Source organism: Phymastichus coffea, unplaced genomic scaffold, assembly GCF_024137745.1.
Source record: "Phymastichus coffea isolate CEN01 unplaced genomic scaffold, Cenicafe_Pcof_1.1 PCOF00018, whole genome shotgun sequence".
Lineage (NCBI taxonomy): Eukaryota > Metazoa > Arthropoda > Insecta > Hymenoptera > Eulophidae > Phymastichus > Phymastichus coffea.
Genome location: NW_026706829.1, coordinates 5,436,228 through 5,504,010, shown reverse-complemented (window position 1 = coordinate 5,504,010; position 67,783 = coordinate 5,436,228). Strand labels below are relative to the sequence as shown.

At 33.4% G+C, this 67,783-nt stretch overlaps 12 protein-coding genes and 1 pseudogene across 19 annotated transcripts in view; 7 read left to right on the top strand and 6 right to left on the bottom strand.

Moving 5' to 3' along the window:
* LOC131675303 (small ribosomal subunit protein uS9m-like) overlaps positions 1-94 on the bottom strand; it is a 22,299-nt gene extending 22,205 nt beyond the window's left edge. Inside the window, exon 1 of the mRNA XM_058954230.1 lies at positions 1-94. This exon is cut by the window's left edge and continues 15 nt beyond it. Coding sequence (XP_058810213.1) covers positions 1-90 — 90 coding nt within the window. The 5' untranslated portion in view covers positions 91-94.
* A 564-nt stretch (positions 95-658) lies between these two features.
* LOC131675300 (uncharacterized) lies at positions 659-2,759 on the top strand (annotated as a pseudogene).
* LOC131675305 (nuclear transcription factor Y subunit alpha) lies at positions 2,345-6,282 on the bottom strand. Of its 5 annotated transcripts, none has more exons than XM_058954232.1 (7): positions 6,144-6,282; positions 4,977-5,284; positions 4,778-4,908; positions 4,383-4,556; positions 4,203-4,294; positions 3,983-4,133; positions 2,345-3,911 (listed from the first exon to the last, which is right to left on the bottom strand). In XM_058954232.1, the coding sequence occupies exons 2-7, from the start codon at positions 5,269-5,271 to the stop codon at positions 3,849-3,851; spliced, it is 906 nt and encodes a 301-aa protein (XP_058810215.1). In that variant the 5' UTR covers positions 5,272-5,284; positions 6,144-6,282; the 3' UTR covers positions 2,345-3,848. The 5 variants fall into 5 exon arrangements, with proteins under 5 accessions (XP_058810215.1, XP_058810218.1, XP_058810220.1 ...); XM_058954235.1 differs by having other exon boundaries at positions 3,983-4,124; XM_058954237.1 differs by having other exon boundaries at positions 4,796-4,908.
* A 4,304-nt stretch (positions 6,283-10,586) lies between these two features.
* On the bottom strand, positions 10,587-12,804 carry LOC131675262 (ragulator complex protein LAMTOR1). Its single transcript, XM_058954179.1, has 5 exons — positions 12,595-12,804; positions 12,293-12,369; positions 12,115-12,204; positions 11,809-12,007; positions 10,587-11,655 (listed from the first exon to the last, which is right to left on the bottom strand). Exons 1-5 carry the CDS (start codon positions 12,637-12,639, stop codon positions 11,566-11,568), a joined length of 501 nt encoding a protein of 166 aa, XP_058810162.1. The 5' UTR covers positions 12,640-12,804; the 3' UTR covers positions 10,587-11,565.
* Positions 12,805-13,247: 443 nt separating this feature from the next.
* On the top strand, positions 13,248-15,012 carry LOC131675313 (uncharacterized). Its single transcript, XM_058954247.1, has 3 exons — positions 13,248-13,518; positions 13,596-13,667; positions 13,803-15,012. The coding sequence occupies exon 3, from the start codon at positions 13,838-13,840 to the stop codon at positions 14,942-14,944; it is 1,107 nt and encodes a 368-aa protein (XP_058810230.1). The 5' UTR covers positions 13,248-13,518; positions 13,596-13,667; positions 13,803-13,837; the 3' UTR covers positions 14,945-15,012.
* A 194-nt stretch (positions 15,013-15,206) lies between these two features.
* On the bottom strand, positions 15,207-37,684 carry LOC131675312 (oxysterol-binding protein-related protein 9). 3 transcript variants are annotated; one of them, XM_058954245.1, is made up of 14 exons: positions 37,328-37,684; positions 36,794-37,093; positions 30,083-30,298; positions 28,214-28,444; positions 27,805-27,880; positions 27,629-27,727; positions 27,364-27,475; positions 27,031-27,152; positions 24,458-24,487; positions 24,219-24,381; positions 23,461-23,717; positions 22,103-22,497; positions 21,548-21,775; positions 15,207-21,119 (listed from the first exon to the last, which is right to left on the bottom strand). In XM_058954245.1, the coding sequence occupies exons 2-14, from the start codon at positions 37,034-37,036 to the stop codon at positions 21,030-21,032; spliced, it is 2,262 nt and encodes a 753-aa protein (XP_058810228.1). In that variant the 5' UTR covers positions 37,037-37,093; positions 37,328-37,684; the 3' UTR covers positions 15,207-21,029. The 3 variants fall into 3 exon arrangements, with proteins under 3 accessions (XP_058810228.1, XP_058810227.1, XP_058810229.1); XM_058954244.1 differs by having other exon boundaries at positions 36,794-37,068; XM_058954246.1 differs by having other exon boundaries at positions 27,629-27,724; positions 36,794-37,684.
* Positions 32,577-36,319, top strand: LOC131675315 (elongation of very long chain fatty acids protein 4-like). Of its 2 annotated transcripts, none has more exons than XM_058954248.1 (4): positions 32,577-33,047; positions 33,689-33,960; positions 34,547-34,849; positions 35,277-36,319. In XM_058954248.1, the coding sequence occupies exons 1-4, from the start codon at positions 32,999-33,001 to the stop codon at positions 35,448-35,450; spliced, it is 798 nt and encodes a 265-aa protein (XP_058810231.1). In that variant the 5' UTR covers positions 32,577-32,998; the 3' UTR covers positions 35,451-36,319. The 2 variants fall into 2 exon arrangements, with proteins under 2 accessions (XP_058810231.1, XP_058810232.1); XM_058954249.1 differs by lacking the exon at positions 32,577-33,047 and adding an exon at positions 33,081-33,595.
* Positions 37,685-38,194: 510 nt separating the features above from the next.
* Positions 38,195-43,181, top strand: LOC131675271 (protein sarah). The gene is made up of 6 exons (XM_058954199.1): positions 38,195-38,252; positions 38,316-38,568; positions 39,137-39,438; positions 39,510-39,699; positions 40,037-40,189; positions 40,260-43,181. Exons 3-6 carry the CDS (start codon positions 39,178-39,180, stop codon positions 40,388-40,390), a joined length of 735 nt encoding a protein of 244 aa, XP_058810182.1. The 5' UTR covers positions 38,195-38,252; positions 38,316-38,568; positions 39,137-39,177; the 3' UTR covers positions 40,391-43,181.
* Positions 43,182-48,403: 5,222 nt separating this feature from the next.
* On the top strand, positions 48,404-52,527 carry LOC131675257 (serine/threonine-protein phosphatase 6 regulatory ankyrin repeat subunit B-like). Its single transcript, XM_058954169.1, has 4 exons — positions 48,404-50,788; positions 51,122-51,448; positions 51,597-51,697; positions 51,802-52,527. Exons 1-4 carry the CDS (start codon positions 48,984-48,986, stop codon positions 52,452-52,454), a joined length of 2,886 nt encoding a protein of 961 aa, XP_058810152.1. The 5' UTR covers positions 48,404-48,983; the 3' UTR covers positions 52,455-52,527.
* A 2,526-nt stretch (positions 52,528-55,053) lies between these two features.
* On the bottom strand, positions 55,054-57,306 carry LOC131675261 (MTRF1L release factor glutamine methyltransferase). The gene is made up of 5 exons (XM_058954178.1): positions 56,858-57,306; positions 56,694-56,782; positions 56,414-56,627; positions 56,089-56,342; positions 55,054-56,012 (listed from the first exon to the last, which is right to left on the bottom strand). Exons 1-5 carry the CDS (start codon positions 57,197-57,199, stop codon positions 55,766-55,768), a joined length of 1,146 nt encoding a protein of 381 aa, XP_058810161.1. The 5' UTR covers positions 57,200-57,306; the 3' UTR covers positions 55,054-55,765.
* Positions 57,307-57,488: 182 nt separating this feature from the next.
* LOC131675248 (inhibitor of nuclear factor kappa-B kinase subunit epsilon) lies at positions 57,489-61,594 on the top strand. The gene is made up of 4 exons (XM_058954156.1): positions 57,489-58,286; positions 58,365-60,060; positions 60,138-60,339; positions 60,411-61,594. Exons 2-4 carry the CDS (start codon positions 58,373-58,375, stop codon positions 60,906-60,908), a joined length of 2,388 nt encoding a protein of 795 aa, XP_058810139.1. The 5' UTR covers positions 57,489-58,286; positions 58,365-58,372; the 3' UTR covers positions 60,909-61,594.
* A 57-nt stretch (positions 61,595-61,651) lies between these two features.
* LOC131675250 (protein VAC14 homolog) lies at positions 61,652-64,290 on the bottom strand. The gene is made up of 6 exons (XM_058954157.1): positions 64,098-64,290; positions 63,647-64,031; positions 62,489-63,565; positions 62,296-62,414; positions 62,131-62,210; positions 61,652-62,063 (listed from the first exon to the last, which is right to left on the bottom strand). Exons 1-6 carry the CDS (start codon positions 64,196-64,198, stop codon positions 61,726-61,728), a joined length of 2,100 nt encoding a protein of 699 aa, XP_058810140.1. The 5' UTR covers positions 64,199-64,290; the 3' UTR covers positions 61,652-61,725.
* Positions 64,291-64,627: 337 nt separating this feature from the next.
* Positions 64,628-65,559, top strand: LOC131675299 (exosome complex component MTR3-like). The gene is made up of 4 exons (XM_058954227.1): positions 64,628-64,631; positions 64,689-64,805; positions 65,052-65,224; positions 65,302-65,559. Exons 1-4 carry the CDS (start codon positions 64,628-64,630, stop codon positions 65,557-65,559), a joined length of 552 nt encoding a protein of 183 aa, XP_058810210.1.
* Positions 65,560-67,783: the final 2,224 nt, after the last annotated feature.

Below are 67,783 nucleotides of genomic sequence, written 5' to 3'. Positions count from 1 at the left end.
TCTTCTAAATAAGTTAGATCTGATGTTAGAAGACTTAACAATATTTCTAAACATTGCTAATTGCAAAAATAAAGAATTAGAAACAGCCATCGTCACATACTATTATAACTATATATATATAAATTTATATACATATTTGTTTGGGTTTTAAGGTTAGGTCATCGGCACTGCAAGTGCAGCGCTAGTTTTCAAAAGCCCGCAGTCGCATTGGCTATTTAGCCGAAAGCACTGTTCAAATTATAAGTTTCCTTTGCGATCGGAAGAAAAATGCGAAATCTTTGCACACCTTTTCCCACGGAATATCAACATGAATTTACGGCGAAGAAAATTAATAAGTTGGAACCGTAAGTTTCGGATATATTGGACATCGTCCTATTTTAACATAAAATTTTAATGATCTTTAACAACATAATAAAGCTTGAAATTATTTGAGACTACATACTCAATAGGTATAAGAAATAAGCTTGTTGTTAACATTTTTTTCGTAGACAAATGTGCGGTATTAGTTAGACTATACATTACCTATTAGACTTATTATGTCGATATGAAATTAGAACGACCGCAATGTATTAAATTACAATACGATGTTACTTAGGTACACGAACGGCTTTATATAAGAACGTTCATCCAAGAATTGATCAAACTGATTATAATTGAATATTAGTTTGTTACAAATTGTATCTTTTACAATTGATTTTGTAAATTTAGAATACGTCCAGTAGAAGATTACGAAATCACACTCGCCGATAAATCAAAACTGTTGACTGACAAATCTGAAGATCTTGCTAGAAAATTGATTTTGGATCGATATAAAACTGCCTATCAAATTGAATTTGATAAAGAAATACTCGAGAGATACGCACGAGAGAAAGAGGAAAAAGATCTTGGAAGCGAGCTGGTAAATTACATAAAAAATTTGTACAATAATCCTCATATGGAAGAAGTGTCGAGAGTTCCATATTCAACGACAAGAAGTAAAGATTCAATAGATTTTATGAATAAAAGGATATGTCAAGCATTTCTTTGGAAATTTTCTTTTAGTTTTTGGCTACGTAAGTCCGCAAACTCTACACTGCCAATTATCTACCTACCAAGACGTTCACGGACGTTCGGGTGGCAAAATTATTCTTCGAAATCTTCAAAAGGTCATCATTGCCAAACGCAAGAGAATGATTCTAACAAAACTTGAAGCAAATCGTTGTGTATCTCCATTGCATCTAAATAGCAATTTACATAAATTGTAAATTTTGTTCAGGTATATTTCTAGTTATTCTCTATATGACAATAATTCAAATAAATGTATTATAGATCAAACATTATTAGATCAACAAATTTTCTAAGTGTCAGTGTTTTAAAAAAAAATAATATTGAAATATCTAGACTGTCAACTTTAACGTTAACCTTCACAATATTAATCCAACGTAAATAGTTAAACTCCAATTTAAGATGTTATTTGAAATAGAAGATGAGACCCGCGATTTTGCAACAGAACAGAAAAAAGAATTTGGTCCAAAAAAAATTTGCAATCTTTTCAAGGCCAAACCTTTCTACCCAGAGTATATAAATCCAAATCCAATCATCGAAGCATACAAAGAGTATCTAAACACTGAACAGAAAAATAACAGTCTACCTGTCCATCTCCGTACAGAGACAGCCACGAAAAATTTACAAAAGGTAATGTTATAACAAACCAAATTATATAAACAAAATAATTTTATTGTTCTTCATTTGCGTTTACATACATCGTACACAGTTGCAAAGCGAGCGGCCGCACTTGAAGTTTCTATCTCGTATGGAACCGCTAAACGAAACACTTATCGAGCTGGATAAAGAGAAATTGCTAAAGAGCACTTACCAACTCGAGTATTTCGCGAAAAACTTAGGCAAGAAAACTACACTATTACTCGGTGCTGCTCAACTAAAGACAAAAAATAATTAAAAAGCCCCTTCCAAGCACAACGTGCTACTAACTACAACGTTTTGATTGCTTTTCTTTGCTAAAGAGTCGGAAAAAGTACACTTGGTTATCGGCACGTACAAAAGTATTGTGTGAGGTAACTTGGTGGTTATGTATATGTACTTGGAAGGGTCACTTGTTTACAATATATATTTATATAAAGCTTTACTACACGCACCTCCATGCGGCTTTCAGTCTGTCGATTATACATACGACCTTATTTATTTCTTTTTTCCTTATATAAGTAAACATAAGTGTTATCTTTATAACAACGCTACACAAAGTCTTGGTTAGCGTGTTGTGTAACAATACATGTGCAGGTGATCATGGTTCGCTCGGCCAGAAAAAGCCCCGTTCTCAACAGATTATTTTGTCAAATGACAGTTTGATACCGGAGACAATACAGAAAAAATCTTATCGAGATCCACGTCAATTTTGTACTGGTAACTTGGTATCACGCAAGTACAATGGTCCATCGAATAATCTAGGTGTCAATGAGAAAGAACGTGAAATTCTCCGTGTAAGGTATACATTAAAATTGAATTTAAATCGCTAAGAACGTATCACTTTTTGAAATTGTTATGAAATTTGTACTGTGTTTGAATTTAAGAACCGGAGACAGCGAGTACCAAGAGATTATTGGTCGCGCAGGTCACCGAATCATGAAAAAAAACAATTTCACGGACCAGCGATCCCCATAGAACCACCCGAGGAACATAAAAAATCCTGATAGTTCAAAATAACTGCTCGTTCATCTTAATGATTGCGTCGAAAAGACACATAATATTGTAAATTCTTTAATAGGGATTAAAAATCGATTACAATATAATGACTTTTTAGATTTGTGTTGTAAATGTACAGTAATTACTTGACTAACTAATAATTCATATCATGTAAATTGTTTTATAAAATTTTTTTAACCAAGATTTGTTAGCTTCAACACTTCGATTCTCTAAGATTTTATATAATTATATTTGCTCATTCTCGTTCTCAAAATCAATCATTCGTAAAATCATACACGCTCGTTTATTTACATAAGTGGCAAAGAGTCACAATTTATTGAATAACGTAAATTATAAAAGAAATCAATAAGCTATTTTCATTAGACAAACTACAGTAAAAATCTTATTGTTATGACACATCTTCTATTTAATCTGACTCTTTGAGCACTAGAACGGATGTATTATTAGATAAATACAAAAACAGATTCGAAACCTATTCTTTTCTACATGGCAATGTTAATAGAAGTTTTAATTTGCCTAACATTGGCTTGTAATAATTGTACTTACATTCTTCATTATTTGATTTTGACCTAAGAACTGAAATTTTTACATATAAAGTAGCTATGCGCCAAACATTAAAAAAACTATACATTAGTCACTCATTCATTCATCTGTGATACGGTCGATTTTTTGTTCTATAAAAAAATACACAAATTAACTACAAAATCCAAACTAAAACTTATTTACGATGCAAAAACAATTAATAAGTTACTTTTCGATATAATATATTGCTTAGTGAATTTGGAAATGTATAAAAAACATATATAATTTGCTATAATCTGGCATCAAATTTATAGAACAAAACTATTCTTTAATGACTTCTATTGAACTATTCTGGCCTGTAATAAAGTTCGCAAAAGTTATTTTATAGCTAGTTTTTTTTAACGTTTCTAACTAGAATTGATACCATCAATGTCAGCAAGAGAAAAGCGCCTTGCGCTTTTGAATGAATATTTACATTCTCGATATAACTAACATTTTGTTTTTTGTGGTAATAAAACTAATCTCTCTCAAACTTTCAAATTGATCACAGACTCCTTGGTAAATATTCAGAAGCCTTGCATACAAACTTATTGTGAAAAATCTTAGTACTTTAATTTCACTTAGTATTACTTAATATCAACTAAAGTCCCATCACTGATGATATCTGGTAATTCACCTGCACTCCCATTCTGTACATAAAAAAAAGTTTTATAATTATGCTCCAAAGTAAGACATTACTCAAAGTAGTTCAATAACTCACTTCAATGATTATTGTAGATGTCATATTATCAGCATTGTGTTGCAATCCCGTACTCGATGCAGGTATCGTGATAGTTCGGATAGTATTGTTACCAGTTGCAGCAGCTATATGCTGAGCCATAACTCCATTATTTGCTTTACTCCTGCGAACACTACGTATTATGCATACGTCGTCGAATTACAATATTACCTAATTAAGAGAGCAAAAAGAAGTAACTTACGATCTCTTTTTTACTTGACCAGAATGAAAACGTCCTCCTTCCCCTCGAATTCTATTCATGGCATGTCGATGACGTGATTCGTGGAGATATTTCTGAAAAATTTCCCACGGAAAATCAGCTTCGTCAGTCTCAGAATAATAATATTCTAATATTTCTCTCTAGGTTATAATAAGAACTTACAGGTCTTTCTTTCGGAATTTTTCCTTCAGCCTCCAGTTTCGCTCTTGCTTGTCGTCTTTTTAAAATACGTCTGTATTGCTTGGCGTTTACATAGAGTGGCTCTTCTTCAAGAAACTCTGCATTAGGTAGAGCAACTCGCTGGAATGCTGGTTGTCCACTATTACCAGGAACCATCTACCACACAAATTATTCAAATTATGTCCATTTTCCAAAGTTACTATATAGCAACAAATATCACAACTAAAGTATATAGATCATTGTGCATTGTAGAGTATTGTTAATTGTACACTGACTCATTACAATAAATTGCAAGCATTGTTGCTCTATTATCACTACAAGTCTGCATAATGGCTATACGCAAACTGTGCAAGTGAAAGAGACTTTGTTGTAATTACCATGACAATGTTTCCTGCCTGTGTTGCTGCGGCTGCTGGTGCAGTTATCTGTTGAACTGGACTCGACGCTGTAGTCGCAGTTTGTGTCGTTGGACTTGCAATTTGCATAAGATTACCATTTAGATTTATGACTGAAAAATAAAAAAATATGTAACATCATTGTTATAATTATCCTATACAAATATCAATATATAATTACCTGTAGGTTGAGTTTGTTGTTGAACTTGTCCTTCAAGTTGCACTGGCTGATAAATATATGTCTGTCCATCGGGTGTTTGAATGATTTGAGGTGTTTGTGGTTGTTGAATGACTATTTGCTGACCAGCTCCAGCCAAACTTGAGACAGGAACGACTTGAATTCCTCCGTTGGGGGCTGCTACTTGAATGGTCTGTGGAAGCATCATTGCTTGACCACCTTGACCCATTTGAACAACCTGAAGTGTCCCACCAGCTCCTCCAACCATAACTGCTTGGCCATCTCCAAGCTGGTCCATTTTGGCTTATGCTCTGAAATGTTGAAATCAAAAACATTGTTATGTTTTGTTGTTGACATTCACTCGAAATTGAGTTGGAATCAGTAGCCAATTAGGTATCTTGGAGACAAATAATGGCATTTCATGATAGAACAAGGAAACTTGAACTTACAATAGCACTCAAGTTTGATAAGTTTCCATTCGATGACTGATAAAAAGGTAAATTATAGCCTCTTGCCCATAGGCAATATGGGATAACATACAGGCTGAAACGTACTTTGTAAGCTATTGGAGACATTGTTTTCACGCAGAAACACTGTCAAATAAGTTGAAAAAGTAGACTGGACGTGTATGATGGATAGTTATGTAATAAAACGGTTGATGCAAAGGTGTCCCTACCGCACAGTCACGCACTAAAGTAGCATCAACGAATATAGATATCCGTGCTACCAATGAATGTGGATATTCGTTCGTAGCACGAAGCGGGTGCCTGAGAGAGAACGGGAGGCCCCGACAGAGAAGCGAACAAGTACAGCTTAAGGCACAATGTTACGGTTTGTAGACAAAACAACGCGCCGCGGAGACACGCAAAACCGCACAACAATGCATGACGGTGGGATCCAAGAGAGAGCGTATGCATACCATGTAGAATTTGTCCATATCAACGGACGTGTGCATAAGCCTAAGTAGCGTGGAGTTCGAGAGGCGTCGTGGCGTTTTCGGTGGAACGAAGCATACACGCAGTAGTAGGTAAATTGAAAGAGGTAGTCAAATCGCAAAGTGAAGAGTGTGTTGTGCGTGGGTGCCAGGTGGTTGGATCAGTGTGTGCACGAGTTAGCTGGTGGCCGAGTAGAGTGGCGGGCTTTGAGTTTGATATTAATTTGTGGACTTACATTGGATACTTTCCTCGGGCGTGCTACGTGCCGATGATTGGTCGGGCGCAATCGAGGACCAATGGTCGTGTCGAGGCTGGGCAAGCAAGCCTGGCGTGCATTGGCGGCGGTACGTAGTGGGGAACTGCCAACGCCATGCGCCTCTGCTAGGTCGATCACCTCCGGCCAACAAGCGCCACGAGCACAACTACGACTGCGCCGCGCGCGCACTTTGAATCCAATCCGTTACTCTCGCTCCAATGCTCGTATAGAAAGACAGAGCGAATGAGCCCTACTCCATACTCCGTACTCTCCCACCATTCGACCGAATAACCAAGCTTCTTGTGGTACTTTGTGACAATTCACCGCTCTCCACTACACTACTTTTCGGAGATAATAATGCCAGATTAGATTTTGGATGCACCTGTCTAATGCATTCCAGCAAGAGTTGAATTTCAAGTTTTTTACGAAAAACTATTATCATGGCGACATCATAACACACAAATCATTCAGTCTAATTCTTGAATACAACTGATAGATCTGCACATTTTTCAACCAATTACAGGTGCTTCAAGCCTAATTGGCAGAAGGAACATTTTTATGTACTAATTCCTACTCGTAATAACAAAAACTCAGTTGTTTAAAACATTATCGTATTCAGTTTCTATCGAGCACTCGTTTTTCTCCAGAGCGCTTAAAACATGTCGACGGTCGATTTTTTTCTCTCTTTTTTAGTATATGAACTGATCCAAGAAGACATTTAAATTAAATAGGCACACGAATTAGACCACTTATGCAACAACGCATGCTCAAAATTGCATGCGACTTTGATATATATTCTTCTTTTTACTTTCCATTTTTTCGCTTACTTTTTCCGTTTATTTTCGCAGTGTTTGTATAATTTTTTCGACAAAAATTTGTTCGAAATCATTATTAAATGAGTCGATAATAGATATTTTTTAGCTATGATAAAATACCTGTTATTAAAAAGAATAAACTACGAAAGAGCAGTAAAAATTTGTGGTACAGTATGTTTTAATTATTTGTTTTTTTCTTTTATATTTTTAGCTATTTTATTAATAGTGTGTCATAATCTAAGTATTCTGTTAATTTATCAAATTTGTCATGCTCTAAAATAATTAATTGATTATAACCAATTACAATACTATACTTTTAATTATTTATCAAATGAAATGTCTGCTACAGAGATATGCTCAAATCAATAATTTCTTGAATAAACTATTTGAGATACAATAAAAAATGTGTTCAAAGTATCGCATTATCAGTCATGTTACAAAATAGCAATAAAAGATTACAGAAAATAGACAAATAAAATAATTTCATAATTTACTTTAAACGCTACAAGGAAATACTTCGTTGCCTCTCCTAAAACTTCTCGATTATAAAATTGAATTAGTGGAAATGTGAAAACTTTGGAGTTAAACTTGCTTTAATGCATATCGTTTGCATTACAATAATTTTATATCGTGGTTTAAATAAATTCCATAATTTCCCTGTTCGAAGTAATTTTTGTGTAAAACTGTTGCACATAGTTATTTAGAGTTTAGAATCGTCAGATTTTAGAAAAGTATAACAGTTATTAACAGTTTTCTTCTGTGAGTAATAATTATATACAGTTATTAACAGTTACAGGCAATTTCGGAAATGCACCTTTTTATTTTAAAAGAAATTCGCTATCGATAGCAGTTATGAACATATTTTAAATTAATTTAAAAAATATAAATAATTGTTTACAACTGTAATAAATAGTTAGTTATAATATGCGATGATTAAGAATTATTTTAAACACTTATATATTGTTATTATCATTTAATTTTTTTCGCTAAAAAGTACTTTTTTCGTGTCTAGTATTGGAAAATTAATCATTAAAATTAACTGCAAATAATAATTACTAATTTTTTACTTCAATACGTAATTAGTGATAACTTTTATTTGCAGTTATTTATAGTTATTTGCATCTATTATTTCTCAAAATAAATTTGTTTTCGTTAATATAATTGAAAATAACCGTTAGTAACTGAAAAAATCTATTATTATTTACTAGTGACCGTTTTTTAACAGAAAAGAAATGTTGATAATTGGTATATATGTCCAAAATCTGACGTTCATAAATGGTTATAAATTATAAATAACTGCTAGCAAATGTTACTAACTAATGATTTCTATTTATTATAATTTTAGGCATATATTATTTTCGACAGGATTATATTTTAAGCTCGTTTATATTTGAAAAGGTTCGCCAATCCAAGATCCAATCGATCACTTTTTTTATATACACAACTGATCAAAGTAAGAAATTCATAGCAATAATCTTTAAACAGTGATAAATCTTTGAAGACAGAATAATTGAGTATGAATATAACATTTTTTATGCTTTAATCCGTTCATTTTAATTTGCAGATGAAGTGATTACTTTTTTTAGATTTATCTCATACTGCCATAATTATGACAATTCGAGAATAGAGAGCACTGCACGTGCTTTTGTTTTCATGTTTATTTCTTAATAACCAAATATAATAAATCCATATATCAATGGGTTTAGTTCAGTTTAGCATTTTCAATTAAAACTGGATAATTACCTCAAATTTCTTATGGAACCATCTGGTGTCGGTGACAAATCAAAGATCTTTAAGTTGTGAAATATATATATATGTATAGTTATATAGCATCAGTAATAAGTCATTTATACAGCCTAGGTATAGTCTCCATACCATGCACGCAATCCTCAAATTATGACCTTGCTATGGCCGCCCAATCATAATCTCGAGCCGCCTAACTTAACACGACGATCTTAAATTTTTGTGTTATAAAGCTTAGTGAACGAAATAAATACAAGATTACTAGTGAGATTCATACAAAGTTTAAAATTTTTTATGCAAGCTCCGAAAACAGTCTTCGCCAAGATTTTTCCTTTTACGAGAGATTTTTCAAAACAAAAATTACCGACGTAGACATGCAATTACCGATAAGAAGAATAACAAGATTTCTTCTTCTATCAATACAAAAATAGTCGTACGCTCTAATTCATCATTTCGCATCACAGAATATTAATAAAATAATCATTATTTAGGATAAGAAGCTTCTAACTAGGTTACATTTGATACTTTGTCCGCGTTTGAAATATCGGAGTATAAACCGGAAATAGCGAAAAATTCTGCTGAAGACATTTTCGGCAACGAGGAGAAAATGTTTGAATCCTTCGGAATCTCGATACTATCATATTTTGTCATTGATGGTAAAATTCATTACAATAATCGATGACTATTTACTTTAGATCAGTTAACGGGAGCTCGGTAAAATGTTCGCGATACGTGTAGTTTCTATCGAGTACACGGCTTTCTCAACAGTGCTCTAAACCGCGATAGTCCTTTTTTATTTTCTTCACTCGTTTTTAGTTCATATCTTATATGCGCGCATACAGCCAACGGGAATTTTTCTTGTGGGTCCGGTATCCACACCTCCTTTCACTCGTGCGAGGCTCCAAGCGATTGCGTGGGATATGCTACGAGACACAAATCGAACAACGCGACATCCTTCCTGTGTGCGCTCGCGTGTATATCTTATATGCTTTTACTGGAGGCTCGCAAAGCGGGATACATTCGGCGTTGGCACGCAGATACCAATTTCATGCCGCTCAAGTCGACGTGAAAATTCTATCTTATATCGTTTAACACGTCATGATTGATTAAGCAGATTCTCTCATATTACCTTATTTTTCTGCAATAAGGTTTATGGAGATTAAATTTTTTAGCAAAAATTATTTTACTCTTCATGCTCAATTAAAAAAAAATGTCGAAGAAAACAGATTTTGGCTTTAAGCTCCTGCGCTTTATAAATACTTTTTAATTTGGAAATATTAAAAAATCTTCTGGCTTATGCAGCCCAAGCTCATTTGCGTGAAATCCATTATGAGAAAAATTTATGCAGAGCATCATGCGGGTTTGTATGTGTCACAATTCGATAAAACACGAAAGAAAAAAAATTACTGTAGTTCCTAGCAGTTTTATCAAGTTCGAGCGTTTACAGATAAGAGCCGTTCGTCACTGTCAGATAAATGTAATAAGTCTGAAAGCGAAAACTAAACGTCAATAACTATTGTTTGTTACTGAATTAAGATCAACTGATCAATAAAATAATCGCAACTTGACTGTCGAAATATAATTTATTGCACTTTATTGTTTCACTTGGATATTATTACTTACGTTTATACGCTTTCAAATTTAAGGCAAGCGCAAACATAATCATATTTCTTTTCTAAATAAAAATGCAAAATTCACTTTCTTTCAAAAAGTACTAATTTATTTAATTACATTATAAGAACAAGTCAATAAAAATTGATAACAAACAAAAAAATTCAATTCTTGTAAGCGACTTTTTTTTATATTATATGTTACAAATAATCGAAATGTTTATATAATCTTTTTACATTTATATAGAAACTTTATAATGCAAATTCAATTTTTTTTCATTGTTTTAATAATATAATACATCTCTGTAAAAAGTAAATATTACAAAAATTTAATTTTCAACGAAAATCCTTTAAATTTACGTAATGGATTAAAGAAGAATAAGCAAAAGACAAGGAAAAATACAAACGTTGATTTTTAAATCTCTTGAACATGTAAAAATTAATATTGTTTTTCAATTTAATCAGAACTTTTTATCAATATCAATCTTATTTGCCAAATTGATGTAAAACTATCTACAAAGCGCAACTTTCTTATTTACCGTAATAATAATTTCGATTTATTAAACATAAACTGCAATGTTCACATGAAAGTAAAATTTACAACAACAAAAATATTGGAACTAACTTTACACTTGTTGCACAATATCAATTATTTATACATGTATATTTTATATTCACAAAATTTACTGCTCTTATTAATATGTTTTTAGAATCACAAGTTTTACAAAGTGTTCAAGGCATGATTTTATTTTACAAATCTACTTGTACAAAATGCCTTGCACTGTTTCTGCTGAAAATAATGTTACGTTTTCTTTGAAAATAACATGGTATAAATTGTTAAACATCGTATATTTATAATATCGATCTATTATAAACTCACAGGTTTTCAAATTAGATATCCGATTTAAGATTAAACTGTATATACATTTAAAATCGTTACGGCAAAATCTCGTTCAATACTAAAATTAATTGAATTATTATATAACTACAAAACACAAGAGTTGAAAAATATTCCATTTGAAAAAATACTAACATTATAAATAACGATGAACAGCATGCAGTAAATTTTGGAAACAAAGAAGTTATAAATGAAAAAAATTACAGGCATATAGTGGTTTAGTCAGTAAAATATGACTGGACCCAAATTTCCATTAAATCATCTTGGTTTGTTAACATTTGGGTTGACGAAGTTCGCATCAGTCCAGCCTCGAGATTCGATGGAGAATGCGATAATCACGATAAGAATGGGACAACTAAATCTTCTTTATGCTCAACTTGAACTTCATCTAATGCCATCACAGATTTTTGCATAAAGTCAGTAATCTAAAAATAAAAAAAAATATTATTTACTTTTTATTTGTTGATGATATTTATATGATCTTTCATATAAGTAATCATTTGTAGAATAAAGAATGAAAAAAGTATGATTGATTACTGTTACTTATTGTATATAAAATAACAAGCAATAAGACTTACAAGTTCTTTATCATTTTGGGTTATCGGTTCAGATGCAAGAACTCTCTCTGGTGCTGGAATATCCCTGAGTAAGCAATAAGAGACTTCTGGTACTCTTATTCCCACAGTTTCTATTCGTTTCGCATAAGCTCTTGATCGCTCTAAATACTCATGTTGTTCCAAATTATGTGAATCCAATGCACCTACATCTATTATATTTCTGTAATAATACATTTTTAACTAATATTGTAATACTTATTGTAACCTATTTCAATTTTACTCAAGTTTAATGAGTTTTAGCATAGTAATAAATAAAAAGATTCTTACGCTGCAGTCTCATGAAGAATACGATTCAGTGCGCTTTGTTCATCTGTCTTTTTTGGTACAGAACTTGCATATTGATTTACATAATCATCACTGCAAAGTGTATATAAATATAAATAAATAAAAAGATTTATTTTTAATACATACTTTATACTTTTAAATCATTGCTATTTTTACATACTTGTGAACTCTGGGTATATTAGTATTATTACTGACAGGATCGACCAACAAGTGAGTGCGCTCATTCACTTCATTACCCTGGAAATTAGAAATAACAAAATAAGTAATTGAAATTATGAATATAAACATATAAAAATTAATCTTGTAGAAGACGTAAATAATATTAAAATGAAATGTGTAAAAAACATATAAAAGTGCTTTTTCCAATTCCGCATATCTCATTTCAGATAAAACGAAACGACAGAAAAAGAGCAAAATATAATATCTCTTCAAAGTAGGATAGTGCAAAAATGTAGCCTTTACCTGCTGATCCGCATCCTCTTTACACAAACTGTAGCAACATCCCATTTTGAGTAAAGTACTCTAAAACTACACACCACACTTAGAGCCGGGAAACAATAACAATAACAACTCAAAAAACTTTTAAACACTCATATTTTTTTCTTTTTGTCAGTATTTGCTGCCCATAAACAACGTCGCAATGTTGAATCAGCTGTCGGAGTGTCGGCTCACTTTCCATAAACTATAACTGCGTTTACATTTCCTCGAAAAATGCTTGGAAATCGACATTGTGACCATATTTCTCGTCAGTAACAAATATTTTGACAAGTTTTTTACATGAAAGATATAAATGGAAATGTAGCATTTTTTTATTTTTGCTTCATATTCTCTACAATACTTTACAATAAAAGTATCTTTAATATTATTCCAATAATCTTGTTGTAAAAAAAATAATATTTACGCAACTAAATACTTCACACGACAAATGACTTAAAAAGTAGAGATTATTTAATGAAACTTACTCCCGCGATTTCTCTTGAAAACATCGAATCAAAATAACGCTACATGAGTAAGACTCGCTATGATTGGGTAGCAGTCAAGAATGAAAAGAATGAGTAATACGAAACGCATCATTAATTTTAGTCGTAAGATTCCATGTGCCCCTAAGAGAGACTCGAGTCACTCGAGAGGCACACGCTAGAACGTCAGTTGTCAGTTCTCCAAAAAGTATAATATATATTAGTTTCGTAAAAAATCTAAAAATATCCGTTGCTCTAGATGTGTATTGAATTATTTTTCACCTAGACGTGAAAGGAACTTGAAGCTTGCACAAAGCATTATTTTTTAACTGAGTATTTTTACAAGAAGTGATGAGATTTTAAGTGTTTTCGGAAAATCAATTTCATTTGCTTATGTATAAAATTTCTAGATTTTCGTGTAGTGAAGGTGAGAGAGATATAACAAATCACTTTTTATTAATGTAACAGCGTTTTCAATAAGATTTATATCGATTTCAATTACAGATAGTTGTTGGAGCAATGACCAGATGTTTCATTATCAAATTCTTATTGTTATTAGGATACAAGAATATTCAGGTAAGTTTTGCATATATTATTGGTACTCAATGTAAACTCATAACTTTTATTGCTTCTTTGAAAATAAAGTGGCTTATTTTTTTTCGTAGCAGTTTAACTGATTAAACGTCTAAGCATTGAAAATATTTTTTACAGGCTTGTGTGAAATTGGCTAATTTTGAGAGTACACAATGGAATCTGTCACTTTAGAACTAAGACCTCGATTGCAATCTCTTAATGCTTATATTTCTTTAGAGAAAAACATTGATACTACAGAGATCAAAGTCAAGTTATTGGAAGATGCCATAGAAATTCAAATTGAAGATAAAACTTATAAATTACCCTTATGCAATATTAAGTTACTACCATCTTCGTTGTCTTCATTAGGAATAACAAACCGTTGGATATCTTTTCGAATCCAGACTCAATCTAATTCAATTTATGGTAGGTTTGAAACAGAATTTATTAGTGCTGAAAATCAATTGAGTACCAGTTCAACACATAGCTTGCAAACAGTCAAGCTTCCTCCAAAAGGCGTTGATTGTAAGTTGCTTTGTGATTGCTGTAAAAATGAAATAACAAATCTTGTAAATTTTCAAAGGATTTTACCATTACCAAGTAGTGATTGCGATCCACAAGAATGGTTTTGTTGTAAACATGATGGTGATGAACCATTTTCTCTTGATCCAAAAGAGTCTGATTTATTCTATTCAATAAATTATTCAATTTTAAATAAACACGTCTTCCAAGAGAATTTAAAGCTAAAAAATTCTTTAATTCATTGCAATCGATGTTTATCAATTCTGGGATCATCAAATCCAAAACAACCAAGAAATTTGAAATTATGGAATTGTTGCATTGAATATGAATTATTAGAAAATACTAGTGCTAATACCATTAAAGGATCACTATCACCATTAGAAGATTTTTTATCAACTGTAAAATATACTGCTGATCTTATTACTGGTGAAAAATTACTTCTTGAAGCGCAAGATGTTAACAGTGTTCATTACATGTTATTGAGACCTATGGAAACAAAGTTGAATGTTTTTACTGAAGATAAAGATAATTCAAATGACCAAATACTTAATTTAAAATCTTCATTTATTGTGAAAGTATTATACAAATATGGAGAAAGTGAAAAATCATCAAAAATTGGTGATCCTGATATCAAATATTGTGAATTAGCTTTACCCAGCATTTTAGCTGGAATGGATCAACTTGTATCATCTAGTATTCGATTTCCTCCTGCTTATAGAAGAGCGGAAGATTTCTACATTGGGTATCTTTCTTTGTAATTTAATAATCTATATTAAGATTGTCATTTTAAATAAATTTTAAAACAAAGTGAAAAGCTAATTTATATATTGTTAACAGCATAGAAAATTATTAACGTTGTATTATTAATTCGCAAATCAGTAAATTTGTTACTGTAAAAATATATAAATTGTATAAACTAATTGTCATTAGGATTTAAAATCAATAACTGTAAATAATTGTAAAAAGTGGAATTGTAGAAAAAAGTGAGAAAAATAAATATTTTGTTATGTTTTTATTCAACTATTTATATAATTTATTTTTACAAAAAAAAATCATACAACACTTTGATACTGTGTAACATTTTTATTGTAATATTCTGTACTCTATTGATACAGTTTGATTTCTAGATGTAAAAGTCTAATTCTAGGCCAGCATTGCCAACTGTTTTTTCAATTTATACTTCCTGTTAACATGCAATTTTTACTTTACAATACATAATTACTATAAACAAAAATCTTATGAATATACATATCTTGAATCTAATAAAATATAATTTGCTTTCTAATGTACAGTGCTATTAGCTAAACTTTCCCGCTTCTGTATAAGGAATATTTTGCGTTGTTATTATGTTTTTTAGTAAAATGTTATTTCGTTCATAACAATTTTTAAAATTTATATGGAAATTTATTATGCACTAAATAAATAAAGTAACTGCTGGATTATAATACAGACAAGCACTTATTAAAAAAAATTATCTCATTTTTTAATTAATAATTATACTTTATAGTTTTCATTTTAATACAATTATTCTGTTATCTAAAAACTTGTACAATTGATGAAAATCATATAATACAATATAGTTAAAACAACTCAGTATTAAATTAAGAAAATAATTATAAAATATATTCAAAAGCGAATAATGTTTTACAATATAGGTATAAATGCGTCGTAAAAACTTTTCATCAAGAAACGTTTGACGCACTGTTACATACATCAATAACTACTTTTGTCATCACCATTGATGTCTTGTTTCATTTTTAATTACATAAAATTAGAAGATTTGTCTTTTGTATAATAGATGTCTTGGTGTCTTGTGGAAAACACAGGCAGTCCTTTCATATTTTGGAAGAAAACTCGGGGCCGACTTTAGGAGTTATTATTAACTCCTATAATGTTTGTTTTGTCAAAGGCCACTTGTTTAGACTACAATCGCCTCATGCCAGATAGAGGTCAAGTTCAAATTGTATATTGTCCATTCATCTGTTTGTTTACTTTTTATAGTGTAATTTGTTTATAATCGTTTGTTCTTTTTATAGAAGATTATGAGCTCGTTCTCTTTTGTAATACAAATTTTAATTATTATATAACATTTTTTCCAGCACAATCATACCAAAGACAGGCTGTATAATCAAATTTTTGCCATTAAAAAAATGATAAAAATTCGTATTTTATAACAAGAAACATTATTTTATACTCAAGTTGCAAATTATTTTGGATTAACTTTTTTATATTCTAGTTTTGAGTGTTGGAAAATACTGTTACTTTGTCGTTTTTAAAATCGAAGAGTGTTTAATTATTCTTCAAATATATCAATTATAATTGAAAACTCAGATAAAATGTACTTTATGTTCATTTCTCAGACTTATTGCAAATTAAATTAACGTTTTCTTGCTGTATTCACCTTATCTTAATGTCAACCGTAATTTTTTTTCATACTTTACTTTGTGTTTACTGTACACTTTTTACCTCCATTCATTATCAATCATTTTTGCGTTTACATTTACAAAATGTAAGTACAAAAATGTCAAAAAGATAGTTATATACCGGTCATATCTTTTTTAGCATAACATCAGATCTGTAAGTTAAAAAAATAGAAAGTCAAAGAAGATTAGAGTATCTATGTACATTTTGTTCATGTACAAATCATCACATTCCATGCTTTTCACAAGGAACCCCCCTCACCCTGCTGCCCTCTTCAATTTCAATATTTTTTTGATATAATGTAGATCGTAGAAACGTAAGTAACACATGTTCTTTTATGACCTGAAAAATACTTTGAAGAGGTGAAATCTGCCCTGAAAGACCACCCTCCAAAATGAATTTTGCAATTTATCTCAAGTTCTGATTGATATTTTACAATGAAATGAATTTCATTTTATTTCTCATGTAAATGCGGACTAATGCTTGTAGTTTCGAACATGAGTATTGCAACCCCTATTTTTTTCATTGAAAATTATATTTTTTTCGTACTTATTTTTATTAAAAAAATTCAGAATAAAACAAACAGATACACACATACACATACGCACGCACGCACGCACGCACGCACGCACGCACGCACGCACGCACGCACGCACGCACGCACGCACGCACGCACGCACGCACGCACGCACGCACGCACACACGCACACACTTTAGTTTGTGTAATTAGGTGCAGATTAGTATATCTTTCCCGTTGTGTGAAACTGCATTGCATCAGTGCATGTTTATGACAGTATTATTCGATTTTATTTATATCTCACAATAAGCGGGTTTGACAGTATCCAGTTGTTTTCAAGTTTCTTAACGATCAGTAGGCCGGTTTTTATCAGTAGCTAATAAACGTTCTTCTAGCTAATAGAGTTCTTGTATCGACTTCATATTAAACGTATCGCTTACTCAACGTAGATATTGATAAAAAAACTAATTCGTTAATTCATATTTCTTACTTGCTACGTAAGTGTTTTTTTAATATTATTTTATTTATACAAGTAAATCTACGATTTTTTAATTTTAGTTATTAGGAATCTTAGGTTCTTTATTTTTCGAAAATTCAGGAGCCATAATTGATTTCAAACACAATTTGTTCTTCGTCAATGGATATTTCGTGCCTATGATATTAGGAAATGATAATGAAATGAAACCCAATCTTGAACCTCGGACCGCGGATATAAACCCTGACTTTGATTTTGACAAGGTGTTAAGTGAGCTTATACCATTCGGCATATTAAGAAAATATCCGACGTTTAAGACCAGCACTATAAGTATAATCTAAAAAGTATAAAGGAACTAAATAAGCTTACAATTAATTCAAAATTAAAAAATTTTACTAAGCCAAAAAGGTTTTTGTACATAGACGAAAATTTAGTATCTATTAGTGGAAAAGAAAGAACATTTCAAGATGATAAGTTCCTATGTTTAAGTCGATTCTAAAGAGTGATTGATGAAGTTAGAGGGTACAATATATGCAATAAGTTTAGTCTTCCGAAAAATAAAAGTTTATATTTTCAAATTACTGGTAAAGAAATCGCATTAAATATTATAAGCATAGAGGGTAATAAACCAAAAGATAGGAATAACTCAAAGATGAACCAAAATAATATGAAAGTTGATTGATTATCTTTGTCAGAGAGTGATGAAATGAAATTATTATTCAGAGATGGACTAGAAATCATTGATTTCAAAGGATTCTGTAGCATTTATATCATGAGCGGATATAAGTATATTCGAGACCTTGCAATGAACTTGTTATTATCCAATGTAAATACATTAAGGGGAGTGATTGTAATTATTTCAACTTATGTGATACATTTAAAAGAAAGTGATAAGCATATAAGTTTTGATAACGCTATTAGTTATTTTAGTAGAGGGATTCACAAAGATAAAAAGATAATTTTAAGCAAAAGTTTTCAATTAAATGGTAATGAAAGTGATATAAATGAATTCGATCGTCGTTGTAACGGCGGGCTATATAATTTCAAAAAAAGGGAATAATTTCTTTTCTTAGTATTAAAACCGAGGACGGAGTGAGAACCGTTGCCAATAAAAAGTAAGCGAACAAACAAAAAAATTGTCTGATTTATCTATCTCTCCTTTATCTTAGAAACAGCTCGTGACTCAACATTTTTCCCTTCTTTCTGAATCTGGAGACTACTTTTGATAAGCTCTAGGTACAATTTTGATAGGAAAATCGGGTAATACTATTGATAGGACCCAGGGTACTTCTCGCTCTTGGATTACAACATTTGATTAGAATCCAAGAGCAGAAATATAAGTTCAGTGGCACTGTTCCCCTCGGTTAAAATAATTTTCGATTAATGATCCCGCTAGTCTAGGCGAGAAATCGCACTTCTAGCGACAACGGAACACTGAGACTGCGCCAAGCCTCAGGTGTACCTGAGATGTGTCGTTGCCACGACGCCACATCGTAATTACAATTACGAATTAAGTATTGTTGAATGCTTACAGATTTGTGAATTAAGTAGATTATTTAGACTACCACGTCCGGTAAAAGTACGTACTGTGAATGGAAAAGTTAAGTTACTTGATATGGATGATACTAAAAGTGTACGACAAAGTAAACCTAAGAGTAACCCTAATGTCAATAAAGCCTTAAGTGCCATTAGAAGCATTCCAGTAAGAAATGAGATACAAACTGCATCAAAACCTTTAAGTGATGTAAGTTTATTAAAAAAAGCAAAATAGTTTATTATAGAAATAGATAAAAATGGAGAATTAACGGAGATAAAGAGAATTGCAGGCTTAGACAAATTATTAAATTTTAATATTAATGAAAAATCTAATTGGAATGATAAAATTATTGAAGAAGCACAAATGAAATATTAGTGCATGTTCGATAAGCTAATGAGTAGAATGAAAATCTTAAAATTTGAGCATAAAAATAATAATCTGCATGGACAAGTTGATATACATTCCCTTTGAACAACGCGATGCAATACGAAGTAGTACGAAGAAAAATTAAATAGTAAAGTGGAGAGGGATAGCCAGCCCGAAAGAAAACAGCTAAGAGAGATAGAGAACAGAGAGCAAAAGTGACGTAGTTTCCATTACAAACTAATACAATCAAATAAAAAGTAAGAACATTTTTTATCTGGTTATCTTTCCTTCCTTTGATAGTACCTTTCTAGAAATTTATTAAGCGTGAGTCTGGTGAATTTTCATTAGAGTCCCTTAAGAACACATTAAGTGAGTATCTGGTGTGTTTGTAATGACACTTAGTTATTACCTATCCCGTTACAACATAATTTCCTCTACGCAACAATATTGCTCGTTCCGGCTTATGCGCTGTACGCAAGCCAAATCAGAGCAACCCTGAGGATACACTTCCTTCAAGCGTACCTGAGAGTGATCCCGACGTAACATTTAAAACGTTTCTCGGGGTGTTTCGAAAAATAATTTCGAACGGGTCAACTTTATTATTTAATCAACACGCGATAATATTTTTCCAGTTTTTTTTTGATTCATTCAATTTTTGTTTTTATTTTTTTCATAAAAATAGACACAAAAATGGTAGAATTGTCAATAAAAAAAAGAGTTGCATCCCTTATGGTCGGAACCGTAAGTGCTAGTCCTGCATTTACATAAAAAGTGAAATTAAATTTATTTAATTGCAAAACACCAATTAGAACTGGAGATGAATTGCAAAATTCATTTTTGAGGGTAGACTTGGAGGGTGGATCTCACCTCTTCGAAGTATTTTTCCAACTATAAAAAAAAACACGTGTTACTTATTTTTATGTGATCTAGAACATATCAAAAGAATATTGAAATGAGTGAAGTCGAGTTCGGGGGGTTTCTTTATCAGTAAACATTAGATGTGAATATATAAGAGTATTGAACGTGCGGCATTTGTATTGTAGGAGATGTGAAGTACCATTCATGTGCTATTTATAGTTAGTCATTACTTGAAGGACTTGTTTGAAAAAATATAGCTATGAAATACTTTATACTTAAAAAAATTGGCTTTGAATTTTCATTATTTCAATTGTATAAAAATCAGTAAGCGTGTATCTTGAAATTTTTTTGCTATATGCAAATGAAATTTTTTATTTTTACATAAAACTTTCGGATAAAAGACGTACACTCTTCACAATAATTGTGAGCTTCCAAATCAATCACAAAAAATTTATTACTCTTAACTGAAGTTTATATTATCTACAAAATTTTAAAAAACAATTCCGGTTAAAAACTGTTCAGTCTATCAACAGCTTTACTTTCACATCCCCTTCACAGGCTAACGAACAGATCGAAGAATTTTATAATTACGTCTAGGCCTACTAACACGAAACATTATGTTTAATAACTACTTTTGTGTGCGATTAGAAAATTTATGAAATTTGTTCCTCATGTACTCGCTGACGCAACATTATCTCGTAATCTTGTTTCCAGTGGTGATGTGTATACCCAACCACCGTCTTTGGTTTCTTTGAACAACTGCGGACAAAAATAGCAGACTTTTTATAGAATAAAAAAATTTATCTCCCATTTAAATTTAACTATTTAAATGTATAGATTTTTTCGCGGAATAAGTTTAATGTAAATAGCTAAATTAAAATCGAAGTTGAGTTTGTATTTCATAAAATTTTTTTATAGCTTTTAGAAGAAAACAAGAAAGAAAAAAACCATTTCAAAATCTAAAGTTCATATTTTTTAGATTCTTCCAACGGAATACATTTTCGCTTTTTCCAACATCATTATCAAAAATTTATAAATCTTGCACAGAGCATTCACAAGTCAACATACTTATGTTATATCGTTTCATATATCTTGCGTGCATTATAATAGAAAAAAAGACAGTTTTTCTCGAATCAATATTGCTATTTTCGGTAGAGCTATTGTATTGTTGTGAATCAATAGCTTACCTTGGTCTGCCAATTGATGCTGTTATCTTTACGATAGCGCACATCGTCGCGTTGCTTTTGCTCTATTGCACTTTTAGCTACGGACGCCTTGTCCATGTCATTGATACGCAGACCCCAGGTCACTTCACGCCACACTTTCCGTGATTCGTTGTCCTCTTGTTCGCTCATTGGCCTCACAATTTTCTTTTCTATCCTCTGCTCCCTTACATCCGCAAATAGCTCTGTTCGCTGTGGGAAAAACAAGATTCATTTTATAATCAGTTTAAGAATAATTTCTTTACAAAGTCTTTATAAAAATATTCAAAGGTCGAAAATTTAAAGTAAATTCTAAGCGTAACATAATAAAAGCATCGGGGCGACATAAGCCATTCCATATCAATTCACTCGCGTTCAGTATGTCATGGAACATGAAATAAAGGGAAAACTGATTCTACCTCAAGAGCAGCACAGGATGAATTAATTTCAAGCAAAACACGCGAGACATGTCATAACTTTTAAAATATAATAATAAAAAAAGAAAAAGAGAAGCAATTGATACATGGAAACATCACTCACCCCATCAGCCCATTTGGCTTCCATGGCACCACTCCAGTCGCCGCTAATGTTTAGGAATGGCTTCTTGTCGTTAGGAGCTGTCACTTGACACGTAATCCTATTTCTCTTGCCACCATAGAAGGGTTTGGTCAGAAACTCGATTGTCGCTTGATAACCAGTTTGCACACAAGTAATACTTGTCGCGCCACCCAATTCGATCCATGGCACGGTGAGAATGGAACGCGCGTAACCATTTGGAAAGGTCAACACGTATTCCTCGTTATGCGAATGGACTTGTACCCAACCTTTGCCAACGTTGTGCACGCCTATGCTCAGTCCTAGGAATTTACTTTTCGTCCAGACGTGTGCGTTGAAACTTATTTTCTTCGAAGGATGTTCGGCGTAAAAGGCGCTAACTACAATTATTATTTAGTATTAAACACGATGATGCATCTAAACTTATTAGTTTTCAATAAATTACATAAAGAATTTTATTTATTTATCCTTTCTATTAAGATGATATATAAGAATTTCTCTTTTTAAAAACATACCGCAACCAGGTCACTTTAAGTGGATGCTTTTTTTTTAATCGATACAAATAATCTTTTCAATACGAGTTGGCTACCCGTCAAGATAGTTTCCTTTTTCCATGCTCTATTACACACAAAGTTAGATATCTATCGATTGATGGAATTAGAAGAACCATTAATGTTTTTTACAGTTATTCTACACTTTACAACTGTTTAAACGTACGCTTTATGCAAATTAATGTAGCCATTAACATTATTAGGGATAACAAAAATACCACACCGCGTAAAATTCCATCTTATTTACAGTATTTCGAAATTAACATTCGACGTGTCAGCTACTAATTTTACTCTTTCTTTATGCCTGAATTTTTACATACAAAAGTTCCTGCGGTTAGTAATAAAAATTAATTCAACAATTCTTTTCTATCAGTAAGATTTTCTTAATAGTATTCCTAAAGCTCTCAATTAATATGATATATAAAACACTGACTACTTTTTTCAGTAAACCGTTTGAAACCGATGCTAACATATTTATGCAATCACCGCTCAGAATAGATTGTAAAAGAAAGCAAAAAAAACTTTTGGCCGCGAATGCCAATATTTTGACAGTGACCTTGAAACATTTCCATACCTAGCGTTATACAACGTATATAAACGAATCTTAAACCAATTGCTTTATTATAATTAATGGTACGGAATCTATCAACATACTGTTTAACATAGAATTAAAAATTCTCATCTACAATAGTAAACTTCAATTACCGAATCAAACTTCGTTAGCCGCATTCAATAACTGTTATGACTACTCTCATGCGACATTTATGAATTTTAAAGGAATTAATAACGTACCAGGAGGATGATGTGATACTTGCTCGGCAACAAACGTTAACTGGTTTTCGTTACACCATGGCACAGGTCCATTTTCTACTTGTTTGGCATCCTTATCGGCCCATGACGGCATATCCCAGTGGCAACGGAATATCTCACCCAATACTGGATTGTAGGGCTTTTTGGCTACTCCGGATTTGCGACCCGCGTGGAAGCTGCATACATACCATTTCACCACTTGTACCATACGCTCTCTAGGTGTTGGCATGTCTGCAATTCTGTAATCACGAAAAAAGATTCGTTAATATTTGATTCTTTTGAAACTGGCATGATATTTTTTATTTGAAAATCTAAAAATTCAATCGATATTTTAATTACGTCGACTTTTCATAAACAAGAATATATTCTTTGTATCGAATGTAACTATAATTCAGTTTGATAAAAAAAAGTTTAATGCACGTACGAAAGATAGAGTAGGAAACTTGGCATTGATTCTGTTCATGTACAATTTTATGCCATAATTACTTTGTAGCTGCAACGAGTTCACTTTTTGTATAATTCTCAAATATTAGCGCGTAATTCTGGTCACGTAACTACTAGATCGTGCCAGTTTCCTAAACCAATAGCTTGCCAATGATATTACATTACTTATGTGTACGCAGATAAAAGGTAATTTAAAAGCATCGATTATTCCGATGAAAAGCTTAGACACGGTGCAAAATTGTAATCACTCGTTTTTTGTCTTCAAAAGTTGACATGAAATCGCATAAAGCTTATACCTCACAAACTGATCCGGTAGAGCAAAGTAATCCGCATACATCTCCAACAGCGACCTGCGCTCCAAGATGAAAGTTGGCAGCGCGACCTTCGTCAGATCCATGCCAATTTTCACTTGCGACAAGAGATGTGATACCACGGAACCGTGACTCTCCATAGAATCGACTGAAATGTTAATTATTAATTTGTTAATTTTCTCATGCGATGTGTAATTATGTAAATTACTCTAATTCAAACTCACTTTCTCCATCGCTCTCTTCCTCGTACAAAGCTGCAACAGAAAAACAAAACAATTCATGTTTATAATATGAATGGGACACGTGCATTCAAGTTTCCACGACCTTGGCCATCTCTTTACCAGTTTAGCATACTACTCCTAAACTATGAGTTAATTAAAACGTCTACGAGAACAATGAACGTTCATACGTCAACGTTATCAATATGATACCTGAATTACACGCTGTGAAAGAACCTATTCGCCTAATTAAATAACCGACAACTAAAGCAAAAAAGATCTATAATTATCTCACAGATACAGTTCATGAAATCCACCGAGAATACTTTCCTGCACTACTTTGAGTTCAAAACTTCAAAATAAATCTCTCTTGGTAGCAATAATATCGTGACATATCCGATTCGGAGTACATAATAGCGTGTATAAGTTTTTGAAAAGATAAAGCTTTCGTCGCATATATTCCAAAATGACGAAGCATCATGATTGACCGGTGTGCGACAGCTTAGCATTCATCTAGCATGAATTTCAATTCTCGAGTGCGAATAACGCATCAGATCTCCAATATAGAATAAAAGCTCCGCGGCCTCTCTACGAGCAAACTCACAATCTTGATGCAGCATCATGTCTGCGGTGTGCAGCATTCATCAGTGAGCGTCGAATTGCGGATGATCTGTGTAGAGCTTGAGTTGTTGGCGCTGCTGGGCGCCGCCCGCGTGCACCTCCACGTCGAACTGCATGATCACTGACAATACGCTTGTGGCGGTGCTTACGAGAAGCGCGGCGGCATCTACAGCGCGAGAGTATGTAGGTCGACGACGCGCCACCGCCGCCGTTTAATCAATATATACCTTCTCGCACCGACCACCACGACACTAACGCGCTCCGCCAAAAACGCTGCGATGGTAAACCAAACTCACGATCTGGCCATGCATCGATAAGCTCGTAGTTTTTTCTTTTTTTTTTTTAAACAAGTGTGTTTTCGAAACTACCTTTTTGCAACTGATGCGTCAGAGGTTGCGATGAGTGAACTGATTAGAAGAATGATGCCTTAAACAATCTTGCTACGTTCTTGCTAATTCTTCTAAAAAGTTCTTGTGCGGTATTAGTCAAATGTATCAACACACGTGAGAATATATTTGATTTATTTTATGTTATATTTGTCATTGTAGTGTTTTTGCAGACGATGAACTATCTAAATCGGAAAAATTAGGTGTGGTATATAAAATTCCATTAAGGTGGTGGCGTATACGATAACAAAATGTAAAAATAGAAACACTATTATTGCTTTTCGTGCACATTAAATATCTTCGATGAATGCGAACTATGCTAAATGTCATTTTAGCGCCAAAACAGTGACATCTTTTTCTATGGTGAGGAAGAACAAATGCGATTTATAATAAAAAAATGAAAAAAATCATAAAGATTTTTCGCTATCGAAAAGTTTGCTTTAATTAATTATATGCATGCTGCATGTGCGCTTAGCCGGCTGAGGTCAGTAAACCTAATTTGATTTGAATTTCATATGTGTTTTACTTTCAATAAGTTGACCTGTGAACTGGAGATTTATAAACAATATAAGTTCGTTTAGATAACTTGAATATATAACTGTTACAATTATTGAAAGTTTAATAAATAAATTACGTAAAAATTAACGAGAAATACTTATCACGAAGATATCAAAATTGAGTATTTTATTCAGCGATATGTGTTATAATGAACTTCATTTAAAATGTCAAGTGCACAATTCAACTGAATTAGCATTGAAATCAGATTCACTAGAAATTTAAAGTTGCAAAACAACAGGTTGCAAATCAAAACTTGTTTTTTGAGGAAGGCGCCATCTGGAGCTTTGTACATGATCACTAAATATTAATATTCATTAAACTTTTTCTTTAAAAAACCGTTGATGTCAACTGTTTTTATTTATATCCAACCCTCGCTTTCTCCACCTATTTTTTCGATTTAGCTCCCTATACTAGGTCAGTTTAACCCTTCACACTTTTTGATCATCGTACCATTTTATAGTAATTCATCTGATTGACTTGAAATAATTCTCAAATATACTATAAATAATGAAGAATTTTTTAGTATGATTAAATAATGATTTTGAATTTAATTATTAATAAAACAATTTCCAAACAAATTTTGTTTTAAATAAACGTGTTTTAGTAAAAAGATGTATTGGTCGCATTAACTTATAGTAGAGACTGAGGGTCAATAAATTTGAGCATATTTAGTTTTAATTATTCAAGATTTCGAGGTAGTATAATGATGTAGGAAATATGATATTTATCTATCATTGGCAAAAAATAGTAAAAATTCTCTGCTCTTTTCTCGTCACGGTTTTTGCAGGCATTGCCGTCCTTTGCAACCAGATATTTGTAGAAATAGGTCAAAAGCACATCAAGTTTTTTTCTTAACATAATTTCTAAAAACAGTATTATATTGATTTTCTAACACGATAATAAGAAGGAAAACAGGCAACTTAAACCATAACGTGCTATATTTAAAAAAGCAAAAGTGCGTGTACATTAACGAAGAGGAATGAGAGAGTAGGAAAACAAGTGTGATAATCATACCATCATAATCTATCGATCCATCATGCCTGATGGGTGGAGCCACCGGAATCTTGACTGAAGGACGGCTATCTGAGGTGGTACTCTCGTCTATGGATGGTATTCTTTCAATATCACGTTTTTTTCTGAAAATTTAGTCAAAATGACGTCATAACCTTAATTTTCGTTATTTCTACGTGAGAGTTTGTTGTTTTACATAAAAAGTTCAAGTTCGTAAATGAACTACATGAAAACGTAACTTAAAACGCTTGAATTTTGTAATAATTCTTCAGTTAAAACGATTATTAAAAAAATGAGAAAATTCAAGGAAAAAAATAAAAGTTTGTACGTGCTTACGTTGTAGCTTGTGACGTTGTCGGTGAGATCTCATCGGCAGCATCGTAAAAATCTTCATCCTCGTCCGACGATGAATATGAGTATTCTGGCACGGGTAAATTTCTAGTTGTAGCTGTGCAATAACCAATCGACACGAAGAAAAAAGGCTAAATTATTTTTTCAAGTTTCACGGTTTGAAATTTCAAGTAATTCAATTGAAGGATAGACGTGCAGAGAAAAATGTTGGTTATGGCATAAGCAGCATGCAAAAATTATCGAACGTTACCATTTGCGTTGTTAACCCGTGGCTCGGTACACTCGGAGCCAAGCTCGATACCGGTCTGTACTGTCGAGTCCGGCTCATTCGTCGTAACCAGCACTTCTACTAATTTAATAAATGCACAATCATTATTGACTTCTTTTTATCTTTGCATGTGATTTAGATTCTGATGACAAGCTTACCGTGCTTGTGAGGTAGCGACTTGTGACTCGGTTCCGTTGGTCCTTTATAAATGCCGTTCACTGGAATGGCAGTGTTCTGCAAAGTGACAATATTCATGAGCTCGAATCGAAGATCTTTAACGTAAGATATTTATTTACAGGGCCGTAAAATAAACCTCTTTCTAAACGAAGCTTAGAATTAGATTTTTGGGTAGTAATATGGATAAAAGTAATTTGAAAAAAATAAAACTTTCAAAATAAAATTCCCATAAAATGAAAACAAACATGGTGGAAATTCAAATGAAAACAATCAAAACAAAATAGTATTATAAATAATCAAACAGCGAAAAATAAAAGAAAAAGCAAAAACAAAAAAAGGGCGGTGTTATAAAATTACTCGAGCATTATAATGCGTATAAATCTCACATGCCTTGGCAATCTGCAGTTGTACAATGGCATGCTTGACTGAATTGAGCATAGCATTAGACTGGTCGAGTATCTCGGTGTAGCGTTGACTCTTATCATACTGTTCATCCCCAAAACGTTTCTGCTTCAGCTCGATCAATTTTATCTGATCGATCAACAGTTGCAAGTATGCGTCGGCTTCCGCTACTTTACGGTCGAAATCGTGTTTTGGTGGTGGCTTGCGTGGATTCCATCGCTGTGATGTTATAAAAAAAACAACAACGCAAAAATCACTGGCAAGCGTTCGAAATATTTTTCTTATCGTTAACTGTCATGCTTATTACTTCAGAGCACATTTCATTTGCCCATAGTTTCCTTTTCCACCGGTTTCGAAAATAACTACATATTACGTGGTGAAAGTGGCGGTGGTTAAGCTTGCATAAACGAGTTGTAAACATTTTTGCTAAAATATTTCCATGACAACTGAAGATGAGTTGGTGAAATTAATACGATTATGGAGACTTTGCAGCGAAACAATAAATAATTAACTATCATTTGATAGAATCACGTGTGCGACTATAGAAAACGTCAAGTATCACGCAAGTATTTCGAAAAAAAAACCTCTGCTGTGACGCGCGAATGTGACGATTGGAATGACATTTAAAAGGCTAATGCGAATACATCTTGACTATTTAAAACAGTTAACTTGGAGGAAAATGATAGGAAACTTTTTTTCATTTTGTACGTGCACTGGTACACCTGCAATTCATGGGAAAATTACGCATTTTAGTTCGATACGTTCGAGGAAACGAAAATACAAAAAAAATTGTATTCCAAGAAATACACGTGAACGAGTACACGAACAAAAGTATTAAATGTGCATTGTTCTGATATGACTATATACGTGTGTGTGCGTGTGTATATGTACATGTATATACATACGTACATACATACATAGCAAACAGAAGTACATGTCAATTTGGCAATGAATGATAAAACATTCCGAGGTGTCAGCAAACTGCAGTCGTATTTTGAAACACACGACGTGAAAAGAAAATATAGATCCATATCGTATGAAAAAAATGTATTGTCCGAGTTTTTACTGCTTTAATTATATATTTGCAAAGTCAAGCGCCAAAAATTGACGAATTAGAATTATTTCTACGAGAATTTGTATTATTTTGATTTCTTCAACTGAAATTAGGTGAGCTGCATGAACTGTAATTAACAGATGCCACAGATATTTTATTGTAACGTGAAATTTTGTCTTCGACATATTATGAAGAAAGAAAATTACGATTTCTTTAAAATATAAACATATTTGGGTTTAAGAAGAACTCCAGTAAAATCACGAACGGTAATAGATAATATTACAGCAGACTAAAAATAAAATGAACTGATGTAAAAGTAAAAAATTTAATTTCAATGATTAGTAAGCGCAGTCTTCAACCAATTGCATTGTTCGTCACTGGGTCACCTAATTTTTTGTCGAATCAAACTTTACTGAGTCGCGGTAATGGTCGCAAATAGGATCTTTTTCTCTCTCTCGATTCCCATATTTTTAAAATAAAAATGTTATTTGTTTCTGTTTATTAAATTACAAAGTTGCCGTATTGCAATTAACCCATTCAACTTTTTCTTAAACTATAAAATTATACTTCTATCAATCGATCGTCGCGCATCGTTAATGAACATTGGCCTATATAATCGACGCATAATTTTACATTTTAGTAATTCCTACGAATACGCAATAGGCTAGTGCAACAATGTCCGAACCACACGTTTACGTACCTATGCATTTCGATAAAATAACAGTTCATATTATTTTGATGCATCTTAACGGTTAAACTTAAGCGAAGAAAAAAACTGATTGGACGATGATTAACATACTTACACTATGCGAATGTCTGAGTATAGTATCCTCGAGGGCGCGTACCCATCTCTCGCGTTCCTCACCGTTACGAGTTTGAAAATGGAAGGTTTTTGGATCGTCCTTGCTCGATGAAGTGGTGATAGTGAAAGTGCTATCGTCCTCGTCATCGATGCCTATTACTGCCCCTTTCAAGCGCACGCAGCCTCGACGAGCGCCTCGCATCATCTTCTCTTTGCTCTGCAACAATCACAATAATCATGATGCCTTTATTCATTTGATTTGCCTTCTCTTTTCATAAATTACGTTTCATCGGCAAATTATCATTCGTTCTAATGACCCATGCAAGCGACAAGTGTTAAAAGCTCACTCTACAAGAATCGCCGACTGACCAAATACGTGCGAAAATATTTTCCTCTCATCTCCTTTGTTATGTGAAAAACTTGGACTCTGTTTTTCACTTATGTCAATCGTTATCAAACCTTGTTCCCAAGTTTTCGCAGGCTTTACGACACTGCTAAGAGCGTACGGCCTTCTGACGACAGATTTCAGATTATTCATAGCGTGACGTGAGATATATTTGAAGCCAATTAAAGCTGACGGGCGCAGTCTACGAAAAACAATTCTTTTCCAGGCTGATCAACGGCGCCCCTACAAAAATTCATGTATTTGGATAGAATATTAGCATTTCGTAGCCGGAATACGATGGGAACAATGGAAAAACTAAAAATGCCGTAGCTTATAGTGGAGTCTCGATGGGGAAATTCACTTTGACAAGGCATGCGACCGTCAGCATTACAATTGCAAATATCGCTGATGAAAAAATTGGAAATATCAAGCGAATGATCAGCTGGACGAAAAGAATGGCATTATTTGATCGGCAGCGCGCATAACTTGTCACGTGCGCAATGAAAGCTTCTGTCGCAAGGTAAATGCGAGCAGACTCGTTACTTTACGTCGTTGAGAGGAAGCACAGCCAGAGCGAGAGACGAATGAAACCTTCACTGGTCTCGAGAAATTTTTGCATGAGTTTTCCAACAGCCACTTTATCGCATTCATTATGAAAACACATTGAGTGTCAGAGTTCGCATGCATTACAATTGTCAACTGTCTTTTTCGTTTTTTCTTTTTTTTTACGCTGAACAGGGACGGGGGTAGGGGGGACCGACGCGAGCTTTTTTCCACGAGAACGTCAATTGAACTGTTGAAACATTCGCACTAATATCAACTTGCTCGATCGATGCTTTATGGAAATTCATCGCAACGATCTCCCTCAGCTGTGCAAAAAGTGCGCAAAGCGCGTGGTATATGCTACGCGTTTCTCGGTGTACATATATGTGAAATTTGGTATTTTCCAAGCCGGAAATCAACAGGAAAACAATTGTTAGAGCTAGGTGGCTTCATTTTCAAAGTGACAATACACACGTACTATTCACTTATTATCTTCATTGTTATCTATTTGCCAGATCTTTTCTGACGAACTTTATTAGTCTACTTATTTTATAAATTATTGAATTTCAATATTTTAAGTGAACTCTCTCGTGATCAATCGGAAATTTACCGTTTAGAACGTCGTATAGAAGATGTGACATAGACAATTTTCGACGGGTAAATGTCATTCAAATATAATCATGTGTACATGGTAACTATGCGGAAATACAGTATACGTGACTTCTTCACATTTTATCCAAAATTTTTCCCTAAAGATAAAGGGGTATGCTGAATAAAAACATGATAGCAAAATTGTTTGACGAACCGTGTAAGATAAAAAGTTAGATGTATAAATTATTATTTGATCATTCTCACGTATTGTCAGAGTAGAATGTTGAAAGAATGTTCAACGTTATCGTGCGTCTACATACCAGATATAAATTAAGGAAACTTTTATAATGGCCACTGAACATTTCTTTGCCAATGCATGAAAATAAATCGTACGGCCCCCTAGTTTCGTTTTTCGCATGGGTTCTCGCTTAAAAAGATTATTTGTCAATTATAACGAAAAAATGAACATGTAAAGAATTCCTCTTTAAGTCTGCCTTCCAATGATATTCGCTAAAAAATCAATGTATACTTTAATTATTTACAACATGTTACCGAACAGTTTCGTCTACTCCCATCGATGCCCACCACAGTCAAAACGGGACCGTAAATCCGTGCATTTAACGTCTATATTCGTCTGGTGCACTGACATCATCCAGATGAAAATCTATACGAAAAGTCCATGCCATGTATCTAAAATGTATCTCCATGAATGCTGGATGTTCCTTCTGATTTTAATCAAAGCTTCTCAACTCAACATCCAACGTGCCAGACACATCGATTTTTCTCCAAAAATAATTGAAACATTATGTTAACGAATGACCCAGCCAGTGTTGTCTAAACAGCATACCTCGTTAAAAATCACGCAATAAAAGTCAAAAGCAAAAAAGTTGGCCGACCAAGGATAACGATGCGCGTGATCGGCGCGCAATACGTGCGAAGTTATGACAGTAAGTTTGACGCGCAAAGCAATCGCAAGTGAGTCCCGAGATTGTACTTTTGCCGTTCGCACGCGTGATTTCGGGAGCTAAAGCTTTTTAGAATGACGGCGCAGTTGTGCAAATTGGGCATAGGTGCTTGCGCGCGAGTGCTCGGATGCAAATCGGCGCGGCTACCGCAGAAGCAAACGGTGGTGCGGGGTTCAGTTTAAGCGGTGCTAATGGCGCGAGTCTTCTCAACGCGACGTTCAGTCAGTCTTTTGACATCGAGACGATCGCTAGTTGTGAGGCGAGCTTCTGGTGATCCTGTCGAGCTTCCAATAGCTGCTGGCCACCGAGCTTGTCTTGTTGTTTTTTAAGTTTTGATTTAGTTTAGGTTTCTTTCAATTCAGTTTGCCTTAGCTTTTTCTCTGCCGTTTCGTACCGATAGTTTTCCTCCAAACTGCCCACAGATACTTTCAAGATGGATCTCTTTAATTCTATGGTCGAAAGCTACAAAACCACTGTCCTCGGTAATCATGGCTTTTCCGTTGACTAACTTCACTTTTCACTGGAATAGAGAGCAAGTGTCGAGAAAAAAAAACTGCAAGTGCTCGAAAAGTACCGAAAAAATTAAACTAGTTGAGAGAGAGAGAGAGAGAGAGAGAGAAAGAGAGAGTGTGTGAGAGAGAGAGAATGGAATGACTGATGACGTCGAGAATGAAAAAATTTAGTTGTTTGTTGAAAGTGAAGAAAAAGGAGCGAAGTATAACAACAGTGAGAGAGCGTTACGTGCGCGTGTTGCAATGCTTCGGTTTACCTTTTTGCAATTCGTCCGAAAAGAATACGCGGCTCACTGTGCACACGCGCTGATGTCGCTACTGCTAAATACGAATTGTACTCGCGTTCGTGCTCGTGGGTGCAAGCAATACGTCCATTTATTACGCATTATCTATTAGGTTATCAGCAATTTATAACAACCTTCGCGGGAATTCACTTTAATTGGCTGAAATTTTTCGCAGTCGTCAGTTCATTTTTTTCTGTCATTCGCACACGTCAGCCATGTACCGCGACGAGAAAGGTAGCAAATTTGCAATTCATGATCGACGAATCTGACGTTGATGCACGATAACGAAAACAACCATTGACACTATCACGCTTTCTTCTGTTGCAGACGATCGGACATTAGAATGGTGGCCGGTGAAACACGAATGGTCGATCTACGTGATGTTCGCCGGCTACCTGTACTTTGTACTGCGCTGTGGCCCACGTTTCATGGAAAAAAGGCCAGCGTACAGCCTGAAAACGTTCATCAAATACTACAATATCTTTCAAATCGTGTACAACGCATGGATCGTATACTCGTGCGTCAAATATGGTCTTTTCTCAGACATTGGTTTTGGCTGTGTCTTTGTCGACAGATCTACCACCGGTGTACCCATGGACGTAAGTTTTTTATCCTCGATCAAACACTTTTCACGGCCTGACTTCCGCCCGGAAGATTAGCAAACGACCAACGGATTCCTTCGCTTTTTTTACTGCTCGCAATGGTCGCGCGCGAAGCTGGTGCTCTGCATACAATGATGGAAATATATGGTAAAAGCGCGCGCAGGTCAAACTGCGACGATAGTGATATAACAGATTATCAACGAAGCGATTTTTTTCTTTCATCGGCACCGCTGTCTCCTGGAATTATTCATGTTTTAATACCGTTCCGCAACCAAACGACATTATTTCTTCAGAAGCAAACGATTGTGTAATATAGGCAAGACATCCGCCAACAGACGACAGATTTTTTCTCCTTTTTTTGCTTTGCTTTCCGTACGAAAAACATGATAATTTTGTGGTGAACCGAGAGCTAAATTTTTTCGCCTATAATGACTAATGAGTTTGTAACAAGTGTTGACGAAATAGCGACGAGTCGCTCTTCATGGTGGAGTTGAATTGCCTTACCTTGAGCTTAATTTATCGTGTCACCGTTATTCCGCACAAGTATTGTCCTTTGTAAACAATTTTTCGCTTTGATTTTCAGTTGGCCAACCTGTTCTATTGGGTACTCCTACTAAAAATCATCGATATGGTCGAGACTGTTGTGTTTGTATTGAGGAAAAAGCAAAGACAAGTGTCGTTCCTTCACGTTTATCATCACATCTCAACGATATACATCACGCAAATGTCAGTTAAGTTCTATCCAGGTGGTATGGCGACGGTACCCATGGCTGTTAACTCCACTATCCACGTGATTATGTACACCTACTATTATCTCAGCAGTTTAGGCCCCAAAGTTCAGCGAGTCATCAACCCTATTAAGCCTTACATCACTATCATGCAGATGGTGAGACAAATTTAACATGTTATTTTTTTGTTTGCCGTTCTCGTTTTTCTTTACTACACCGACAATTTTGAGGCAATGCTTTGCTTTAATTACGCGATAATTATTTAAATAATTATTCTATGATTAAAGTAGCTAATTTATCATTTGAAGCAAAGTGCTAAATAATCTGAATTGTTTTTTCTTTCTTTGTGTTTGAACAACCTTGAAAAGAGACACTGACTAGTGAGAAATTATTGGCCAGTCAATTTCATTTGTGAATGATTTATTAATAATTAAGTGAATGTTATTAATTATTTCATGATTTATAAATTAATCACTTGCAAAAATTCCAGTTACATGTAACAAAAATTAAATCCTCGTACTCAAGTTGACATTTTCAATAAGATTCTTTCAACTAATCTGTAACATTCATTCATTTTCATTTTAGGTGCAATTTTTCTTCCTTTTGGGCCACACAGTACAGGCTTTCTTCCCAAGCTGTGTTGTACCTCAGTGGGGTGCTATTGTTATGTTCACCAATCTTGTTATCAACTTTACCCTGTTCTACAACTTCTATAGGAAAAATTATAAAAACAAAACTGACAAACCAAAGAAGAGTTAAAGTTTCAAATATATTGAACACTATAAGCCAAATTTTAATGTATTGTAGTTTACTAAAAAAGAAAACCAAGTGACTACCAATTTTTCTACAGTACTACAATTACAATTTAGCTTGTTACGACATGATTGATACATTATCAAGTCTGTCAAGTTACTTTAAGATTTTAAAACAATCTATTCAAGTAACTGCTCATTTAAATATAAAAAAATACTTATTCATATCAATTTCAACTCGACTGTCAAACTAGGGGTAAGACATTTCAAAATTAAATAGGAACAAAACTTGATGTAATATGATTGTGTAAAACTTAGCAAACAAAAAGAATAAGTTATTCATTCAAAAGTCTTATACCAACAAGTATAGATAAATTATGTGACATTAATGTACCTATTTCATTTTAGTAGTTGATTAATCATAAACAATCGTAACATTGAAAATGGTTGTTTGCGAATGGACCTCATGACATTATTGCATAACCAGATAACCAATCAACGAGTTAAGAGCTTTTGTATATTTTTTCAATCATAATTTAAGAAAACACACTGAATTATGTAAATATTTGAATGAAAATGCCAAATGTAAATAATTTAAGTGTTAGATAGAATGTCAGGTTTTCAATTCACACAAGATTCTGAACTTTATATATAAAAGAAAGCAATAAATCTTCAAATTGAAAGTAAGAAACTAAATTAAATACAATCAATTCTTGACTGTTGATAAATTTATAGAACTCTATCTAATTTATTCTGTAATAATAGTTGCAAATTCTTGATATTCTGTGAAATAAAAGAATATAAAAGATGTATCAATAAAAATTGAATTGTAAAACTTGTAAAAAGAAGTGTTAACACATAAAAATTCTACAACAATATTATTGTTTTGCCAAAGTTATCAGTCATATCCCTAACCTATTGCTCCAAATTTACACTTTAGCCCACAAATATTTATCATTACACGCGAATATAATATACAAGGTATCAAAAATCAGTCGAAGCTCATGTATCAAACGTTTCTGACCTGCTCATGCAACGTGTAAAAGGCGAACAAGTGCCTTTTTGAAAAGTCATCGAGCAAGTAGAGTACTTGACACTTTGACAAGTGTCTCGCGGCAAAGGGTTGAGCCCCAATAATCGAACTCGAACGAATCTCTTAGTTCAGCACTTTCTATCAAAAAAGAAAGGTAGAAGAAAGGAACTTCATTGAAAAACAAAAAAAATAGTTACTATTCCAAGTTAAATAAAAACAAATGAACATCAAAATACTGTACTTAACCTCACGAAGGCTCAGATCAATAATCGCAATGACAGCGCAAGTGGTGAAAAATAGAATAAGCCGGGGCTTACCGTATAATAGGAAAGTAGGCCGGCATTATCATCTAGGACAAACCAACGGTATTGCCAGCCGTTGACGACGTTGGTCCATTTGCTGAGCGAACCCTCCATCGTCGAGGTGGACATGTTTTGTTGCTGTTGCTCATGCGACGAATCCTCATCTACAGACGGCGCCGCTGCTGCAGCTACAGCGCCAGATGTACTTGTATGATGATAATTCAAAGCCCTGCGGACCCGTCGGCTGAACCTCTTCATCGCATAATTTCGCTCCTACTTCCATTTGCTCTCTACACATATGATTATTCCAAAAGCCTATATACGCTCTGTTAGTATCGTTTCTTGATGTGCTTATTTTGAACATTTAAAGAGATAGAACGCGCCAGACGGGACACGTGCGGCACAATGTTATTCTCAGAACTGGAGTTTTTGTTTTTCCTTTCGTCTCGATATATGATGTCGCTTGTGGCATCAATTTACAGATAATACGTGAGATGAGAGGACGGCTGTTTGCATAAGTGTAGAAAAAAGTCTGGCACCTATACTAACCTCAGAGCAACTTTAAAAACATTCTCGGCTGTAATTATGGCTGACGTTTGTCGCCGATAATTCATATAGCACGATAAACCGCACTATATTCCTCCCCCTTTCTCTCCTCGCTCTCTCTCTCTCGTTCACAACGTATGTTCACCGCAAAATACCCGTTTAATGATTTGCCTTTTGAATTCCACGAGCGAGTAAACTATTTTCGCACTTATCGAAGAGACGCAACTTTCTAGTTTACAATGCAAGCGGCAACGATAATTCACTTTCGCAGCCTCACTGGTCTCATTACACACTGCAACAACACGCCGAACTGCGGGTAACTTTTAAAAATTTTCTCGCTATTGCGCTGCTGCTGCGTGCTGCAAGGGCGTTGCGAGACTGCTGCCCACGTGCAAACGGACCTTCAAACTATCAGGGGGTATTCACATTGATGGATGTAATTTACTAATCTGAAATATGATGTGCTGGAATTTTCATATTGTACATACCCGTATACACTTATTCGCCAATTGTTACATGTGTCGATAATTTTGAAGAATATATTTAAAGTCATTGTTTTTATAAATAATCAGCTGACTTTTAACAAAAACTTATTTTACCTAAAACTAAAAGCTTCGATTAAATTTTCGATTAAAATACTTATATAACCATTTAAACAGAAATAGTTTACTTATTCAGAATGAACGAGTTATGGGTTTTAGTCAACCATATTTTGAAATATCAGTAATTAAAAAATTTGTACAAACAAAATAAACCCTATCAGCTTTTATGACAATTACAAGCCGAAATAAAAAAAACCAGTATCTCATTCAAATACAAGACGCAATTGTGAATAGCGCTGAAAATCTAAAAGCTCGCGAGACGTGATCATGCGAACCCACCCTCATAGTGCAGACGGAGAGACTCGCGAGAATTAAAGCAAAGATAGGTAATACCAGCAGAAACTCAGATTGAAAGCATGTATTGAAAAATTATTAACTGAATGGTTTAGTCAGAAGAGCCACAAAATTAATGTAACAAGGTTAACAAACAAAGACGTGGAAGGAGGAAGATCGCAAAAGCGAAATGTTGTGCCTCGTCATCAGCAACCTCTAGTCAGCTGTGCCGTGCGCGCGCTAGAAAAAGAAATAACCCGACAACTTCCATGGACAACCGCGACCAGCTTCTTGTCAGCTCCTCGAGCTTCCAATAACAACAAGCTTGCAGTAGCGTCAAGCTCGACCGGATTTTGTAATTGCATATAGGTGAGCGTTTCTTCGATTCGCGGATTGTAATTGTCTAGCTTTTCGGACAAGAGCAGCATATGTCTATAGTACTAATCTTGTCTCAAGTTTTACAGTGTAGTAATGTATGTGTGTGTGTATGCATGCGCGCGCGTGCGTGTGTATATTTATATATATATACATATAACATCACTGTTACAACGACGTTTCAAAGTTTTCATTCTTAGTTTTGATATGTATTATTTTTATATTTAACGTTTTTGTATTGGTCTGAGTATGTGGAAATCTTCTACTAATTCCTTGTTTATTTAGAAGTTTATACATACCGTGTTGTACTAATAAAATCAATCTACCCAGCTATGTAACCCAATGCTGATATGAACACTGTAAACATAGTATTTCACTTTTGCCATAAGTGCAGATTTGAATGAGCTATTGTCTACAATTAGTCACACTCGTAACAAACTTCTGATTTTAATTGTTTTGTTTTGTATCAGTATAACAAACTTGGGATTACAAAGTTAGCCTGAATTTCCAAAGTACTTCAAACTTAAATATTCAATTGAAAAAACTATACTATTGATTGCAGCAATAATTACTCTTTACAAAAAATAGATTATTGACAAAAGCATGGAGGAAAAGAAGAATAAATGTGTAGGAGAGGATGAAGAGCCAGAAGATTCAGAGAATATCATTATCAATGAAGTAGATGGTTTACCAAATTTGCATCCAAATTTTGAACAGTTGGAAGAACTCAATTGTATAAAAGAACAAAATCAAAAAGAACTTTCATCTAAAACTTTGGAGGAGTTGATTTTTGATGAAGACCTACCAATGTCTGTTATTGTTACTAATGTGGATCCTTGTGTTTTCAAATCTGATGATCTTAAGGTTAATTTAAAAATGACTTATTATAAAATTGGTATCATATGTTTACTGTAAATGTTTATTAAATTCAATAGGGAGACATAGAGAAATTGTTTAAACAGTTTGGTCAGGATGCCACATTTCAATATTTCAAGTCATTCAGAAGAATGAGAGTCAACTACAGTTCACCAAGTGCAGCTGCTCAAGCTAGAATACAGTTGCACCAATACCACTTTGGTGATACTGACATCAATTGTTACTTTGCTCAGCCAGTGACACCCATTGGTATGTATTATCATAAAACTTAATTTTAATAAATTTCATAAAATATAATTAAATATTATCTAACTGTGCAAGAATAGTACATTACAATACAAGTGTCGAAAAATAGATTCTTGTCTCACGTGAGGTTTATACCTGAGTGAAGCATGGGTGAAAAGACATGAGACAAGAATCTCTCCTGTATATGCTATATATAATATGTACAGGAATGGTATTTTTGAAAGCAACATGTGCAAAGCGCGAATTTGAGCGTACATTTTTCGTTGAGCGTATGGCATAGTTGTATATTCTGCATGGACTAGTGAAAAAGTAGTTGTTATATTTATTATTCTTTTTACAGACGCCGAAGATCGTCATTTGCAGCTCCCTGCTCCTCACAAACAGTTCCTAATATCACCTCCAGCATCCCCTCCATTAGGTTGGGAGCCTTCACAAGAAAATGAGCCCCTTGTGAATCATGATTTGCTAGCTGCGCTTTCAAACTTAACTCCAGGTAAATAACAAATAATTCATATTTTAAGAAAGGATTTTGTAAATACTAATATGATTTTATTTCGATTCAGGAGAAAGTCATGAACTTCATCCAGGAGGAACAAATTATCCAGGAATTGTTGTACATGTTTGTGAAAATGTGACAAATGGTATAAAAGGCGCTGGTCGCATACCACAAACTCGCTGTCCTGAAGACTTCTAAGGCAAGATACAAACATGATACTCAAAGAATCTCTGCTCGGTTTACGTTAATAATTGTTTAATTGATTAACTTGTCAATTAAAATCCTCAAACTTCAATGATCATCTATATTTTTTCTATTGAACATTTCTTTATACATAAAATAATTAATCAAACGTATTCAAATTCAAGTAATTTATTATAGAGAAAAAATTTATTTATATTTTAAAAGATAGGCCAAGAAGTAACAACCAAGTTAAAGGTGTGATATGAAATGCGTTAATTATTAAAAATCATTCTATCATCAAGCCGTGTTATTGTAGGTGTTACCTTATCAAGAAAAAGAATATGAGAAAAGTTTGGATGTTATTATTATCAATGTTAATGATGTGTATTAATATTGCAAGTGGCGCGGTAATATTAGCTATTTAGAACAACCCAGAAACATGTTTTCTTGATATTTTCGGGTATGTCTAAATGCTATAAAGTGGTTATATCAGAAAGAATAATATTAAAATTGAAATAAGAAAATCAGTGGTTATTATTATAACTTTTTTATTTAACTCCAGATTGTTAAAATGCTTTTAAAAAAGCGTTAACTTATGTTAAGTAATCACTGACATGCGAGGCAAGCATTGTATTGAGTTTGAAAAAGAAAAAAACATTTGTACTTATGTAAATAATTGCGTTGAAATGGAAATCAGTCTTTTTTTTCGTAAATTTAGTTGTCATAGATATTTTTCTACTCAAAAAGAATGATATTACTATAAAATTTATTTCTCTTTAGATGTTCAAATCATATCTTATTCCCCTTAAAAATGTTGTAGAAAATAGGATGAAGTTTACGTGAAATATTCTTTTTATTTAGCCTTTCAACACCAAAATATATTAATTTTTATCAGCTGTTTGTAAAAATGATAAAAAAGGAGTTAACTGATCACGTAACTTTCCTCTAGTAAATTCCATCATATGCCATCTTTATGTATTTAACACAAATGGCCGCCTATTATCAAACAAATCACGTTATAAATATAATAAATGATATGATTCCGCGTGAGTTACTCAGAAATGGAAAGAATCACTAAAGGCTATAAGAATTCTCAGCACATCATTGACACTTTACGTTTTAGATAAATGTTTTATGACCAGTACAAAACAAGAGTGTCAGAGCTGCGTCTGAAGGCAAATGGAAGATTATTTTCATAATAAGAGAGTAAATTAGTTTTATACAGCCTGCGTCCATACTCGATAACTAACGCTAACATATATAATGTTATCGAATTTTTAGTATGATAAAACAAGTATACACTAATAAATTTCAATCTAATCTAATCTATAAAGTTTTTTCTGATTCTGTAGAAAACGTACAAATCTAGAATGTAAACAAGCATTTCGAACAATCAAATTTACAGGTTTGCGTATATATTAGAAATTGAATTTAATTGGCAGTCTATGGAAAATCAAGAAATTATAAATAAATCATTGCCAAAAACAATTAAAATTATTCCAAGTCGTTGAATGTAAGACATAGCTCTTAAAAAAATGTCTATTTAACGTTTTTCAAATTCAAAAACCAAACGTGTTGAATGTTTGATCACATTTATAATGATGTGACATGATTCTCTTGTATGCTTTGAATGTCGAATTTTCGAAATTTGAATATATTTAATTGAGTTTAAACAATCATTATTTCTACTAGATTACATGTATATTTCAAATATTTCTTAATGAAATCAAGAGAGCTTCTGTTCTAATAAAAACATTACTGTGAATTTTTTTTTAATCTTGAAATACTGTAACGGTTGGTTAATAAATCTTTAGGTTAGTTAACGCCGTTACCGTGGCGTCCAACGTGAACCGCCGTTGTTAGTAGTTTGTTTATGATTTTGAAATTTTTAACACGATGAACCGAGGCTGATAACGACGGTTTGCAAATAAAAAAATGTTATGACCTCTATTGTAAACGCCATAAAAGCTACGTTTTTTACAGTGTTTCACTAGTGGTACCTTTAATCATTCATATCAAAATTTAGTTGATTAAGTATAGTAATTGTATGTTGAAAAAAAAATATTTAAAATCAAATGTTAAATTATAATTATATTTTTATAACAAAATTAGCATAACTACTATCACTGTTTCTTCCGAAAAAATCATAGTATATATCTTAATCTCTGACAAATCTATAATAAATATCGTTGTCCACATAATTTCTTTCTTTCTATGTATCATTGCCAAAAAAAATTAAAAACAAATCTAAATAACTCTTAGTTGAAGCGATCATATTTTTGCTTAAATATTCCCTGAATACTTGTCAAATTTTATTTCGTTTCTTGATAATAAAAAAATGAATTTGTAAAATTAAAAGTTTTTGCAATCTGAATAAGAAAACGTTGCTGAAAAAAATATATATTCATAAATTCTAATTACTTTTGATAATGATCATTCAAGTAAGATGATTTGTTTCTAGCGGTAAATTTATTATAAGTGAAATATAACATTTTTTGGCGGCTATTTATGTAAATGAGTGCAAGAATAAAAAGATATTCATTGCCGTAATAAGTTATATCGTGAGAATATATCTGATTACTTCATGTGAATATGTGTATATATATGTATACGTAAAACGCATATGTATAAAGAAGCGAGAGAAATAGATTTGTGCTTTGTCGTTTATTTTCACACGAGGTGACAGCGAGCACTGTTACCCATCGGGACTGTGAAGTCTGAGTTGTACTTAAATACAAGATTAACTAACAGAGATAATGTGTCAGTTTTGAAGGTAATTATGTAAATAAAATATACGTAAATTGTTTTTTCAGTGTCTTACGTTTCCCAATCAATATTGCTCTGTAGTTGAAATCGTATCACACAAAACCGCCAAGAATAAATTTCTATCATTTTTATGCCTAGATAATTATAGGGGTTTTATACAAATCATCGGGTTATCAAATAAGCAGAAACAAATATATTTATTTCAATATATATATAGGTCGAAAAGTTATTTTTGGATAGCATTTTCATATAAAAGTCACTTTAATAAAATAACATCTTAGGTCGATTATTTCTTTTTTACATATTATTACATCTTGCTTACTTATACTCGATTATATTTCGTACCATTTCACATGCACGAACATACTTACATATAGTATAATAACATAATATAACGTTTATAACATAAGTCAATATTAGAAACTCACGATTTTGACAATTCATATTACGTAATTTCGCAATTGAATAGAAAGTAATAGTAAATTAATTGTCACTTAATTAGTTAATTAAACGATACTAAAACATATTCTGTAACAATTTAATTTTCGCAATAGTCTGCCGATGTTTCAATTTTCATATATAATTAATTTCGTAAATCATATTTGTCGATATTTTTAATAAAATATTCTAATTGCGTATCTACTAGTTGTTATCGTTATGTCCTATCAGTTATGTTATCATTATTAATGCATATACAGTTTGCTCACTCCAAATCTTCAATAAGTAGATGTACATGGCGAGTAAAAAGCTATATGATCACTTCTGGAACAATGATATTGATTAAAAATCGTTTTTCCATTTCTATGTCTAATATATTTCCGTCCACGCCATCATTTAACAATCTTACAATGCCTGGTAGTGCAGCCAGGCGGAAGCGGTCTGACCTGAGCATAACGAACAATTTTTGATCAGCACACCTTATTTTCATGTCAATCAGCGGAAGTTAATTTTACTTTTCTTTTTATTGCATTCAAATCTTACATAAGATTTATTAGTTTTTCATAGGTATTATAATATTACAGTTTTCTATTATACATTAATATTAAATTTCTTAAATAATTTCAGTAAATATATCCACGCAATCATGTTAGGTTTGTTAAGTATGATTGATGCTCGCATTGGGAGAAGCATTTTGGTTTTACTTAGGTTTCTAGTTAAATTGCTTGCTGTTTAGTGTAAGATGGGGGTGTCAGATAATGTGATCAAAGTCTTGTTTCGATGTCAAACATTCGCATATAGAGTTTAAAACTCTTGATAGAGATACTGTTAAATCATAGTGATTGGCTCTGCATCGATCGACAGTTCCAATTAAATCACATGGTGGTAAGTTTTCACGATCAAATGATGGTTTGCATTTCTCGGTATAGCAATTAGTAAATTACTTTTTTCCTTTAACAAGGTCCATTTGACGTACAGTGGGATTTGTGTTGTTAAGCATATTTTTCTTTAATATTCCTTAAGACATACGGATTGCAAATAATTCGAGTGAGCTGGCTGAGATTTTTACATTAACAATTTCCTTGAAGGCTGTATTTTTGCGTGAGTAAAACAATACCTCCTTTTGTATAGTCTGAAAACGTCTTTTTTATAGACGAACTTTGAAATTTAAAAGTTGAATGACGTCTCGCTGTGCCAAGACTTCACGCAGGCTAGAATATCGTTCTCTTTAAGCCGGAATTACAAAGTGTTTTTTTTTAATTTTTATGTTCTTATCTCATTCCAGTAGATTGTTTTAAAATTCAAGCTCTCATTTGTCAAAGTCTTGTTATCCGTTATATTCTTCATTTGAATGGTCATTCGGTATTGCATCCGTCATTAAGTAGTCGATATCTGTGGTTGCTGACAGCTCTGGCTCAATCTCGTTGTTAGTATCGTGTGCTGATATTTTATTCTTTAGTTTTTTTAGTCAAGTTTTAATTATAGAGTCTTATATCGGTGAATATACATTTTCAATAACATTTTTTATTTCTTGAATATCGTTTGAATAATTTTTCACTGCTTTTTCGCGCCCATCTTTTTGACTATAGCTAAATTCATCATTAATGGGCTATTTTTCTAGTTGATTCTTTTAAAACATCGTCGGTGCAACTTTTATAATCTCTTCGATCGTGCTGTTCAAGTCAGCTGTAGGTGAAAATTCCCCTTTGGCCTTTCTTTTTTTTTTTACGTTTAGTCACTTTGACTTCTAGAGCACTGCACTCAATGTTTGTAGATAAATTCATTTCTATATTGATTCATATTCTTTTACGATTTGAGATGCAGTGATCACTTCTGTTATTCTTGTGCTGGTTAATTTCCTATAGATTGACGAGTAAGCTCTTTTAATTGTGCCTTTCTTCTTTAAGTGTCAATTATTTTGAGTGGTGGTGGAGGCATCGGATTCTGTATTTGTACGTGAGCAAAAACGTTGAGAGTTCATCATTTGTGTTGAATTATTTTCATCTGCCTTGGGATAGGTCTTAAATATATGTCCAATTTGATTACATATAAAGCATGATGTAGAGTCCAGCGTTGCCACTGGAAATTTTTTCTCAGGATCCCTAGAAAATATTGCATTATGTTAAATGGGACAATTTCTAGGAACCCTGGAAAAAGATTTTCTAGCGGTAACTATGATAGAGTTTGTAGATAGGTATGTGTAGTTTGTGGTACCGCCGAGTGTAAACTATAAGATATGTGATGATAGTTATTCACGTTCTTTTATAAGTTCATGCTTATGAACACTAACTTTTTAAAAATGTAGTCGTTTCCCTGAGAGTGAATATGCAGTGTTTTGGTTGTAATTATATATATTTCTGCAATTGATGAAAAATTTCTATATTCATTGCGTACTAAAAAAGAAAGTGTACAAGTGCTACACTGTTTCTTAGCAAACTCATCGTAGTTTTTATAACATTTAAATTTGTAATATGTACTAATTAACCATTATACGCTTTTCTAAACGGAATTAGAATATCAAAATACGTTACCATAATTTTACCATATCAATCACGAAAATTCTTAGCTCTTCGACTTGACCGATAATAACAAAGTAATAAATAAATAAAAATCTGTCCGCCATCGCGCTACGCCATCGACAGCCGATCGGCTGACGAATAAAATGTCTCAATATGGCTGCCTCCAATCGACCGTGCTCCTACAATCGACCGTGCTCCTATTTACGTTTGAATAAGATAAATAAGAGGATAGCCTTTTGAAAGACATATGAGATGTGCCTGGTTTATTTATTATTGCTTGAAAGTATAATTACTTCTTTAAACGTCAACGATTGGACAATAAAGTTAAATGTTATTGGATGTATATTGGAAGCTTATGAGTGGTCTAATCTTTAATATATCATCTTTTATTTACGCAGTTTTATTCTTGAGTTTGCTTATCTTTTCGCTGTCTGCTAAACACATACTCTGCCCCTCTCCGACATTACGTAACTTAGGTTCATGTGTTTTTCTATTTTATTTAATTAATCGTCACTAGTTAGGTCTTCAACTGATCTACAAGTACGGCGTTTTCTGTTTTAGCTATGCTTGATCACTGTGTTTTCTTACTCGTTTCTGATACTTTTTGCCGACTGGACATTTTTTTGGTTTTTGTTCTGTGGCTCAGGTAAGCTGAGGCCTCCATTCGTGGGCGGTCATCTCGCCACTACTGGTGCATTGCGACAATGCTGACGATTGATAAATTCACAACATACACACCAAATTCTCTAAGCGCAAATCGCGGAGCGACGTTCTCACGGGCTCGTTTACATAAACAATAGCACAACAGCGTAGAGCTCCTCGTAAACACGTATGCTCGCGTCAATGCTCGCGTCAAGAGCTGTCTAATGACCGATGACGTGATTTTCTTATTTCAGATTATTATTTCGTTAAATTCATACTAATTCTATAACGATTGGAGAGTTGAAAAAATCTAGGGTAGGATTAGGCGGAACGGAACGTTTGGTTCGTTGTCGTTAAAATTATGAAACAAATTGCCATCTCCCAGAGAAAAGGCATATAGCTTATTTTATTCAAATAATATCTTTACTTTCATTATATTGCTAATAAATATCGTGTCCTCAAACATTCATGTAAAACGTTCCATGTACACCTTACTGAAAGTGTAGAGCCTCATTGATCTCACGCATTTTCGATCGTCGATGAGCTCCGTCGATCATTTCCAGAGTAGTCACCTCTTTTGGACGGCCAACAACGCTTAGCATCACTTGTGCTGTTACTGCCGTAACAAATTTCAATAAACGACTTTTCAACCATACCATGCGATGGAGCAGACCTCGGGATTATGTACTTGTAGTCGATTTTACAAACAAAGTGCATGGTTCCGGAGAAAGTAAAACGATACTTTATTTCATGACGAACACACGAAATTTTTCAAATTGCGCAAATGCTAATTAGAGTTAGAGACATTGTAAATCTACGAAAAAATCCGGATGACTAAGTACAATGTCATGCGTGTGTCCGAACGGTCCTCGCGTTTGCTGTAGCCGAATTTTGCTCTCGTAGAAATTGAGCCATATCTTTGATTCTAATCAGCTTTTTACATTTGTCAAGAACCAGCAGATTCCTGATGAAATGAGGAATTATTTGATAAACTTAACTGAGTCTGAAATTGTTATTAAAAACAGGTAACATCGGTTTGAACAATTAACGGTTTGAACGCGTTTTTGTTGTTGTTAAACGGCAACGTCATTGGTTATAATTAATATATTTTAAATTTACAAAAATCTGTTTTTAAATTTCTGTAGATGTATTAGAAAAACAGTTTTAGTGGAATAAACAATTGAGTGGCGAGATTTTATGAGTTAAATTGTCATATCTCAATTTTTTAAATACCACAGATTTGTTATAGCAACTTCAATCGTTGGTTACAATTAAGACGATGAATATAGAGACTCCACGTTATCAGGAAATAAGAAACAAATTCTGATACACTCAATAGCAATTAAAATTTAAATGATTCAAGAACACACAAGTTATACTTAATCGAATAATTCAAATATTGTTAACAATGATGAAATTCCCGAGAATAATTTAATATGTAAATATTGCTAATTGTAATAAAAGTGTTATAACAATTAGATCACGTCGAAAAGTGAAGCTTACACAAAGATTAGATCTTTGAATGCGGATTTATTATTGTATTGTATATAAAGTTGAAATGTTATGTATAGATTTGTTTCGTTGTTCTAAGCAACTTCATACATGAATAAACACACTCTACAGACTTGAGATTCGTACATCATTCGATTGAGTGGCACGAGACTCTTTGTTCCGTGCACAGACGATTTTCTTGACTTAGTTCGCGCAGTATATACGTTGTAATCGTTGAGATCAGTCGACACCCGACAAACTACGGCCAAATAGTATAACCGCAGTTGACTATAAAACTTGGCCAGACATTTCAAAGTGTATATAACGATCAGTGCAATTTTGTCATTTTTAAATAGACGATTGAAGTGCCCGAACTAGTATATAAGCAGTCATCATCATTAGAAACGTTTTCTAATAACCGCTAAGGGGCCGGTGGTTACAGCGAAACGATAATAAACAGCGAAACTACGTACGGCTCTCGGCTACTAAACTGTGGCGAAGTGTGCGTTTAACGGACAATCAATATTTTGGTCGAGCTTTCCGGATCAGTGAGCAGTTGTTTAATTATTCGATATATCGCTGTGGAACAGTTGTTTTCGATCGAATCTTAGTAGGAAATAAAATTTATAGAATTGAGACGTTAATTAAGACGTAAAAATTGTAATTGTCCATTCGGCAACTTGTTTGTCACATAGGAACGTCACAACGGTTTGAATATAGAGATTAATAATAGTCGTTTTGCCACTAACAGCATGATGGAGAATGTGCAATCGCTGCATTATGAGTACACGCTAGAGGAAATTTTTTCTTTAGTTAGCGTGTCAGAAGAATGGCAAAACATTGTTCTGTCAAACGGGGAAACGAAATTAATAGATCTTCTTGATGCCCTGAAGAACCCGAATGATTTCATTTCACTCGTGAGATCGACGAACCTAATAAGTCCAACTACATTCGTTCCGCTGGACTCAACACTGTGGCCTGGCTACACTGTGCTACACATGGTAGCGGCTATACCCAAGAAGGCGAAGCCGCCTGAGACCGATTTTAACGACATAGATATCGTTGAAATATGCATGAATCGAAGAGCCGACATAATGGCGAAAAATGCCGAAGGCATGACGCCAATTCATGTGGCGTTCTACGCAAGGAAATACGACATTATTGCAATGTTGCTGAATTATCAATGCAAATTAACCGAAAATCCAAGCGACAAGAATCTTGTGTCGCACTTTCACATTGCTTGCGCCGTCGGTCATCGGCTATCCGTCCAGCATTTATTGTCGAACGGCGTCAACGTGAATATCACGGATATCAATGGCTTCACGGCTCTGCATACACTGATATTCCAAACGGCCTATAAGGACAACATTTACGAAGTACTCTTGTCCAATGAGGGTCTGGAAGAGCGCACGACTCTGCGCGGACACCTCAATCATCTGCACGTTGCCTGCTACTTTTCGCATTTCGACTGTATTAAAAAATTGCTTGAAGCCGGCTCGGACGTCAACAGTCGCCTGTATGAGCAATGTGTACAACCGTGTAGCAAACGTTTGCCCCACTACTATTACGGCTTCTACAAGCACGTAGAGCCCATTTTCACGACGAAGCCTTTTTTCAATTACGGGGCAATAGATTTCCTGTGGCGCGAAGGCTATCGAAAAACCGAAGATCTGATCAGGATCACTTTCCTGTTGATCGAACACAACATCGACATATCGGACAAACAGGTGACAGTGGTTAACCCGCTGGAATGCTTGTTGAGCCAACGGTGTTTCCGCAACCAGTGCTACAAGGCATTCTACGAGAACGCTGCGATAAAGGCTCGCCTGAATAACGAATTGGGCATTTTGGATCTCCATCTCGCTTGTTTCCTCGTCAACCGCCAACTGGTCGAACAGCTGATCACGAGCGGAATCAACGTCAATTCCAAAGTTCACACTGACTCGACGATATGGCAAGGGTACACGCCGCTTCACTGTGTTGCCCGGAGGGTGCTTGACGAATTGTACGGCAAAACTGTCAATGTGCTTTTCGTCTTGCAGTTGGTTGAAATTGTCCGATTGCTGACAAAACACGGAGCTCTTTTATTGACGACGAAAGAGGAGGACGGCGATACGCCGCTTCATTTGATCAACTTGAATTACGGTGCCAAGAAATTATGCAGAGTTTCCAACTTGATTTCGGTCCTCTTCGATTTGGCCGACTTCACCGTCAACTCGACCAATTGCCAAGGAATCTCGCATTTTCACATCGCGTGCGCGACACATATAGAAGCGGTGATCAAGAAGTATTTGGAAGAATGTGAATTCGACGTTAATCAAGCTATCAACATATCCTGCCCAGTTTATCCTGGCAGCACAGCCTTACATCTGCTTGTGAAATCTTACCATACGCATGACTTGAGAGTTGAGAAAATTATCTTAAGATCGCTGGATAAAATGATAAGTCATAATGCTAATGTTAACGTACAAGATGTTTGTGGCAACACTCCATTAATCGAAGCTGTTCAACTGCCAAGCGTATCAATGCGTTACCATTTATGCTCCAAATTAATTAGGTAATAGATCAACTCATGCATAAAAGTATAGACAACTAAAGTTTCTTTTACCCATTCTTCGTGTGAACGGAATCTACGGTTGATGTATGCTGTATATAAATAATAAGCAATAATAAGCCGTAAGAGATTGAAACTTAATTGATTGTTTATTAGCAAAATATAATATGCTGAGCTTGTTTTACAATTAGCGCGAATCAAAATTATATCGGTAATTTTAAGTTAACAAAATTATACATCGTTATTCAAATGTTAAAAAACAATACATTACAATATACTTTATTACATATGGATTCTGCAATCAAATACATCACGAACTCTTAATAATACTTTCAGCCTTGGCGCTGACGTTTACGCAACGAATGTGCAAGGCGTCACGGCTTTTCAAATGTTAATGAGGACAAAGAACTGCCCGGCGCTGGATGAAATCGATTTGTTTTTGAAGGCTGGCTGCGATTTGGATATGTACAATCATGTTACTGGAGAGAGTTGCATAGGGGAAGCCTTGTTCTCTTTCAATCTAAATGAGCCAACCTGGAAGAATATTCGTTTACGGGAAATATTTAAGAATCGAATGAAAACTGGATGTCAAAATGGAGGACGCAGCATCATGCACGATCTAGCTTCCATTGACTATAATGGTAGACGCTTTGGAGTCAACAGGTACATTGTAAACTAATGGCAAAATAATTATACGCACACAGTACGTACGTATACGCTTTTATTACCTGAACATTGTTGGTAAGCTTCTACGCGTACGCGGATATTACACTTGAAGGGTAGGTTAATGTATCACGTTTGAACATTACAGATCACACGGGATCCATCGGGATCCCATAGTCAAGAATCTCACGAAAATCCATGAATGGTTAGCGAAACGAGGCTGTGACGTAGATCACCAAGATGATAAAGGTATAGTTATTTGTATGGAAGAAACCGTAGCCTCTTTTTGGGGGCGAGGGGGATAATCACGGTAATAGCATTTGTTGATTGAAACAATTTCTTGTTACTTGTAGGTCAAACGGCCCTTCACCTGGCGGTGAAATACGACAATTGGCCGTCCATGATGGGCCTGTTGAATATTGGCGCGGACATCAATTTGTCAGACAAATCTGGAAAAACCATCTTTGGATATATTCCTGTTTCCGACGAGTATAAAACACCGGAACAGGTTCGTGTTGTTGCAGTGATTTTAGCCAGGCATGCGTACCATATGGAGTATTGCAAGCTGCCTGTGACCGAGGAGAGAAAATCAATACAATTTGAAGAAATGTATCTGCGGGAAAGGGGCTTGGATTTAGTATTTTTACTTTTCTACAAAGAATTAAATATCCTCATGGAGTTGAAAGATGACAAAAATTTTCCGTTTTCACTTTACGCCTTTTTGATATCGGAAAATACGGTATTAACTTACAATAGTATGACGATAGAAGATCGTATACGATTCGATGAGATGGTTGCACAGATCAGCAAAGAGGAATATACAATAGTCCCTAGTATACTAAGATTGAAGTATCGGCAAACTTATCAGAGAATGGCATTGTTACAATCCGCTTCGCAATCGTTCAATTCACTAATCAGCAGGGATATACCGGAGGAATGTTTTCAATATATTGCGTGTTTTTTAAATAATGATGATCTGCAGCAAATGATTGATATAAGCAATTAAACAACTGCCTTACATATCAATGAAAAGATTTTTAATGTTTCTATAAGCAAAATGTTATCAAAATTCAACAATGTTTTTATGGTTATTATTAAATAAAAGATATAAAAATATTTTTTAACTTTTTACATTTCAAGTTGATACACTCTTCTACCGTTAAAATTATATCATATAAAAATAGTAAAGTAAATAATACTTCAGAAATATTATTTTCTGGAATGATACGTAAGGTCTCAATCTCTTCTTCAGCCATAGAGACATTCGGCATATGTATCCATATATTTGGTATAATTTGCTTGCGGGCTAATTTTATTATATCTTATGTTTGTTTGCTAAATCTTCCTATGCCTTGCACATATTTGATTTTCAACTTCTTGAATCGTATTAACCTGCTTTTTATTGCCCCAACCTTAAGCTTCATTTTCAGCAAATTCACACAAAAGATAATATGCGTAGGAAAAGATAAATCTAAAGTTGTTAAAAAGCACTGGTATCGTGTATACGTTTCAACGTAACAATGCCCAGCGGTTTATATTAGTGAATGTAAAAGATCATTAGGGTCGAGAGTGAAGGAATATGAAACAAACCTTGGGATGAAATTGTTATCACGGTGTATAAGAATACCTTGTATCATGATTGATTAGAATAATGCTAGGATATTAGATTACAAAAATAATTACAAAAAATGCAAAATTTCAGAAATGCTACATATTGGTTTATCGAATAACAGTCGAAATAAGAAAAGATATATAATTTTTCAATTATTTATAAAAACCGTTTTATTAAAATGATTACAGTTAAGCGTTTAATGTGATTTATATAGTGATTACAATTATATGCCGACATTATATAAAAGCATGGATATGTAAAATATTTTCACTTTAGTTTAAATGGCAATGAGAAACATTCTTTAGCCTACATACAGTTCGATCTATCATTCAATATTTTAATATGTTTAATATTGAAATGTTGAATTTCAAAAATTAAAATTTTCAATTTTCCGTTACATTTACATTATGATTATTATAACAAACATCAACAAAATTCGAAAATATTTTTGAGGTGATTATTAACTAAAAAATTAAATGTTTGCTATTTCTTTACATTTTTACTCGATACACTTCTCTAATACTGTGATTTTATCACAAAAATAATAGAGATACATAATATTCCGAAAAAAATTATGTTCTATTATGTAAGGCTAATATTATGTAAGACCCCCTAATCTCGGTGAAGACCAGCAAAATCATAGAAGAAAAAAATTGAAAGTATGTGTTGGTGCATACTATGTATATATGGGCGAAGGTCGTACATCATTCACAGAAGGAAAAAGTTAGACTCATTTACGATGCTTTGGCATACTGCAAGGGGCCTTTGACCTCTTTTTGAAAATTAAAAGAAAGCTTACGGTTTATACTCAGGAAAGGATACTACGAAAAAAAATTAGCTCACTAAAAAGGCTAAAAAGTGGGAGTTTACCAATTTAAAGAAATTTGATTAATCAGAAAAGATTGAATGATAAGTTTAAATGAATATAATTGAATAATCGAAATTATATTTTATAGTTTATTATTGGGAGTACAAATCAATTCGGTCTGTTTTTTGATGTTAAAAAATGAATTTATTTGTAAACAAAATGAATGAACACAATAATGAAAGTATATTGGCCATCGCTGGTTATTACGTTTATCTATCACTTTCCCGAACATGTGCCGTGCCGTATTTTTTTATACGACGTGTGGAAAGTGCGATTGTCAACGCACGTTTTTTGCCGAGCTTGCGGGAAAAACGCACTTTCCGCACGGAGTGTCGAAAAAACATAATCCTAATTACCGTTTTGCTCTTCTCTCTCTTCTTTTTCCAAAAGAGATTAAGAAGTAATTAAACCTAAAATAAAACAAAATTATTTTAGCGAATTAAAGACACTCAACGATCCGTAAGAAATTAACGGGAGACCGACGGAGAGTACTCAAAAAGGTTATTAAAAGCCCAACCTGGATTCATCTCTCAAGAAATTTATGAGCAACAAAAGGAAGCTCAATTTATGAGAAACCGCCTAAAAGTAAATGATAAGGAAGCACCCTGTAACAAGCTCTAAAAAATTCGTACCAGATTGTGGGAGAAGTTGTCACAGAGCAACAGAAAGTACACGATGTTAAATGTATCACTCACACTAATATAAGTTTGGAGCCATAAATAATCACTTCTATTAAGTATGTAAAGTTTAGTGTTGTATAATAGTATAAGAGCTTAATCATTTTTCGGATAATTTTTCCGATATATCTTGAAATAAGTAAAAGTTTATCAGTTCTTATGAGAAAATAGGTGCAAGTTCAATTTTTATTCACCAATGAATAATGATGTATGAATTCCATTTTAAACAGCATGACTTATATGTATCCATTAGAATCTCCAAGTTAGTATGTAAATGGTAGAAATAACGTTATAAATAACAGAAAAACATAAAAAAAAGAACGCGCGAAAGGCTCTAAATAACATTAGTGTAAATAAATATAAAAAATGTCGTGCAAAAAATTTAGTATCGTGGAAATTTTATTTATCACAATTTAGCTTTACAATGGATAACATCAGTGAAGAAAAAAAAATTGAAATAATTTGTTGTATTATTATTTATAACAATTGAAAAACAAATAAAGTTCAATTGTTGCTAAAAATCATTTGATACATTTTCGTTTCAATATCTGACAATTTCAACCTACTAAAAATGACTTTATTTAAAAAATTTCAAGTTCAGCTTAATTATGCTGTTTTACACAAAAAGATTCTGAAAAAATCATGAGCTTATATTTTCTAATGCTATTCAAAGTTAACTAAAAGAGAAAAAAATGTTTCTTTTAATAACAAATTCAAAAATTTTGCGGATTTACTCATATATGTCAACATAAAAGTTTTACTTAGTAATGACTTAAAGTTTAGAGACGAGGCTAAGATAGTTAATTTATTATTTTGCACACTCACAGACGCACATACGTCTTAAAACAAATTTTAAATAATAGGCAAAAAAAGTAATAAGTTTCACTATGTATATTTTTATTAGTATATTAAAACAACACAAGTAGTATGCTTGATGAAACAAATTTACTTTTTTCTACAAGTTTCAAACTCTGATCAGAAATCATAAATCCAATTAATAATAATCATAATACAAACATTCATACGACTATCAGCTCTGTATTGTTGTTCTGGTCTCCACGATTCTCATTAAATCAATAAGTATTCAATGTCTAACTACTGTTATTTTTAATGTCTGTAACGACAATCTATCATCGGCAGCTAATATAACGCTAACAATCCTACCTATGAATTCTTTTAATTTCGACGTATCTATCGTTTTCATTAAAGTCTTTGTACACGCTCTCAAATTGCAATTTACCCGCGTAATTTTCTTCTACTAGCATTTTTATTTGTTCGCAATGACTTGAGTCAATTTCTAAAATAAGGAATCCGTCATCATTGAGAGCTACAGATGCATACAGTAGTATAGGTTTGATTAATCTTAAGCCATCATTGCCACCATTTAAAGCTTTGATGTCTTCATATCTAATATAGAAATGAAGGATGTTCGAATTACATATATACATATATTTCATGAAATATTTCTTTATGTCAAACTTACACTCGAACTTCCGGTTGAAGACTAAATATCCTCTGTGTTGGTATATAAGGAGGATTACTGACAATAAAATCAAAACGAAGCTGCTCAAATTTCAAAGGTTGAGATGACGTGTAATTCTTTTTCACCGATATATTACCAGTTTCGTTCAACTTGGCATTCAGAAGAATCAATCCCATTTCTAGATTTAAGTTTTTGGCATTTTCTTTGGTTAAATCGCAGGCATGAGGATTGATATCTATCGCTACAACTCTAAGCTGTGTAGAAAATATAAATAACATAAATGAATTTAGCTTAAAATTAAATTGAAGTTTTTGGAGTAACTCACATTTTTTCGAGATTGCAATAATGAAAGACAAATAGCACCAGATCCACAACCAATTTCTAAAATCTCGCAAGACTTGTTTCCAAAATCATTCATTCTTTTCAGCATCAATTCAACTAGAATTTCAGTTTCGGGTCGTGGAATAAAAATCGGTGGTTCCAGTTTCAGCGTAATATCTCGGAAATCCCATTGGCCGATCAAGTATTGTACTGGCATTCTAGAATAATGTAAAATAACTTACTTGTAGTTAAAAGATAATTAACGCGTGTATTTTTAATCTTACCTTGAGAGTCGACATTCACATAGAATTTCTAGTTTTTGCAATTGTTCTTCGCTTAATTGTTCATTTTGTAGCTTAGCCAAATCCGAAAGCTATTCAGCAATAATATATGTAATTCAATAATAACAATTTACATACTTAGAATTTAATAATTTCATTATAATTACTTTTGTTATTCCAATAATGGAGGCAGTTATATGCTGAATTGATTCTTTAGGTTCTGCAATGTTTTCTTTTATAAAAATTTCCTGCCAGCGTTTCATAACATTAGCAATTGTTTGTTTGTCGTGTTTGTCACTAGGATTGTTAGCGCTGGAACTGAATTTCACAAACTCCTGTACCATGTCACTGTTGATTTCTGTATTATCACTAAATTTTTTTAAAGTTCTTGTTGAATTTGGAGTCAACAATTTTAAACACCTTTTAAAACTAACTGGTAAGTACTGAAAAGATCTCATGTTACTTTCATAAAATATTACACGTATTTTGAAACACAGGTTAAGGTTCATTCAAAAAAAGGAAAATTAAACAATCGTAACAACACAAATTTTAAAGCATATAAGTTTAGCCACGTGCGAATGGCAGAGAAATCAGCTGCGAACTCTCTAAAAATCAATTATACTGGTGTAGAACACGTTCAATGTGATACATCCATGCATAAGACATATAAATGTAGGTACATACATACATACATATGGACATGAGAGTTCATACTACACCAGATCAAACTGAACGATCCAAAACAAATTGGAAAGTGAAGTCTAATTCACACACTCAAATAATTTAATAAATGTTACATTACCAACAAGATCTTATGATATAAGTACGTATGTATTTGTTAACAAAAATGTAATTAACGAATGCGTTTACCGAATGTAGAATTAACTTCAAAAATATTAAAACTGATAAACCTCGCGTTTTCTAGCAAGATATCAAAATGTTTCACCAATTTATTTACATGAATTACACGGGTGATGCGGTTCTTCCCCGAAGCGTTGTTGACGTCCATTATCATAAAATAATTGTGCTATCACCGCAAAATTAAATTCTTTTGAGCACGCTTAATTAATGTAAACTCAATAATTCGCTGGGGAATGCTACAGGAAATATCTTTGTAATTCGCTGGGAGTTGGCATTTCTAAGGGCTGTAAGGGTAGTTAATATTGAGGGTGATAAATGAAACGTAGTATGCAAGTGCATATAATCAATATGTACAACTAAAGTTTTCATTTACTCCATATTTTGTTGTTAATAATATGTACATACAATTTTATCCCATGTCCCTATAGTCTGCCATGTATAAATATCCTAAGCGTTCGTTTTAAGGGTAAATTTATTAATTGCGATGTATCTCCTTGATATATATCATTATAATAATCTTTTGAACCAATAAAAATAATTAATTAGTCATTTTCTTTTATTATTTTTTCGTTATTGAATAACGTTACGAACTTCAGACTCATACAAATTTTACATGAAAGTGTTTTCTTAGAGGTTAGAGTGGTTGACTATTTTAGCCATTTCTAGAATGAAAAGGTAGTGAATTATCATCTGTTTAAGCAAGACGCGAGTATTTCATCAGTAATTTAGTATCAGGTAAGTTTTTGAGTAAGAACAATTTATAGCACATACAGTTCAACTACAGGTATTAATTTTAATGACTAAAAATTTTAGATTTTGGCATGTCATTCCTACGAGGCTCTACCAACTATGTTTGGTGCACAACAAGTGTGCTGGGCAAAGGAGCCACTGGTGCTGTGTTTCAAGGAGTTAACAAAAATAATGGTGAACCAGTAGCCGTGAAAACATTCAATCAAGTCAGTCACATGCGACCACATGATGTGCAAATGAGAGAATTTGAAGTACTACGCAAAGTTAAGCATGAAAATATTGTCAAACTTCTAGCAATCGAGGAAGAGCAGGATGGACGTGGAAAGGTAATAGTAATGGAACTATGTACAGGAGGCAGTTTGTTTAACATTCTAGATGATCCTGAAAATACCTATGGCTTAGCAGAAGAGGAATTTCTTTTAGTTTTGGAGCATTTATCAGCTGGTATGAAGCACTTGAGAGATAATAATTTAGTTCATAGAGATCTCAAGCCAGGAAACATTATGAAATTTATTGCTGAAGATGGTAGTACAATATATAAACTTACTGATTTTGGAGCAGCACGGGAGCTACAGGAAGATCAACAGTTTGTATCTCTTTATGGCACTGAAGAATATCTTCATCCTGACATGTATGAACGAGCTGTATTAAGGAAACCAGTAACCAAAAGTTTTGGAGCAACAGTAGATTTGTGGTCCATCGGGGTTACACTGTATCATGTAGCTACTGGCCAATTACCATTCAGGCCATATGGTGGTCGTAGAAACAGAGATACTATGTATTACATTACTACTCAAAAGGCATCAGGAGTAATCGCTGGTTCACAGTCAATCGAATCTGGTCCTATAGATTGGAGTAGAGAGTTACCTGCAAGTTGCTGTTTAAGTACTGGTCTCAAGAGATATGTTACTCCTCTGCTAGCAGGCTTACTAGAAGCGGATAAACAGAGAATTTGGAGCTTTGAAAGATTTTTCTCAAGGGTCACGGATACTCTCTGTAGAAAACCACCAGTTCATATATTTGATGTTCATGGCGGACAGCTGATTAAAATATACCTACATCCTGAGGAAGAACGTTATGCTGCTTTTCAAATACACATTCAACATCAGACAAATATTCAACCTGCATCTCAAATAATTCTCAAAAATTCAGTTCCTATATTACAATTGATTGAAGAATCGACGCCTGGAAGAGGATATCCACCGACGTCCATGGATGAGCCTCTATTTTTATTTTCAGGGGAGAATAAAAATGTAACATTACCCATTGAAACAGAACTACCAAAGTTCCCAGTTTTTGCTACTTTAGTATCAGTAGAGGCTGATGCAAGTCAAGCCAAAACCGCGTGTTCAGTAGGACATGAATGTAGAAGAAGGATTGATAAAATGGCCAGGTGTAGTAAATTGTCGCAAGACGCAGTAGTTGCATTTGTTGGCTACCTCAACACGAAACTCAACAAAGCTCTGGATCAATGCCAAAAAACAAAGGATTTCACAAAGGCAGTGGAGGACTTGGCAATAGCAGTCGAAAGAGGAGAAACGATTGCTAAGCAAGTTTTTATGAGTATTAGAACGAATCAAGGATCAAATTCATTGCCAACTACTTCATCCATGACATCGACAGGACCAACATTGTCTTCTACCACACATAACTCGATGCTTCCGTCATTTGAAGCAAAAAGTTGGAAAAAGGAACTGGATACAATGAGTAATGAACTTTTTGGAAAGTTGGCACCAGCTATTACTCAACTTCATCAAAGGTTTGTCTAATTGTTTACTTTTTTATGTTAAGCCAAATGATCTATTCTGCATGCAGAACTATTATTTGATATTGTAGACACGTGAGGGAGAACTGCTTGAAAAGCGAATGGAATACCAATACGCGAAGTTTATATTGCCCTTGGGCAGCCAAAGCAAGTCCAATAGCTACTACTTTAGTCGAACGTTTGAGAGACGGATGGCAACATCTTCTGCGGGACAGAGCTACGAGAAGCCTTACCTATAATGATGAGCAATTCCATGTTTTAGAACGGATCAAGGTAATAAATAACTGAAAATTCAAGATAACCATTGCCGAGAAAAAATAACTAAATTTACTTTCACAATTTAGGTGACTGAAACTGGACGTCGCATGAAAGAGCTGCTTGACAAACAAGTTAGTCCAACAGTGATCCAACGCTCCGAGTGCCTAGCCGATTGGTACAAATTGGCACAAACAGCCTATTTACAAACGGAAATTCTTGGAAAGGATATTGACAATTATGAGCGACAGATTGAAACTTTTCACTTGCGTCTCTCTCAAGAAAGTAAAGAACGATATGATCATATATGCAGAATGTTAGATACGTGGTTGCCAACAGTAGGCAAACAATATAGCAAGAACGCTAAAAACACACAAAGCGAAATGGATGAAAGAAGAAAAAGACGAGCACTACTAGAAGAAGATAAATGGAAAGACATCTGTTCGGTTCAAGAGAAAATTGAATTGATATTGTATACGAATGATGCTCTAGTTGATGAGCTAACTAGGGTAGCTAGTGAAATGGCAAATGTGTCACTTACATCGTCTACTGAAGAGCAACTAGAAGTATTGACTACGGGCTCCTAGTTAATGGTGAACGATGAATTGATAGCTGCTTTCTGCAATTATGTACATACCAAATTTAGGACAATGCGTTTCATGTAAAGGTTGAATGTCTGGGGGATGGTTTGTATGTTGTGATATTGAAATTTATTTGTATATCAAAAATTGTTAACAATGGCGAGAGTAGTGAAATACTCAGACAATGAGATGTTACATAAAAGTAGCATTATTAAACTAACAGACATCGACAAAGTATTTTTCAGAAGCCGTGATGAATTATTGCGTTCTGTAGGTATTAAATTATACAATAGTATGTTTCTGGAGCTTGTCACATTCTTTTCATCAAAGTCTTGGTCAAAATGCAAGTATGTAAGTCAGAATTTTTTGCAAAAATTAATTTGATTAATTTTATAAAATTATTTGTTTAATTTATTTTGAGATAATATGACAATCGTAATATTAAAAAAGAGAATTTAAATGCTAAATAGGTCTGAATAGCATTACTTATTTCCATATGATTTCTTATATTTAATTTTTAGATAAGAAAAGTAGAAATAAAAAGTTTTGCTATGAAATGTGCATATTGACGCGTTTTTAGGAAAAGATAACAAAATATATAACTTTATAAAACTGATTGTACATAATTACGATTCTATGAATAAGTCTTACGAAGAAAGAGAAAGAAGTATTGATTTGTGTTTTGTAAAAACGTAAATAAAATATACATAGAAATTTAACAAAAAGTTAGATTTATTTTGAACCTATGGAATAGTCGATTGATTAGTATAAAAGATTAGCATTTTTCAGCATTATAATACACAATTAGCAATAAAAAAATATTTTAATCATTGTTGCTTGTTGCTTCCTTCGTTTCCGTTAATAAAGCATACTTTTGCTTTTGCTTTTGCTCTCTATGCTTATTTTGAACATCCACAAAGTAGTCAAATAACTCGTTAAAATTAATTTTGTCTCTCGTCGATTCTAGTACAATGACCTTTTTCGGAGATTTCTTTTTTTCATTTTGCAACGAAAGTGCGCTCATAGAACTTGGAGGGATGGCTGTCAATCTGCGTAACAGCACGGAAAAAGCTTCGCTCTGCGGGAGTATCATGAGGAGGCCATATAGCGTACGCACTAACGACTCGTTTCTTTCTATCTCTAGTAATTCTAGCCGTAAATCTTCGAAACGATCAAATTATATTTATCATATTAAAATTAATAATCACTAAACACATGAAATACTTACAAGTAAAAATCGGTGACTCGATCAGCTGGATAAGTTTGTCGATTTCTACTAAAAACTCAACGGTAACTTCAATATTTCCGCTAGAAACGATTTAGTTGAGGAAAAAGATGATATCTTATAATTTTTGAGGGAAAAATAATTAACATCAAACAACTGAAAGGATACAAATATTTAACAAGCTCGCAAGCATGATCATAGTTTTGAGTCAGTAAGCACAAGGCCACAGTAGCTACCGGGTTATGGCACCACGGTTTATATAAACTAACAAATACTTCAACGCTTTCCTATATATAAAATTTTTAACTGATTATTAACAAAACATCATTAATAAATTTTGATTAACATTCTTAAAACTTACTTCAGTTCTTAAATCTTTCAACTTATTTCTCAATTCGAAAAGTTCTGAGCTTGTAAGTATAATAAAGCTAAGAGTTTGTACCATAACACCAGCAAATCTATAATTCTGTTCTTCTCTCAAAATATCTGCCATGACTTTAAAAATTTGTTCTGGATTCAACAATACACATAATTCTCTTATGATAAATGAACCTCTGTCTTCCAAAAGATGCCTGTCATCAGCAAATAATCTTAATAGATTCACCATGAACTTTGTAAAGTACTTGTTCTGTGTTGGCATTTCACCTTTTGAACTGATCAATTCAGCCATAACAACCAATGTTTGTTGAACAACTTCTTCTGAGCTATCACTCAAGGTTTTCATAAGCACAGGAAACAATTCTTCGACATGAAGATACATCTTATCAGGTAAATGTTGCAACAAGTGGTATATCCATCTTAATACTGCCACTTTTGTTTGAACAGGTATTGTTTGCAATTGTAAATGTTTTGTCAAAACTTCAACAATACTGGAAAGATCCAAACTTTCTGCAACAGAACTTTCCATGCTTTTTGATATTATCAGTTTGAATAAACTGTTATTTACACGTGAAGCAGTTTCCTTTATTATTTTATTAGTATCTCCATCGTAAGATAAACAAGGCAAAATGGCTGTGAAAATACCAGATGTGTATGGTAAAAGAATCTGCCCTGATAGTCGTATAAACTCATCTATCCATGTGATTGCTGTTAATTGTAACAAGGCATCTGAACTCTGAGCATGCAATATCAGTATATTTATCATATCTGCAAAATGTACTCTGGATGGATTTGCTCGAATACTGTGAAGAAACTCAGCAAATACTGTGTCAGCTTGCTTTTTAATTTCTGGTGTTGGATCTTCAAGAACTTTAAATAAACCATCCAAAATATCTGGTAAAAATACAATAAGATCAACATCAGGTACAGCATCTAATACAGATATCCAGGATAATATAAACTGTCTTGCAAACGAATTTTTTGTGTAAATTCTTTCTCTCAACAGTGGTATAAATCCTGCTACCACTATATCAAATCTATCACTTTCAGTTACAATATCCTGTAAATATTTCACACTTAAACCTTACAAGTATAAAAAAGATACAATTAAATTTTCTTGCATTTGAAAACATATACAAACCTTCAGTAATCTGTCTAACAATTCAGTTGCAGTTTTTACACTTTGTTCAGTATCACAGCTTAGTTGGCTGAGAGATCCAAAAATATCAGCAAATACAGGTATAACATCACCTCGTGCAACTTTTACAACATTGTAAAGACTTTCACAAGCATAGTATCTTACTCTAGAATCTGCGTCAGAAAAGCACGCTAATATTGGAAAAATTAAGTCTTCAACATATCTACCAGTATTCGCAGGTCCAAGTCCAACTGCTAAAGCTGCCAGTCCAAGTAATCCACCTTTTCGAGTATGAGGATTATGAGATACAGCAAAATCTTTTCCCAGTACTTTAATAAGCTTTTGAATCTGAGCTGTATTGTTATGTGCAGAAAAGTCTTTCACCATTCTTAAATCAAATAATTGATCAATAAATTTTTATTATTAAAAAAATAAATATTGTTTAACTTTTTACTTTTCTATTTCATGCGCGGCAGCTTTTCTTTTCTCGTAGAGTTTATCATTTAACGATTTCACACAAGCCGCACTTAGCGGAGCATAATCCCTTTCAGCCATTCTCGTCCCGTTTTTCAAATATCCAGTAGCGTCCTACTCGCGTGAATGTTAATGTCGCGAGTGTGGTTTATTTTTATTACCGATAGCTTAGCAGGCGAATGCTGGATCAGCTGATTGGAAAACATGTGGCCCGGTGCAGCCGGCAGCGGTGTCGGGTGCGGCCTTCAAAAAATCAACGCGCATGCGCACTTCTCAGCAACAAGTTACTTTTACAGTGCAGCAGTTAATTAAACAATTAACAAATCGAAATTCATTAGATTATTTAATTAACATGTAAAAATACCTTATGACCAAAAGAGAAGTAATGGTCCAGAGGAGACAACTCCGTACTGCATTTATTCTGATTTGAATGCAAAATCAGACAATTTAAGTGTCAAAAGTAAACTTCAAAATAGGCGAGATTCTAGAAAGCATGATGAAATTAGAAAAATGTGTAAGTAAATAGCGTATTGGGTCAAATATATAACATTTTATTCTCCATTTATTACAGTTATCAAACTAGGAGTTGTCAGTCAAGCAAAAGGTTCAGCTTATATTGAAGTAGGACAAACCAAAGTTCTCTGTTCAGCGTTTGATCCAAGACAAATACCTAATCAATACGACTATAGTACTCAAGGAAAATTATATTGCGAGTTCAAATTTTCTAATTTTTCTTGTGTTAGAAGAAAAGGTCATCAACAAGATGCTGAAGAAAAACAATTTAGTCTTCTCATGTAGAGAGCTCTTGAGTCAGCAGTTTGTAGGGTAAAGTGAATAGTTTTAAAATATTGTTTAACTATACTTTTCAGTCTACTTTAAAGTCAGCAGTTTGTAGAGTAAAGTGAATAGTTTTATTATCTACAAAATTCAACAGTAACTGTTGCAATTTCCTTCCTCCAAGATGAGTTTCCAAATTTTCAAGTGGATGTTTATGCCTTAGTACTGTACAATGGTGGTTCTGCTCTTAGTGCTGCTATCATGGGTGCAAGTTTAGCATTAGCAAATGCAAATGTACCAATGTATGGCATTGTATCAGCAGTGACAGCAGTAGGATAATCTGAATTTTTTTAAGATCTTGTTTTATTTACGAGAGCTAAAGAGTTTTCTAATTTTCATTTATATAGGGTATCTATGATGATTGTGTGATATTGGATCCCACAGATTATGAAGAATCACTATGTTTGGCTGCCATAAAGAAAAGTAAAACTATAAATCATGGTATTGTAATGCATGCTATTTTACTACGGCATGATCAGATATCAGAACATTTCTTAGTTGAAAGTTTAGATCTGAATCGCATCTACTCTACTATTAACAAACTAAACAGAGCAGTAACTGAAATTTACCCAATACTGCAACAAACTCTTATAAATCAATTATGAAGAAAGGTGAAACTAAATGACACCAAATTTACATTACTTTGAGATTATAATTTATATATCTTTTCAGATTTACATTATTAACTTAAAAAATTTAACTTAATTCAAATGATTATAAAAAAATTATATTGTTATAAAATTATTAGTCCTCTGGTTTCTCTGGTGGAGGTCCACAAGGCTGAAGCATCTTTTCCATCAAATTGAAACGTACTCTTGCTTTAGTTTCATTCTCAGCAATTGAGAAAAAATTTAAAAGATCATAGTGTCCCATATATGAACTACATGAATCACGATGCTGGTTGACCATCCATTCGTACTTTGTTGTGTCAGCGTGTCCTGTGCCAATGTATTTTGATTGAAGATGCTCCAATTGGCTGTGAATGTTATAACGTTCACCCATCCTGTAATATAAGTTTTAAGTTTATTTAGTATTTAGAAATTAAAGTCACAAAATATTGAACATATTCTAAATAATTTTTCTGTGAATGAAAAAAAATGTGCAAATCCAAATTGATCTCCATGGATATCGTTGGAAGGTTAGTATTATTAAGAAAATCAATAATAGTCGAATAACGATAAAATTAATTAAGAATAAACTTCTTATATTTTATATATTTTTATTTCTCATACTCATTACAATTACTGTAAATAGAATAAAGCTACTTTCATTTACGACGTATTGAGAATAATAATTTGCGATAAAAATGAAAATTAGTAATAATTCAGTTAATCTTGTTGATTAACAATATACTTACTTTCCAAATAGCACGTAAATATACTAAATCAACGGCAATTATTTATTTTCTAGAGAAAACTGAAAGAAATGTTACTGCGCTCACCACTGTCAGATTTTTTGTAAACAAATATGGTTAGATTAGGTTTATTAGCAGTACAATCGTCGATAACCAAATATAAAGCTGCTCTTACATGGGAGCGGAAAGCGGACTGAGCGGCAGCAGACAGCCGATTCGAGCGGACAGACGGTCTCCGCTGCGTCCCTAGCCGGTGTCTTGCGTGGTGCATTCCTCTTCCCCCTTTCCTCTTATTTATAGCGTCCCTTTCTATTATTCTAAACATGCTATAATTATAATTTTCTCGACAATATTAATTTATACGTCGTATATATATATGTTATATATACATGTGTATATATATTATATATATATATATGTGTATAGATATGTATATATTTGTATATATATGTAATATGACAGACATTTTAAATGATAACTTCTCTTTCTATTATTTTTTACATGCTGTAATTAGAATTTTTTCGATAATATTAATTTATATATATATATATACGACATATAAATTAATATTGTCGAGAAAATTATAATTATAGCATGTTTAGAATAATAGAAAGGGACGCTATAAATAAGAGGAGAGGGGGAAGAGGGATGCACCGCACGCAAGACGCCGGCTAGGGACGCAGAGGAGAGCGTCTGTCCGTTAGCGGACAAAACTTTCACCTCTCTCGGTCCAGTCTGCAAATTAATGCAAAAAAAATATTTAGACGTGTAAACCCATAGTTTTTTAATTGTCCAATTTAACTGCGTTATTTATTTAATTTGCCCACTTTCACTTTACTTACAAAAATTAATAATTATATCCGGTATCACTGTAAACTTCAAGCATCAATATCTCGATAATTAAGTAATATTTCTTAATTTCTAAAAATGCAAAAAATTGCCCTTAAGATGATTTAATTTTCCCAATCGATTGCAATGACAATTAATAAATTTTTCATATGAAAATTATTGAAAAACTAAAGTATGTGTACGATTCGCGCATTGCGCATGCGCAGTCAAATAAGGGTATCTCATCGGATTTGAGAATGCGACTATCATTACCTATAAGGCCCCGGTCCCATAGGTATGTACGTATGGATGCGGACGGATACGGACGCGAATCGCAACTGTAGTAACATCACTAAAAATATCTGGTTCGATTATTTAGTACCAACACTACCGGTAGTGAGTAAAGTGATTGTTGTTTAAAACTGTAGCGCCGAACGTACCACATTTAATGTTCAAATGTCAGGTCTACAATTTACTTTTCAAATTTTCATGAATATTGCTTATTGATGAGTATGCTAATGTAAAAAAAGTTTTTGGGATGATTAATATATATCATTTATATATATTTTCTTCTTCTTCTCATATATTCAAGTACTTCCATAAAATTAAGGCCTAATTCCACTAATTGTAGTTAAAAGTTTATCAAT

What these genes read in the sequence shown, in the direction of transcription:
- LOC131675250 (XM_058954157.1), bottom strand. Translation starts at nt 64,198, where the DNA reads ATGGCTGAAAGGGATTATGCTCCGCTAAGTGCGGCTTGTGTGAAATCG. An exon ending in GCCGCGCATGAAATAGAAAA is followed by an intron (nt 64,032 to 64,097) that starts GTAAAAAGTTAA and finishes ATTTGATTTAAG; the next exon opens with AATGGTGAAAGACTTTTCTG. An exon ending in CGAGTCACCGATTTTTACTT is followed by an intron (nt 62,064 to 62,130) that starts GTAAGTATTTCA and finishes ATCGTTTCGAAG; the next exon opens with ATTTACGGCTAGAATTACTA.
- LOC131675248 (XM_058954156.1), top strand. Translation starts at nt 58,373, where the DNA reads ATGTCATTCCTACGAGGCTCTACCAACTATGTTTGGTGCACAACAAGT. An exon ending in ATTACTCAACTTCATCAAAG is followed by an intron (nt 60,061 to 60,137) that starts GTTTGTCTAATT and finishes TTGATATTGTAG; the next exon opens with ACACGTGAGGGAGAACTGCT. An exon ending in ATGTTTTAGAACGGATCAAG is followed by an intron (nt 60,340 to 60,410) that starts GTAATAAATAAC and finishes TTCACAATTTAG; the next exon opens with GTGACTGAAACTGGACGTCG.
- LOC131675315 (XM_058954248.1), top strand. Translation starts at nt 32,999, where the DNA reads ATGGATCTCTTTAATTCTATGGTCGAAAGCTACAAAACCACTGTCCTC. An exon ending in CTACAAAACCACTGTCCTCG is followed by an intron (nt 33,048 to 33,688) that starts GTAATCATGGCT and finishes CTTCTGTTGCAG; the next exon opens with ACGATCGGACATTAGAATGG. An exon ending in ACATCACTATCATGCAGATG is followed by an intron (nt 34,850 to 35,276) that starts GTGAGACAAATT and finishes TTTTCATTTTAG; the next exon opens with GTGCAATTTTTCTTCCTTTT.
- LOC131675261 (XM_058954178.1), bottom strand. Translation starts at nt 57,199, where the DNA reads ATGAACCTTAACCTGTGTTTCAAAATACGTGTAATATTTTATGAAAGT. An exon ending in TATTGCAATCTCGAAAAAAT is followed by an intron (nt 56,343 to 56,413) that starts GTGAGTTACTCC and finishes TTTTCTACACAG; the next exon opens with CTTAGAGTTGTAGCGATAGA. An exon ending in CTTCAACCGGAAGTTCGAGT is followed by an intron (nt 56,013 to 56,088) that starts GTAAGTTTGACA and finishes TTTCTATATTAG; the next exon opens with ATATGAAGACATCAAAGCTT.
- LOC131675262 (XM_058954179.1), bottom strand. Translation starts at nt 12,639, where the DNA reads ATGGGATGTTGCTACAGTTTGTGTAAAGAGGATGCGGATCAGCAG. An exon ending in ATTCTTCATGAGACTGCAGC is followed by an intron (nt 12,008 to 12,114) that starts GTAAGAATCTTT and finishes GTATTATTACAG; the next exon opens with AAATATAATAGATGTAGGTG. An exon ending in CCCAAAATGATAAAGAACTT is followed by an intron (nt 11,656 to 11,808) that starts GTAAGTCTTATT and finishes TTTTATTTTTAG; the next exon opens with ATTACTGACTTTATGCAAAA.
- LOC131675271 (XM_058954199.1), top strand. Translation starts at nt 39,178, where the DNA reads ATGGAGGAAAAGAAGAATAAATGTGTAGGAGAGGATGAAGAGCCAGAA. An exon ending in TCAAATCTGATGATCTTAAG is followed by an intron (nt 39,439 to 39,509) that starts GTTAATTTAAAA and finishes TAAATTCAATAG; the next exon opens with GGAGACATAGAGAAATTGTT. An exon ending in GCTTTCAAACTTAACTCCAG is followed by an intron (nt 40,190 to 40,259) that starts GTAAATAACAAA and finishes ATTTCGATTCAG; the next exon opens with GAGAAAGTCATGAACTTCAT.
- LOC131675299 (XM_058954227.1), top strand. An exon ending in ACCTAATCAATACGACTATA is followed by an intron (nt 64,806 to 65,051) that starts GTACTCAAGGAA and finishes AAAATTCAACAG; the next exon opens with TAACTGTTGCAATTTCCTTC. An exon ending in TTGTATCAGCAGTGACAGCA is followed by an intron (nt 65,225 to 65,301) that starts GTAGGATAATCT and finishes TCATTTATATAG; the next exon opens with GGTATCTATGATGATTGTGT.
- LOC131675312 (XM_058954245.1), bottom strand. Translation starts at nt 37,036, where the DNA reads ATGAAGAGGTTCAGCCGACGGGTCCGCAGGGCTTTGAATTATCATCAT. An exon ending in GCCTACTTTCCTATTATACG is followed by an intron (nt 30,299 to 36,793) that starts GTAAGCCCCGGC and finishes TGATTGTTGCAG; the next exon opens with AGCAAAGAGAAGATGATGCG. An exon ending in GGAAGAGAGCGATGGAGAAA is followed by an intron (nt 24,382 to 24,457) that starts GTGAGTTTGAAT and finishes TTAACATTTCAG; the next exon opens with TCGATTCTATGGAGAGTCAC.
- LOC131675305 (XM_058954232.1), bottom strand. Translation starts at nt 5,271, where the DNA reads ATGGACCAGCTTGGAGATGGCCAAGCAGTTATGGTTGGAGGAGCTGGT. An exon ending in ACAACAAACTCAACCTACAG is followed by an intron (nt 4,909 to 4,976) that starts GTAATTATATAT and finishes TTTATTTTTCAG; the next exon opens with TCATAAATCTAAATGGTAAT. An exon ending in GGTCAAGTAAAAAAGAGATC is followed by an intron (nt 4,134 to 4,202) that starts GTAAGTTACTTC and finishes CATAATACGTAG; the next exon opens with TGTTCGCAGGAGTAAAGCAA.
- LOC131675257 (XM_058954169.1), top strand. Translation starts at nt 48,984, where the DNA reads ATGATGGAGAATGTGCAATCGCTGCATTATGAGTACACGCTAGAGGAA. An exon ending in TTATGCTCCAAATTAATTAG is followed by an intron (nt 50,789 to 51,121) that starts GTAATAGATCAA and finishes TAATACTTTCAG; the next exon opens with CCTTGGCGCTGACGTTTACG. An exon ending in AGACGCTTTGGAGTCAACAG is followed by an intron (nt 51,449 to 51,596) that starts GTACATTGTAAA and finishes TGAACATTACAG; the next exon opens with ATCACACGGGATCCATCGGG.
- LOC131675313 (XM_058954247.1), top strand. Translation starts at nt 13,838, where the DNA reads ATGGAATCTGTCACTTTAGAACTAAGACCTCGATTGCAATCTCTTAAT.